At 39.0% G+C, this 72,089-nt stretch overlaps 4 protein-coding genes across 4 annotated transcripts in view; 3 read left to right on the top strand and 1 right to left on the bottom strand.

Moving 5' to 3' along the window:
- Window positions 1-543, top strand: part of LOC137260046 (perlucin-like) — a 5,961-nt gene extending 5,418 nt beyond the window's left edge. Inside the window, exon 4 of the mRNA XM_067797737.1 lies at window positions 256-543. Coding sequence (XP_067653838.1) covers window positions 256-476 — 221 coding nt within the window. The 3' untranslated portion in view covers window positions 477-543. The remainder of the gene's footprint in view (window positions 1-255) is intronic.
- A 21,004-nt stretch (window positions 544-21,547) lies between these two features.
- Window positions 21,548-26,976, bottom strand: LOC137260164 (perlucin-like). Its single transcript, XM_067797859.1, has 4 exons — window positions 26,801-26,976; window positions 26,229-26,311; window positions 25,199-25,292; window positions 21,548-22,449 (listed from the first exon to the last, which is right to left on the bottom strand). The coding sequence occupies exons 1-4, from the start codon at window positions 26,853-26,855 to the stop codon at window positions 22,220-22,222; spliced, it is 462 nt and encodes a 153-aa protein (XP_067653960.1). The 5' UTR covers window positions 26,856-26,976; the 3' UTR covers window positions 21,548-22,219.
- Window positions 26,977-31,600: 4,624 nt separating this feature from the next.
- On the top strand, window positions 31,601-41,448 carry LOC137260045 (uncharacterized). Its single transcript, XM_067797736.1, has 7 exons — window positions 31,601-31,655; window positions 34,652-34,727; window positions 35,780-35,929; window positions 38,810-38,911; window positions 39,600-39,765; window positions 40,025-40,054; window positions 40,959-41,448. Exons 2-7 carry the CDS (start codon window positions 34,668-34,670, stop codon window positions 41,207-41,209), a joined length of 759 nt encoding a protein of 252 aa, XP_067653837.1. The 5' UTR covers window positions 31,601-31,655; window positions 34,652-34,667; the 3' UTR covers window positions 41,210-41,448.
- Window positions 41,449-46,175: 4,727 nt separating this feature from the next.
- LOC137260244 (antistasin-like) lies at window positions 46,176-48,455 on the top strand. Its single transcript, XM_067797939.1, has 4 exons — window positions 46,176-46,239; window positions 47,241-47,387; window positions 47,827-47,928; window positions 48,386-48,455. Exons 1-4 carry the CDS (start codon window positions 46,194-46,196, stop codon window positions 48,397-48,399), a joined length of 309 nt encoding a protein of 102 aa, XP_067654040.1. The 5' UTR covers window positions 46,176-46,193; the 3' UTR covers window positions 48,400-48,455.
- Window positions 48,456-72,089: the final 23,634 nt, after the last annotated feature.

Genomic DNA, 72,089 nt, shown 5'->3' with positions numbered 1-72,089 from the left:
ACCCTCCAAGAGCTTGCGATGCAACATTTTAGTAATGCGTCACATGATTGGACTCACTTTGTAATTATGTCTGAATAAGTAGTCAAAGAAGGACTCATAAACACATATTTGTTGGTAATTCTACTGGTTCTAGTACCAGGGTAATTCTGATATATCTTCAGTATTTGACAGTTGATATAAAATGCGTTATAACTGATTTAAACGTCCCATATTTGGTATCCATAAATTGATTTTCTTCAACCGTCCTGTTTGCAGCTCCCAACTACTGGATTGGCGCATCTGATCTGAACATAGAGGGGAGATGGTTGTGGGAAGGACAACGTCGAATGAAGTTCACAGCCTGGTCTCCTGGACAACCTGATAATGGGGGAAGTAATGAACACTGTCTGGAGATGAGAAAGAATTATGGAAATTATCTCTTGAATGACTATATCTGTCAAAATACAGGAAATTTTATTTGTGAAAAGGAAATGTAAGATGTTTGTTTTCCACAAATCAACCCCAAGAGATTGCATGTAATCACGCAACAGAAGGTGAAGTAAAGTGTGCATGAAGTTAGTCTTGTGTTGTTTTTTCTTTGTCTTGTTCCCTTTACATTGAGGCGATAGCGTATCTAAATGATATCTGATGAGTGAGTGGGTATGATTTACACAACATATGGAATTATCCCCGTAAGTAGTATTATAAATGCATGTTCTGGACCACTGTCCAAAGTCCAGCACAAGGCAAATGGCAATGGATCTATAAATAGCCTCCCAGCATAGGCACTAAGTTCTAAACACTTTGTCTTCAGGTCCTCTGTGGCTCAATTGGTAGTGTGCTGGACTAGAAATTCTGTGTTTGGAATTTGAGATGGGGTAACGACCAAAGCTTTTGCGAGTGTCAGGAGGATGTAAGAGTAGTAGATTATAGGTGACACCAGCGCTCAGACATAGTTGTAGACCAGATGAGACAAACACTGTAAAATTTTATTCGAAATACTAGTTTTGTCTCACTTGACCCTCTATTACATGTAGCTGTGATACTGAGTGACAATATCATGGATGGAGTCTGCTATAAACTCATCAAAGTTGGCTAAAGTGACTGAGTGATTTAATATTTAGCAATATTGTAATATTGCAGCCATATCGTGATGGAAACAATTTACTTTTATAATAAATATATTGAGAACGTGAAATCCTGCCATCGAAAGGCAGTAAAAGTACTAGATTGTCACAGATATGAACTTAAAACTAGCATGTGAAACTAAAACGGTGCAATAAAAGAAGACAATACAATATAAAACAGGGACTATTGATCACCAATGACTGAAGGTAGATCACCATACTAGTGACCATGTGACCATGGGAACAGTACATTAGCTTCTTGCATGGGACCCTAGCTGGATTTACGCCATACCTTCAACTGTTAGCAATTTAGGAAATCTAACCAGAAATTAGAAATACACGTATGCTACGATTAAAAACAATGAAAACTTTATATTTACTGTGAATGTGTTGGGACTTACATGCTTATGTACCCTCTCAGGAGGACGATAATTTTATGAGCACGTCAACCCCCTTCAAGGATACAACCACTAACCATCTTAGTTATCAACTTAAAACTTCCAATCATGAGATATGTACCTATTTCATCAAAGTCTGTCATCAAATCTAATTCTTTTATAAATAGTAACTTATCTTACTAAAAAGGTCCTTCATAATTCATGATTTGAAATATTTATCCCTTGTGATGAAATATTCAACACAGTCAAGCAAGACATCACAAGGGATGCAGAACGGAGGATCCTCACCTTTGAATAGGTATACATGGGTATATCTCGTGTGGCCAATATGACATCGCTGTACGGTGACCTCTTCAAATCTGGACTGACAACCTAAGTAGGTATAACCAAGATAAGTTGTTATTGCATGTAATTTATTAATGTCCACTTCTTCTTCGTCAGATCACAGATAAAAGATCTAACAGTAGCTTTATAATCGGTGTAAGGTAAAAGAAGTGGTGTCACCGATTTGTTGAGTGCTGCCTTGGCAACAAGATCGGCCGTTGTGTACCAGAAATGCCTACGTGTAACCAACAGAAGACGATGTCGTATTGGCCAGTAGCAAGATCTTTATACAGTTCAGTAATTTTTATTAAAAGTGGATGTTTGCAAGAAATATTTTTAATTGCCTGAAGGAAAGAAAAAGAGTCTGAATAGATTCTATTCTGTTTATGTTTAGGGTGTCTTTGAATATAAACTACTCAAAAAAGAAACACATAGGCAGTATTTTTCCATGTAACTTTTCGAATTTGAATCATTGGTGTCTGTAATCTATGGTGAACGCTGTCTGGAAACATTTTCGAGTTTGAATACATTGTCATTGAGGACAACTCGCCAAAACGCACCAAAATCTGTTTTCCTCAATACATGCAATACATTGCGAACGGGAAGAAATTCATGCGTTTCCTCTGCACCCACATTCCATGCATCATTTGCAATAAAAGTCGGGGATTTCAATTCTCTTGTGGTCATGCCTAGACTTACTGAGGCTCAGCTGAACAATGCGATTGGTCATTTGGAGGCTGGGAAGTGTCAGTCTGCAATTGCAAGGCAACTGAATGTGTCACAGAGTAATATAGCAAGACTTGATCAACACGTGATCGCCCCAGGTCAGGTCGACCCCGTGTGGCCAGGCCACAGGTTTATTCGGCTTCCACATTTTTATCACAGCACCCTCCAGTAGCGCCAGGACAATTTCTGATCAGAATGGAACTGCTTACGTGAGGCAATCAGGGTGTATTCGTTCCAGAAGACCTTTGAGAGGACCTGTCCTTACATATCAACATCGGCAACAACGCAGACAGTGGTGTCGCCAATATCTCCCATGGCGATTGCAAGGGTGGAGAACTGTTATCTTCAGTGATGAGTCTCGTTACATGCTCTAAGGTCCCGACAGAAGAGCTCGTGTATATCCACGTTGTAACGAACGCTACGCTGCAATTTGTGTCCAAGAAGTGGACACGTTTGGTGCTGACAGTGTCATGGTTTGGACCGTAATCTACAGTGGCAGCATGAAAGATATCATTCAGGTCCAGGGCAATTTGACAGCTCGACAACTGCGACTTTGACCTTGGAACGCTTGTAATTTGTGACGTACAGTTTCTTGCAGCATTGGACCATTAATGTTCATTCCGGTTTCCTTTATGACTGCCCATTATTGCTGAACCTTAAGTGTGTAAACTGATAACAATTTTCAGCTATGGCGTTTGCTTCAGCGGTGTTAATAGAACTGTTATCCGGTAATCTAGAAGATACTGTTCTGAATCTACCTTCTTTGGATCCATCTGTAATTAAGGATTTGTAATGCCTGTATTTATGTTTTAATTGGTGATATTCTTGTTTATATTGTAACTCTAAGCTTTTTTCTGAAGTTTTAAAAGTGGTCAATGTTATGTCCTAACTAATTCCCAAGGAGGGGAAGAAACAAAACGGGAATGGATGGCAGCAGAAATAAGTGGTTTTATTTTTAAACCAAGAGGCGGAACAAGACAAGATTTCTTGTTGAGTAAATCCTCATACCGACGATTGAAGACACAGTTATATGCAGTTTTTGACTCATTGGAATATAGTTTTGTAATAACTGCAATGCTAATTTAATACGACTATGATCAAGAGATTTTTCATCAGCCTCAGCCAGGCGTGCAGACTGTAAACAGGTGAAGTTCGAAAGGAGCCAAGACAAAGTCTTAAACCTTGATGATGGACAGAATCTAATAGTTTTAAGTTGCTTTTGCAGGCTCCACACCTACGGTCGAGCCATAATCAAGCTTTGAATGGACAAGTGATCTATATAGGTGTAGAAGGGTACCTTGATCACCTCCCCACTTTGAATTAGACACGACTTTTAATAAATCATGTGCCTTCTGGCTTTTAGTTTTTCGGGATTTGATATGCAGAAGAAAGGTCAAATGTGAGTTGAAAGTAAGACCTGCACAACTTTGATGGGAGTGCCATTCAGCAGTTCTGGGTCCATATGTGGTTTATATTTACGGCAAAAATGTATGCAATTAGATTTTGATATAGAAAATTTAAAGAGACCATTCATCAGTTGTGTTTAAACATAACTGCAATTGGCGTTCACTAGTTTCCCTATTTTTCCCACGACAAGAAATATTAAAATCATCCACAAAAAGTGACCCATCAATTGAATCAGTTACAACTTTTGACAAACTGTTAATCTTGATACTATGTAAAGTCACAGATAAAATACTGCTTTGTGCAGTGATCAGACAGGGTAGAACCCACTCGGACTTGTCTGTCAGTTAGAAAGTTGACTATAAATTTAGGCAAATGGCCTCGCAATCCGAAGTCATGTAAATTTCTTACAGTGTCATATGCATTTTCAAGTTCAAGAAAGATAGACACAGTGTGTGATGATCACCCGATGTCCAAATATCAGCAAAAATATTTAAAAGAGCTTCTAGACAGGATTCTGGCAAGTGCTTTAGGAGTTGATAATGTATGTTATCAGCTCCTGTAGTAGTATTGTGGGCTTGTTCAAGGGCAGTATTTAGCTCATAATTAGAAAATAGTTCATTTTAGTCTTCCCCATTATCAGAATTGAAATTAATAGTTTCCTTTTCTTGTTGTATTTGATATTGTTGGAATTTAGGCACATGATTAGAAGAGGAAGAATGTTTAGCAAGAGTTGCAGCCAGTTTATTTGCAATATCTGATTTATCGGTAAGTAATTGATCTCCATGTTCCATAAATTAGTCACGGGTGTTCAAGAATTTATTTTGAATACATAATTTTACCAAGATTGACGTTAATTCTGTTTAAAGGTATGCCACGCTTTAGCATTTAGAATTTTAAATATATTTAAATTATGCACCATCCTTGCCTTCCTAGCCTGTTTGAACCCATCGGTGAACCATGGCTTTCGTAAGTGTGGAATTGCAGAGGATTTCGGGATACACTCACCAGCTACATTACTGTGTTCATCAGAGAAATACTTTATGGCATCAGCAACCTCTATAAAATATTCAGGTTTAAGTCTGTTATTACACAGAGTACAATATAATTCCATAACACGTACCCATTTTATCAGTATGAGTTTATCCTGATGTATGAGTACACATACAGCCATGAACAATGTACCTTACAAATCACAAAAGAGATGCTCACATCCATATAACCATATCAATAGTGATAGTGAGTGAGTGAGTTAATATTTAACGTCACATCGGCAATGTCTCAGCCATATCGTGACGAGAACATTTAATACTGAAATGAAACACACGTATCGTATAAAAACCTGTCAGCGAAGGATAGTAAAACAACTAGAATATCACAAATGAGATTAAAACTAGTGTGGAAAGTTTAAAAATAATATCACTATTCGGACAATACAGTATAAAATCAGGCTATAGGTTGCCAGCAAGTGAAGGTAGATCACCATACTAGGGACCATGGGGACTTACAGTGCCTTTGCTACCTGCATGGACCCTAGTTGGATTTACATCATCCCCTCAGCTGTTAGCAATTTTGACATATCTAGCCAAAAATTAAAAATACAGATATACTACGACTAAGAACAGTGGAAGGTTTAAATTTACTGTGAATGTTTTTGGACTTACGTACCCTCTCAGGAGGACAATAATTTCACAATACTTCAACCCCCTTTGAGGGTACAGCCACCAACAATTCACGTTACCAATCCAAACTTCCAATAATTAAAACACATCTATTTACACAACATAATTTCAAAATTCAACCAAAAAATCAATTTCTTTTAAAAAATCAATAATTAAATGAGACCTAACGCTGGTAAAAAGATCCTCCATTGTTTTAACTGTAAAATACTTATCCCTTGTGATGGAGAATTCAACACAGTCAAGCAGAATATGCTTGACTGTAACTCTCTCATCACAAGGGATACAAAATGGAGGATCCTCACCTTTTAAAAGGTATGAATGAGTATATCTAGTATGTCCAATACGACATCGTCTTAAAATAACCTCTTCAAATCTGCACTGACAACCCAAGTAGGTGTAACCAATATATGGTTTTATTTCATGTAATTTATTTGTACCTACTTGGGTGTCCCACTTCTTCTGCATCAGATCACGGATATAAGATCTAATGGTGCCTTTGTAATCACTGTAAGGAATAAGAAGTTGTGTCACAGATTTGTTGAGTGCTGCTTTGGCAGCAAGATCAGCCATTGTGTTACCAGAAATGCTTACGTGGCTTGGTAACCAACAGAAGACGATGTCGTACTGGCCAGTAGCAAGACTATTAAACAATTCAATAATATCAATTAAAAGTGGATGTTTACATGATAAATTTTTAATAGCTTGAAGGCAAGAAAGAGAATCAGAATAGATTATATATTGTTTACGTTTAGGGTGTCTTTGAATATATTTAAGAGCTGTTAATATGGCGTTAGCTTCAGCTGTAAAAATATAACTATTATCTGGTAATCTAGAAGATATTGTTCTGGATCCAATGACAGTGGCACAAGCTACTGCGGCACCGTCCTTGGACCCATCTGTAAACAAGGATTTATAATTGCTATATTTATGTTTTAATAGATTATATTCTTGTTTATACTGTAATTCATTCGTTTCTGATTTTTTAAGTGATGTTAATGTTAGGTCAACTTGTGGCCTAACCAACTGCCAAGGAGGAGAAGAAAGAAGACCGGAAGGAGCTATATGGTCCAGCTCAATGCTAGAAGCAGCAAGAAATGGCTTAATTCTGAGCCCAAGAGGCGGAACAAGGGAAGACTTTTTGTTATACAAATCCTCATAGAGAGGATTAAAAACACAATTAAATGCGGGGTTAGACTCATTTGAAGCTAATTTTGTAATGTATTGTAAAGATAGTTTGATACGACGTAAGTTGAGAGAAGGCTCATCAGCTTCGACGTATAGACTGTCGATAGGAGAGGTTCTAAAAGAACCAAGACAAAGTCTTAGGCCTTGGTGGTGCACAGGATCAAGTAGTTTTAGGATGCTTTGACAAGCGCCACCATATACGATGGAGCCGTAATCAAGTTTAGATCGGATCAGTGATCTGTATAAGTGAAGATGGGTAGATTCATCCCCTCCCCATTTTGAATTTGAAACAACCTTTAATAAATCGAGTGCCTTCAGGCATTTGGCTTTAAGAGATTTAATATGCGGCAAAAAGGTCAAATGTGAGTCCCAAGAACTTGGCCTCCTTGACGACTTTGATTGGGGTATCAATGAGAAATAGTTCTGGTTCTTTATGGGGTTTGTATTTACGACAGAAGTGTATACAATTGGTTTTTGATTTAGAAAATTTAAAGCCGTTTTCAAGACACCATTTATCAATTTTGTTTAAACACAGCTGCAGTTGCCGTTCAATAGTATGCATATTCTTACCGCGGCAAGAAATATTAAAATCATCCACAAATAAATATCCATCGATTAAATCGTTTAAAACTTTAGATATACTGTTGATCTTGATGCTAAAAAGAGTGACAGACAAAATACTGCCTTGTGGAACACCCTGATCCTGATTATAATGATCAGACAGGGTAGAACCCACGCGGACTTGAAATTGCCTGTTATTTAAAAAATTAGCAATGAATTCTGGCAAACGACCTCGCAAACCGAAATCATGTAAATCTCTCAGTATGCCATATTTCCAGGTAGTGTCATATGCCTTCTCAAGATAAAAAAAGATAGACACAGCATGTTGTTTATTAATTAGTGCGTTTTTCACAAATGATTCTAAACGCACTAAGTGATCGACAGTACTTCTGTTTTTCCGGAAACCACATTGTATATCTGTGATAAGATTATTAGTTTCCAAGTACCAAACAAGTCGATTATTTATCATACGTTCCATGGTCTTGCAAACACAGCTAGTTAATGAAATCGGACGATAATTGGATGGATCCGTATGATCACGTCCAGGTTTAGGTATTGGTACTACTATGGCGTCACGCCATGATGGAGGAAAGTTACCCGATGTCCAAATATCATCAAAAATATTTAGAAGAGTTTCTAGGCAGGATTCTGGTAAGTGCTTCAGGAGTTGATAATGTATGTTATCAGCTCCTGTAGCAGTATCATGAGCTTGCTCAAGAGCAGTATGGAGCTTATGAATAGAAAAAGTTTCATTATAATCTTCCCCATTATCTGAGTTGAAATTAATAGTTTTCTTTTCTTGTTCTTTTTGATACTGCTGGAATTTAGGTAAATAATTAGAAGAGGAAGAATGTTTAGCGAGAATTTCGCCCAGTTTATTTGCAATATCTGATTTATCAGTAAGTAACTGATCTCCATGTTTAAGATGATGGACAGTAGATTTAGTACCTTTGCCTTTAATTTTTTGGACCATGTTCCATACCTTGGACATGGGTGTCCGAGAATTTATTTTGGACACATAATTTTGCCAAGATTGGCGTTTGTTCTGTTTAAAAGTACGCCGTGCTTTAGCATTTAAAATTTTAAATTTATTTAAATTATGCACCATAGGATGGCGACGGAAATAATGTTCTGCTTTTTTCCTTGCCTTCCTAGCTTGTTTGCAGTCATCGTTGAACCATGGTTTTCGAATATGTGGAACTGCAGAGGACTTTGGTATACACTCATCAGCTATGGAGTTCAATTCATCAGAAAAACATATAATAGCATCGGGAACGTCAATAAAACGTTCGGGTTTAAGTTTTTCAGAACACAGTGTTTCATATAAAGCCCAGTTAGCCTTTTTAAAATTCCGCCTTGATGATGGAGGAACATCAGATGGAGAAACAGCTTTTCATATAGTAGGAAAATGGTCACTTCCACAGAGGTCATCGTGGACTGACCATTCGAATTCATTAAGTAGTTCTGAATTTGTGAGTGACAAGTCGAGAGCAGAATAAGTCCCTGTACCAGGGTGTAAATATGTGTTGGAACCATCATTATAAATACATAAATCATTTTCCTACTATATGAAATTTACCTTTAGTGTTTGTATTTACACTACCCCAGAGTGGGTTGTGCCCATTTAAATCTCCCATTATAATACAAGGCTTCGGGAGTTGATCATATAGAGCTTGATGATCGGTTTTGGCAAACGCCGAAGACGGCGAAATATAAAGAGAGCAAAGTGTAAACGCTACATGTAAAGTAATTCTTACTGCAACAGCCTGCATATTAGTAACAAGCGAAACAGGGCTTTGAATAACATTTTGTCTGACAAGAATGGATGATCCGCCAGTGGCTCTATCACCCGGAGGCGAAAAACAATGATATGCATTAAAATGACGAAGGTCAAATATATCTGTTTGTTTTAAATATGTCTCTTGGAGACATATCACTGAAGGTGTAAAATCTTGGACTAATAGCTGTAATTCATGTAAATTTGTCCTCAATCCTCTGCAGTTCCACTGTACAATATTATTGGAATAAACTATCTTTTGGGGGGATTTATGGGGGATCTACCCCGCACTCTTTTGGAGGGCGACAAGCTATGTGGCCTAGAATGGACGTTTTCAGAAACGTCCATGTCTTCAAGAGACCCGTATTTATTAAACAATTGACCCCTTGGGAGCTCTGCCACTTTGTTGTTTTGAAGCATCAGGCTTTGGCTTCGGTTTACTTTTTTCACCGTTTGTCGACTATCAGCTGTTGATTGAGACTTTGAATGTGACTGAGATGCTGATGATTTGTGATCAGAAGACGACTTTGAGGTACTAGGAAGTGATTCCTCAGTCTGTGATGATATAGCAGTGCACAAAGGCTGTGGAGAATCACAATTGACCCAAGTCAAGGTAGTTTGGCAGCCTGTGGTTGATGTTGTTTTAGAGCTAGAACCCGATGATGTTTTTGCTATTGTAGCATAACTTTCTGGAAGATCAGATCTTTTTACCAGTTTTTTGGCCTCAGAGAAAGATATATTTTGTGTGAATTTGATTTTATTTATCTCCATTTGTTCTTTCCAAATTGGACACTGTTTAGAAAATGAAGAATGGTCACCTGAGCAGTTGGTGCATTTTTTAAAGTCACTGTCACAATCTTCTGTTGTGTGTGTCTTCTCACCACAGTGAGCACACACAACAGACAATGTGCAAGTACTAACACCATGACCAAACTTCTGGCATTTAAAACACCTTAATGGACTGGGTATATAGGTGTCTACATTGATGTGACAATAGCCTGCCTTTACAGATCTGGGAGCTGTTGGAGAGGAAAATGAAAAGAGGTAGGTATTAGTCTGAATGGTCTCCTGGTTTTTACGTGTTGTAAAACGCTTAACGTACGTGACCCCTTGATCTTTCATTTCTGAAACAATATCAAATTCAGACATGTCGGCAAATAATCCATCTCTATCCCTGATGATTCCTTTGCTTGTGTTAAGTGTCCTATGTGGAGATACTGATACTGGAATGCCGACGAATGTGGTGGTAGACATCAGGTTAGTAGTTTGTTGTCTTCTGTTGCATTCAACGAGCAACGCACCTGAACGCAAACGTCTGATATTTTTGACGTCACCAGCAATTCCTTGTATTCCTTTCTGTATCGCAAAAGGGTTCAACTTCAGTCTGCTGTTATCTTGAGTCTCAATCACGACAAAACGTGGCCAGTAATCAATGGAAGTGGACAGTCTTTGGTCGTTATCATCTGGATCATTGTCAAGTGGACGTTTTTTCTTTGTAATGGGGATTTGAGAAGCCATGGTTATGGTTGAATAGTTCATCATCCGAGCTCCCCACCCACCACGGAGTATCACAAGGACAATGCTAAAAACAAGCGGGTCTCCGGCTTGCAGCACCAAGGATACTCGGATGATATACTCCAGCAGAAAAATTAAAAGATTAATGATTCCACCAGATTGGCCCATGAGCCACCGCCTTCTGGGATACGACTCTAGGCAATAATAAACAGTAACGTTTTCAAATTCTGTTTCGAAATTCGCCAAGGCTAGAAAATATAAACATACAATTCTCAAATTTTTGTGCAACACTACAGAGTTATAGCACAGGGCTTGGCGTGACCAGCCGATTGATAGAAACGGGCCGATTCTACCACCCGTCTAGGTGAAGTAAGGGCCAAAGTGGTGTGTTGGGCAATGGAACGCAGTTAAAAGCCCCAGTGTCCTCAACCACCAGGATCCCGTCCTCCACCGACACGGGACGCAACCCACGGCAAACGGGTTGGTGGACCAAATATCCCCCCGGGTCCACTACGGGGGTGTTGGCGAGCTCTTGGCGTTACCCAGCACCCACCACGAGGAGGTGGCTCGCCTCGCCAGTTATAGATACCACTATATATAGCCATACATACAACCGCATATACACATTCATCATCAAATATACCATTACAAATACCACAGGAATGTCAGTGTGTACAGTACTACTATTCATAATTGATATTTTTTTTTGTTCTCAGGATGCCCACTATGATTTCATCAATACCGAAGGTACTGCCAGTGTTCTCCACCATCAAAAGTTCGTTTGAGGAGGAGGCTATAAGTGTATCTGTGTATTCTTCTCTTCGGACCTTGAAAACTGTATCCCACTGGGCTTAAATCATCAAGCCAGTTAATGAAACTGGTATCACATGTTACGGTTACAAAATACCGTGACAAAAAAGTGTAAGAAGTCCCCTCAGAACCAGCAAAATATAACACTGACAAGATTTTCAATAATTTTGTATTAACAGAAAGCAAGACACAAAGGTACACAATAGAGGTTTCATGTACAATGCAACTGTGTCAAATCTAAAGCAATGGCAATGGGTGACAAATATTATCTCAACTCACCGAAATCTTGGTGTGAGAGTGAGAAACAGTTATGCAGAATGCAACACAGCGAGTGGTCAGGCAGCGGTTATGTAGGTCAAGCGTCGAGGAAGATTGATGATGTTACTTCACTTATTCTCTGTGTGTAAGTGTCGACAACACGGCAACTAGCCTTTATATATACAGTTAACATTTCCTGAAAGTTCAAACACATACGACCATCGCCATCAACGTAGAATTCTCTAGAAGAGCCTCGTGTTTACTTCAAAACATTATCAAGTGAGGTAACTTTAGAGAACTGCCTTAAAGGCCAGACGATAAAATACTAATAGCACTGACCATTTGACACAAAATGTGACCCATAATAATTAATGCTTACTTAATTTACAGAAATTTACCTACATATTCTTCGCCACATACCTTGTAACACATGCTTTCTGATTCATAAACAGAATATAGTGCTGAAGAAAAGTAAGACAAATTCATTATAATACCCCAAAAGTTACATGGATAATTTGTATTGAAGTTGGATTACTTGGTGTACTGCTTAATAAACAGTTTTTAAGCTTTTTGGAATTTCATTCAAAATTGCATGAAAATTTCACATCAATTTCTTACCAAGAAGGATAGTACCCAACATAACTGTATACCCTGACGGCTTTGCTAGTCGTTTCTTTAAAATCTGATAAAATTACAAGTTTCAAATAAAAAAAAATAAGGAACACATGTAAGCAGCGCTTCTAAAGGACGTGATGACGAACTTTACGTGAGAATCCAGATGAGTTAGGATTTTGTTGCTGTCTTGTATGTTACGAATGTGAACTCGACTATTCAGCTGACATGGGTGACTACCGGATCAGCTGACCATCGCAAGAAGGCCAATGCGAAAAAAATATCTTCTATGTGATCATAAGTCATTTCCAAAAGGAGGGTTTGAATCCCGATGAACCACACACACACACACACACACACACACACACACACACACACACACACACACACACACACACACACACACACACACACACACACACACACACACACACACACACGTAGTCTTCTTCCATTTACGTATTTAATCTGAAATGTGTCAGTTTGTAAACAACAAGGATGGCTTTGCAATGTATTTGAAAGCTGTTGAAATAAGAAAGTAGCAAATAAATAAAAAGGCATATGAATAGTTCTCCTAAAGGTAGGCTTGGTGAAGTACTTAAACAGACACATTGCACATTTCACTAAAAAGTAAATAGAGCATTTCGCTGAGTAATATCAATGTTATGGTTAATAAATTGCAGTAACAAAAGGTATAAGCGTTTAAAGGTATCTGCCTTGAACCAGCAAAATATAACACAGAGAAGTCTACAATTCAATAATATATAGACAAACAATGAGCAAGTTACAATGAGTCACCATACAGATTTCTATCACAATGCCATTGAGTCATATGCCTAAGGTAAAGGATCACAAATATAAAAATCAACTCACCAGAATCTTGGCATTTTACAGCGGATAGACTACCTGAAGGTAGTTTCCACTGTCACGCACGGAGTGTCAATCTTGAATGTTGAATGTAGATGATGTTGTTGACAGACAGACGTTGATATGCATAGGCTCACGACTCCAGTAACTCTGAACCACCCGCATTCATATTGACACAGTGGCGGTAACATTCAAGCAAAGTATGGCTGTAACTACGTTTAGTCAGAACATTCGTGAACAGGAAGTAAGCAACAGATTGCCAAGGGCAGGTAATTGGAGCGCCACTAGAAAGGCCTGCCTCCCAAAATTACAATTGCCATTGAACATATATGATTATAAAAGTGACCCTCAATACACATAAACTCTAAATATTGTGACCCAATGATAACTATCACTTCATCAATGATAATATAAATTACCGAGCTACAATAAACTTTCTTCAATAATGTATAATGTAGTTAGATTACAATATAAATAAATGAGTAATGACTGCAACGTTTCCCCCTTTCAGCCGAATATTATTTCAAGCAAATCCCTTTGGGCTATTGCTCCTTACGAATATCCTATAATTCCTTGGGACTTAAAACTCGGTCACAGACAAAAGCCATGCATGCAACTTGTGATTAAAATCAGTTCGGCAAACACCGACAACGGAAGAAATGTATGGAGCAAATGTTTACATTGTATATATGTCACATCCCTATACCAAAGCCCGGCCGGGATCATACAGATTCCTCAAATTACTGTCCCATATTGCTAACTGGCTGGATTTGTAAAACCACGGAGAACAATAACCTCCTTAGTGACCTCCAATGTGGTTTCTGAAAGAACCGAATCATTACCCATCTGGTGCATCTGAAATCACTCATCAAAAATTCCATTGTCAACAAACATTGGACAAGTCATTGCTACAAAAATGGATTTTTGCAAATCTCTTTTCTGTGTCTGATAAAAGCATGCGTAAATGTCACCTTTATAAACTTTAGTTTCTAAATCTTTAGTTTCTAAATAATAAAGTGATGGACTGATGGTAGCTGTCACCCGGGAAGTTACTGTTTTCTCTTTGCATAATGGAGTATACCTTTCCGTCCTACTGTCGTTACTTAGAGAGCCACCTTGCCACAATATCAGGCAGAGATGAGGAGTTTATCACGGGATATGCTATCCGTCGTGGTAAAGGTGAGACTTTAATATGATCTGTTGCTCTAACTACACCTGGAACATGTCTGCATCTTAGCCTCATACTCCTTGCGGCAGGTGCAGCCTGGGTTGGGCTGAACCGCTCCTAATGGATGTTTCATGACACTCTCAAGACTTGTGTTTTGCAATGTTACAGCAATGCATGGCATGATGTCACCGACTTCCTGTTACTCGACTGTGTGGTAATAAATAACTAGTAGCCAGTGAAGACATTAGTGGTGAAGCATGTTTATTATGATCGATTTTGCTATTTTTCTCATATAACACAAATACATTCGATACGTCTTTGCAGTTCTTATCTTTACCAAACACTGTGGGTAATTCTATTAGTTTCAGTACCTGGGTAAATCTGATACATCTTCCCCTAGTATAGCGATCTACTTTCAATTGCTGGTGATTTATAGTCCATATTATATATTGCATTGGCCAAATAGTGATATTAGTTTCCACACTAGTTGTAATTGTGATTGTGCTATTCTTGTTGTCTGTACTGTCCTTTGACGACAGGTTTTGTTATTTATACATATTTCATTTCAATAACAGACATGTTCACGTCACGACATGGCTGAAATATTGCTGATGTGACGTGAATTCACTCACTCAAGTTGCGTTATAATTAATTTAAACTTATTTCCCTATTTTATACCCATTTTTGGTATCCATAAACTGAATTTCTTCAACTGATTTTCTTCAACCGTCCTGTTTGCAGGTCCCAGGTACTTGGCTTGGCGCATCTGATCTGAACATAGAGGGGAGATGGTTGTAGGAAGGACAACGTCGCATGACCTTCACACAATGGGTTTGAGGACAACGTGATATCTATGTATAAAGGTTATGAACATTGCGTGGATTTACTACGGTTTTACGAAACCTATCTCTGAAATGATAATAATTGTATTGATGCAAAATATTTCATCTGTCTTCTACAGAACACACACCAGCGGACTGCATGTAATGCTGCAACAGTTGGTGAAGTAAAGTGATTATCATTTTAGTCTTGCTGTGTTGGTTTCTTTGTCATGTCCCGTTTACGTTCAAACACTTCTAATCTAAATGATATTTGATGATAGTGAATTAAGATGTTAACCTTGTTCTGAGCAATGACCCAGTAATATGTCGTAGAGGAGATCACGATTTGTTTTAGACATTTTAACCATGTCGGGAATCGAACCCGAGTCTTCAGAGAGACGAACGAACGCTTTAAGAACTTGATTACCTCACAGGCCCTAAAACCACGAGGCAGCTGAAATAGGCCTCCTACTGTATATCTGATCTCTGGACCTCTGCATCCATTTTTCACAATAACAAAGTAGGGGCTACACCTTCTGTGGTTGAACATTACATCAGCGTAAAAGATGATACCGTTCCACCACACTATAAAGGATTGGACCGACCTACTTATTGTAGTTGATTAAAATTAGTGGTTGACAATATACATAGCAATTGAGTTTTTATAATACAGGCTATCACATGGGGGTATGTACATTCAGTGTAACACCAAAAACAACTCGGATAGGTCTAAATTAACGCTCATAACGTACCGCTCGTACATTTGTTTCACTGTTCTAATTACTGCACTTACCCCCTTGTAATACAAACTGAAAATAACGATTCGAGGCTATGATCGAAACTACTTTTATCCACTTTTATAATTATGCGACTTAAATTTTTAATTTGCAAGGTAAATCTAAGAAGATTCACAATCTTAATTTCCCTTTATATGGTTTACCTTTTTATTTAAATTGAAATTCACTGCACACAGACTATAATAACCTCGAGTGTGGTTTCCTGACCATTTGGTACGCCTGGAATCAATTATCAAAATTCCATTGTCAACAAATACCATATTGTATATATCTTTTTCGACTTTGAAAAGGCGTATGATGCAACGTAGAAACGTGGTATCTTAACACGTTTACATAAATTTGGATTGAGGGGCAGATTACCTCATTTCATATCTTAATTTTTAAGCAAGAGACAAGTACGGATGAGTACGGATGAGTACGGATGAGTACGGGTGAGTACGGATGAGTACGGGTGTTTGATTAATTCCAGAAAGATCGGGAGGTATCTCAAGAGCAGCACCGTGTCTGTCACACTGTTTAGCATCAAAATCAACAACCCCACTAACGTCCTATATAGTTGTGTTGATGGGTCAATTTTCGTGAATCATTTCAGTATTTCATGTCTTGGTAAGAGAATGCACGCAATAGAAAGGCAGCTTCAACACTGCCTTAACAAAATCCAATAATATGCAAATGAGAATGGTTTCAAATTTTCAAAATCAAAAACAAATTGTATGCACATTTGTTCTAAATACAAATTGCACACGCATGCAGAACTATCTTTAGATGGTACTCCATCAAAGTAGTGGAATTCCACCATCACTTGACATTGTAGCTACACATAAACTATTTTGAAACAAAGTGGTTGAAGAATCTGGACTTGCTAAAAGTCGTTTCAAATACAACTTGGGAGGGGATCAGACTACTGTCATTAGCTAGTACAGATCACTGGTGTACTTTTAACTAGACTACGGCTCCACTGTCTATGCTGGAGCCTGTGAAAGCAATTTAGATAAAAAATAGATTCTGTCCACTACCCAAGGCCTGAGGCTGTACCTTGCAGCTTTCAGGGCCTTTCAGGTAGACAGTCTAACGAGCCTTGCCTTAAACAACGCTCCATTAAACTCTTACTGTGGTGTATCACTAAATCACTTTCAAATCCAGGATACAACGTTACCAATCTGGAAAATCTGGTTCCACCATTTGGAATCAGAATTCATCCACTTATATCTGCTATAATTGAGTTGGATATCACATCACCTTACCGACTTTTGTCTTCTCCACCGGGGCAGTAGCGGCAGTTTGGCTGAATCTGGAAGTTCTTGACGTCGCACAGCAGTGCACTATCTGTAATCAGATCAGACAATCACTTGATCGATGGATCAGAAAAGACAGATAGATAGATAACAAATGGTGTATAGAAATGCAGAGATTCTGGGGTTGAAAAAGGAGATCGTTCCTACATTTTAGACTTCACTACAGGTAGATGTGAATTGATATTGTCTTCAGAAAAGGGTGTATGTGCCTTTCCTATTTTCTTTTATACTCTTATTCATTGTAACATAATGTATATGCTTTTTGAAACAAAAACAAACAAACAGACAAAAAAAAATCCCCCAAAGAACCAACCAACCAAACAAACAAAGCAGACAACATACAACTCTTTCTCAAGTGCAATCATTTTACTTGTACCAGCTGTAGTTTCGTAAACGTGGCCAGTGAAGCGGTCATAAAATCAGGAGCAGTTGAAATCAAAATTGAGAAGGATTCATATCCCCAGAATAACTCAGAATAACTGAAAGCGGTTCAATGTTTGAATTGTATTTGCTTCTGAGGATCATACGTGAAAACATATGTTATTCATTCAAAAACGCTGATGCAGAACCAGTATGAGTTGAAATCTAAAGTTATGTCATGACTGTAGAGCCAGTCTATTAATAAGAACATCTTGTACAATTGTGAGCCTGTAAACAAAGAACGCTCCAATAAATGGAATACCACAGCGTTTGCTATAGAACTACATGTACATGAAACCAAACAGAGATATTGTTTAAACGACACAATACAATAACAGCACATATCGACATGAACAGAAAACATCGAGATTGTGATAGTGTCTCTCCGAACATCCAGACCAGGGAGTTTGGACAAGTCTGTTTATATCCCGAATGCACGAATGTTAAGTATATACAATTACGGACATTCAGCAATAAACCATTTCAACTGGTGTCACCTGGTGAAGATCTGGATTAGAATTCAGAAATCCATGCATGTGCTTAGAAGCGACTAACATGATCAGGTGATCATCCTTGCTGACCTGCTTGATACATGCCATCGTATTTCTGATTGATGTTCATGATGTTGACCACTGGATTCTGTTTCCTCGATGCGATTACATGCAGACCACCGTCATGTACATGTCGCAGAATCATTGCCATGTGCGGTCTTAAACAACAAACAAACCAAACCAAATTCAGTTGATTACAGTGATCCGGCACGTTGTCTAAACCAGAATTATTTTATTATCCATTAAGGTGGCGGTTTAGGCAGGTTTCACTGGAAATTGTATGTTGACAGCAGTACCCTGAGAAATGTGTTGTCTAATTATGAGCAATGCAAAAACTATAAGAAGACGATGTAAAATATTGATATATTCTAGGACTATATATACATCGTGTATGCTACTAGTGATGTGATGTGTTTCATAACCTACTGCTGAAGTGAACACGTTTCCTACATGCTTTGATTTTACAACGGGAATTGAAAATGTCCTTCAGTCATTGTGTCGATCTCATAAATAGGCCATCAGAGAACTTATGCCACTACGGGGTGCACACTTTCAGAATGAGTGTATAGATGCTGTTGATAACTATTCATAGGTACACTATTCAGGATTCTTCAATGGAAATGTCCACTCTTAAAGAAATGTCAGCACCGACTGTAATCTCCTCACCGCTTAAAGCCTTTTAACATTTTTAAAACATTTTTTTGTTTCTTTCGCAAATCCCAAACGTTTACAGACATCTTCATCTTTAATTTCCTGAGCTAGGCCCATGGTGATTTATGACCTGTTTATATAGTGTAGTGCCCTCCATGGTATACAGCGAATGTATGAAAGCAGGAATTTCACGTAATCCTTGAAAGAAGTTTCGGGTGATTCCCGGAGATTTCATGTTTTCTCTAAAATTTCGAGGGATTTCATGAAATTTCTAAATGTTCATGGTGTTCCATTACACAATCCCTGTTAGGGTATCACTGAATGCATGGGCGGATCCAGATGGGTTCAGGTTTGTTCGATACATTTATCGACGAGTAAAACAAAGGAGTGTTAATCGTTTAATCATATTATTTTAGAAACCCAGGTGATGATTCCACTTGCTGCACTTCCATGATATTAAATAACATTACACAACATGCAATGCATGTGTCACATCAAACCTTAATATAATGTTGCGTACTTACTCCAGAAACATAACAGGCGACTATGCTTGTCGTAAGAGGCGACTAACGGGATCGCTGACTTGTCATCGGTTCCCAGTTGTGCACATCGATGCTCATGTTGTTGTTCACTAGATTGTCTGATCCAGACTCGATTATTTACAGATTGCCGCCATATAGTTGGAATACTGCAGAGTGCGGCGTAAAACCCAACTCACTCAATACTCCAGACACGAGAAATTCCAAACTACGACAGACGAAGAGGTACCCTAAGTACATTCTTGGTGTAGTTGTGCACCACAATCAAGCTGATGACAATTATAGGAAGTCGTGAAATTCATTTTCCACAATGGTCTGTTCGCTCTCTACGTATGATGTGACAATAGACATAGTATCGTTCCGGACTTACGTGATTATCAGTCAAAGTTGACTTGAGATGGGTTTTACCTCACATAGGCATTATTCCAGCCATCTAGTGACGAGATCAAGTTTGCATTCATTACCAGCTTAGGTGCATGGTCCAAAAGGGTTTAGCTTTCATTTCACCGCCATTTAAATTCATAATAAGATGGCATAGCATCGAATAAAAAAGCAAGCAATTTGTTATTCTCCATATGAAACTACAATTTGCGATTTTAGTCAACTTCCTTCAGGACATTTATGATCACTCGGGAAAACGGATCTTTCTCGCAACATAATTGGAGTTCCTTACAGTTGTAAAGTCCACGCGGTCAAACAAAAAAGGTTTGATGGTGAACACCTCATTGCAGGAGATACACATGGGAGGTCCACCATCCTCCGTTTTCAGCAGATAGTCATGAGTAAAACGGTTGTGGTCAAACCGACACCGTCGTAAAACTACTTCATCACTTCTTGACTGACAGCCCAAGTAGGTATAACTTCAGTTCATTAAGTTTAAATCTTTCTACATGTATGTCCCACCCTTTTAGCATGAGGTCACGAGGATAACCTTTGATGGTGGGTTCTGAAGTCACTGTTCGGGATCAGTAGTGGAATTAAGGGCTTGTCAAGAGCTACCACTTTCATTGGATCCAGAACAATATCTTCTCAGTTGCCTGATAACAGCTCCATATTTTACAGCTGTAGCAAACGCCATATTAATAACCCAAAAATATATTAAGAAACAAACAGATGTAAACGATATATCTTCTATTCAGACTCTCTTTCTTGCCTCCAGGCTATCGAAATCTTTCATGCAAACATCCACTTTTAATAGAAATTCTTGAATTGTATGATCTTGCTACATGATCGTGACATCGTCCTATGTTGGTTGCCCAGCCATGATGATATTTCTGGGAACGCAATGACAATTTGCTGCTAAGGCCAGACTCAACAAGTCATTCGATCTTATATCCGTGATCTGATGCAGAAGAAGTGGGACACCCAGGTGCGTAAAAATGAATTGTATAAAATAAAACCGCATATTGATCATACCTACCTGTTTTATCTATCTAATTGACGATGTCATATTGGGCACACAAGATATACGTATGCATGCCTATTGAAAGGTGAGGATCCTTCGTTTTGCATACCTTGTTAAAAAATCACGGTCAGGCATGTCCTGCTTGACTGTGTTGAATATTCCATTACAGGGGATAAATATTTTAAATCACGAACCACGAAGGTTCTTTTCAATAAGATCCGTGAAGGTCCCAGGGTAGAATAGGCCTTCAGCAACCCATGCTTGCCTGAAAAGGTGACTGTGCTTGTCGTAAGAGGCGGCTAACGGGATCGGGTGGTCAGACTCGTTGACTTGGTTGACACATGTCATCGGTTCCCAATTGCACAGATCGATGCTCATGTTGTTGATCACTGGGTTGTCTGGTCCAGACTCGATTATTTGCAGACCGCTACCATATAGCTGTAATATTGCTGAGTGCGGTGTAAAACTAAACTCACTCACTCACTCTTTTCAATAATAACAGTAGTCATTTAATTATTGCACTTACATTAGATTTGTTGACTGATTAGTAAATAGCTAAATATGTTATGATTGGAAGTTTGAATAGGTTACTAAGATTGTTACTAGGGGTGTTAAAGTACTGTAAAATTATTGTCCTCTTGAGAGGGCACGTAAGTCCCATAAGTACAAAGTAAATTAAAACGTTCCACAGTTTTTAATCGTAGCATATGTGTATTTGTAATGTATGGCTGGGTGTGTCTCAACTGCTGATATCTGAAAGGATATTGTTAGACCAGCTTGGGTCTGTGCAGGATGCAAATGTAATGTAAGTCAGCATGGTGAACTACCTTCAGTTGTTGGCGTTCTATGGCCGGTTTAACTTTTTATACTGTCTTGTGCGAATTCCCAATCCAAGGTTAGAGACAGATACCAGTTTTCCTTCTTACGAACTGTGATTTTTTAGTGGTTTTCTGTCCTTAGTTCACAGGTGTTTGTACTTTACATGCATTTATGGTGAACTTACAGCTTGACTTGATATGACTGAAACACTGCCGATTTGACTTTAGACTTTAACTCCCTCATTCACTGACCGGGTACATTTTAACATGGATGTTGATGGGTTTTTCAGTGCATATCAGATTCATAACTGCATCTACGGCTAATATTTCTGCCCATAATTATAATACCACTTTCTTTGTATTAATGTGTGTCAGTACACCATGTCCCTTTCATGTGTGGTCAATTCATAGTTCTCTCGGGTTAGTTGAAGTTGCTTGAGACAGTATGTGGTATTGTTATATATTGCCACAAGAAATAACACTGGACAACAGGCGATGTGTTCAGGTGTGATTTGTGGGCAGGAAACATTTATAGCTCCTTTTCACAAATAAAATGTAATGGAGCATGACATTTGAAATCATTCCAGAGATATTGAGGATAGTGATGGAAATGCTTTCTAATTTCCAGGCAGTGCTCGCGGTGTTTCCAGTTATCACGTTGTCCTGGAATCCAGTCTCTGAATCCGAAGGGACGTTGTCCTTCCCATTTCCATTTTCCTTCTAGGTTGAGATCAATTCCACCGAGCCAGTAATTCTCAGCTGCAAACAGAAACAGGAAATAGGTATATAAACTAAGGGACAAAAGAAACTTATCAGGTGATGTTGTGCCTCATAACGAAGACATATGAGAGAATTATTGTTTATTATACAAAATTTAACCATTTTCCGAACATGAAACATCACAAAATCAAATGCTACCCCATCACAGATCATTCACAAGATGTGTTTCGAGTCACATTATGGAACATCCCAAACCTTCAGTAGCGTTGTGACGACCCCCTGAATCGATACATGCCAAAAAACGTCTCCCCATAGATGACGAAAATCGCCGGATGACGTCTGCAGGAATTCTGTGCCACAGATCCTTGAGAACTTGTCAGAGCTGCTGTCAGTTTGCTGGTGGAAGTTGCCGTTGTCTCAACTGTCAATCAAGATGCTCCCAGAGATGCTCTATCGCATTCATATCCGGTGATTGTGTTAGCCAGGGCAATACGTTGATGTTCACGTTGATGAAGTAGTCTTGTACGAGTCCGGCAGTATCCGGACGTGCATTGTCTTGTTGCAAACCTCTCATCTGTTGACGCACTAATGGTAACAAAACTGGTCTGAAGGCTTTGGCTTTTCTTTTGAGCAACTCTATCAAATTTCCATGAAGGATGACAAGTCTGCTGACCACAAATCCCACCCCATACCATGACACCGTCACTACCAAATGGGTGCACCTTCTGAACGCTGTTTGGAGCCCGTCGTTCACCCCGGCATCTGTAAACACGCACTTGCGTATTATTTCGGAACATGGCGAATCGACTCTCGTCTGTAAACAGAACTCTCTCCCAAAACCGTCGCTGTCAGCGATGTACACTTCGAGCTTACTGTAACCTGCGTTTACAGTGTTGATGGGTCAAGGTCATTCAACAAAAGGGACGCTGAGCTCTGATGCCAGCCATACGGGGTCGTCGTAGTACATTTCGTATGCTGATGGGGTGTCGCTGTGACGAATCTGTTTCGCAGGTCTATTGCCCGATTTAGCGATCTTCAACTGGCGGGGTAACCCTTGGTCTACTCGTTCTTGGACGGTCTTACGTCTGGCCTGTCTGTTGGTAATGGCTCAATGAGTGCATGCAATTGAAGACTCTTGCAACGTGACGTTGTGAGGCCACCATTTCTGCCATTAATGGCTCTGTCACGTTCGGCTTGTGAACGTCATTTCTGTGATGTTCTTTTTGATACTGCATGGTTGCACTGTTACAAATCTGTATATCTGCAACAATTGTGCCCGGGTAAGTCAGCAAAGTCCGTTTATGCTGTGTTTGGAATTGTTCCTGCAAGCACGAACGTCATCTAATGACGAACATATGCGTTTTGGCGAATATTTTCATTTCACTTTATGGCAGTCTCTGTAATTGCGAAAACTTTAATTTACAAGTGATACGTTTCTTTTGCCCGGTAGTTTAGATATCAATACATAAACCTGTGTCAGGTTACGTTAGGGCAGCGGTATCAATCACATGTAAAGTCACCACTAGAAACTGTCAAATATGTATGAAGATGTATCAGAATTACAAGTGCCCATGCTGTTGATCACCTGATTGTCTGGCCAGACTTGATTATTTACATAGCGCCGCCATGTAGCTGGAATATTGCTGAGTACGGTGGTTATGATTCTTTAAATCAAAACATATTGAAACTGAGTTCATTTCTCTCATAACCACAAACCCGCTTCGGTCCGTCATTGCAGTTCTTGTTTACGTATGGCCGTGGATGAACTTCCCATACGATAAAGTGTTCGCTACTAAGCTACTACGACTACTACTAGAACTACTACTACTACTACTACTACTACTACTACTACTACTACTACTACTATTACTATTAATTCTACTACTACGGCTGTACAGTATTCACATTATGATGCGGGGAATCTTAGAGATCTATTTCCCCACGTGAGTGGACATCTCATTATTAACATCCTGAGGCAAGACGTGTAAATAACGAATTGCTTTTGTGCCATGGGAGATATATGGGATTGAATCAATGTTGATGCAAGAATAATGGGTGTTTAGAAAATGCATTGCCACATGGACTTCATTCAAAGCAAAGCTGATCGGTCAGTTATCCCCCTTGTTAGGTGACTGGAGTATGACTTGAAACTTACAGCTGTACAATTTTCAGTCAGTAGTGTGTGATTTGACCCTGAAAACCTTCCTGAAAAACGTCAAGGCATATGTAGGAGGCTCCCACATTGTGCACGTGCTTCCCATGTATTGTGTTTGTGTGTGGTGATAACGTGAAATGATGCTGCATACACAAGATGAATGTCATTGCAACGTTCCTCGATGGGTTTTCTTTTCTTTCAAAGTTCAGGTTCCCCTAGTGTTTTTGAAGAGTATATGTGAATTTAGTACTTTGAATATATATTTCAGTATAATCTCCAACAGTTCAAGGAATGGTGTAAATCCAGCTAGTAACCATGGAAACAAAGGTACTGTAAGTCCCCATGGACCCTAGTATGGTGATCTACCTTCAGTTGTTGGCGGTCTATAGTCCGTGTTTTATATCGTATTGCCCTCTTTATTTACAATCTTCTAGCTTTCAATGCTAGTTTTATGTTCATATCTATGGTAACCTTGTGTTGTTACTCTCCTTCAATGACAGGATTTTACGTTTTCAATTTATTGATTTAAATATTGATGGAAATGAAATTGTTCTCGTCAAGATATGGCTGCAATATTGCCGATTTTTACGATAAATTCTAACTCACTCACACACTCACTCATTAAAGTCTCACCTTTACCGTGACGGAGAACATGTCCTCTGATAAACGAATCCTCATCTCTGCTTTCAATTGTCGCCAGGTGGCTTCCCAAGTGTTGACAATAGCCCTGAAAAATACACTCCATTACTTGCACAGAAAGCAGAGGAGGTTCCTTTCATCAGTACATCTCTTTATTACAAAAACCCTCCTGGGTACTTTGTCAGTTAAGTCTACCAACATTTTCATTGTAGTATTCTTGTTGTTGTCAATAAACAGGATATATCATGTGCCGGGTGAGATGGCATGTATCGCGTGCTACTTTTTGACAGTTTACACTTTCTTTCCTTCTTGTTTAACGCGGCACTAAAAAGAGTATTTGAGCTATGTGGCGGCCCTATGAATAGTCGAGTTTGGACAAGACAATCCTGTGATCTACAGCTTGAGAATTGATCAGCCCAGTTGGGACAGGACGCCAAGTGTCTGACAAGTTAAGGTTTCAGACCACCCATTTTCAGTCTATGTATAGACTACACAGAACACAGTTCCACGGTGTTTCTACAACATCAATTAGCAAAGCCTATGGCCCCAAGAAAAGATTCTATTTGTTAAAAACTGGTATTGAAATTCCGCTGATATACCAAGACGTGAAACTGCTAGTTATTGCATGGATGATCGTATAGTCTTATAGTATCTCTAGTTATTGTAATATAATGGATCATTCGGTCGTTCCCAAGCAGCAATGAAAGAAATATTGAAACATTCCGGCTGCAAAAAGACAGATAATTGACTGAAGGCCACAAGGACCTGCTGATACTTGGAACCAGATAGATACAATGACAACCACCGTTGGACTTCCGGGTCGCCGATTATTTCGAACGCTGGTTTCTATAGATCCAATTCTAAACTGTATCTTCAAAAGTGGCCAGAACATATCAACCTGCATTGTATCAAACCAATTACTTGTGGCGACTTGATCATTTGAAGACCAAAGGGATAATTGTTTAAGGTTTAATTCCTTCAAGCTTGAATGTGTGAAGAATATACAGGTGCCAAGAAAACTTACTTGCGCCTCCACAAACGAGCCTTTCACCACTGAGAACCAATAGCAGGACCACCGGTGATGAACAAATCCTAACGGACATCCTGCTAAAACAAAACTTTACAATTTAGTAAATGGTTTTACTTCATGATTCTGGAACTGAAAGTTTCAAGAAACTCAAGAGAAAACATGCATGCGTGTGTGAGTGTGTGTGTGTGTGTGTGTGTGTATTCAGTAAGGGGGGCACTGACCCTTTATACACATACTTAGTATTTCTTAGCTTTGAATAAACGTAGGAAATGTTTGCATCCAGCTGGTCTTGTGTCCACGTCTCTGAACAGCTATACCTCTGCGTCCATTCCGTCACGTTTATGGCGCTTCGTGTCATTTTGTGAATACATCTGTCATGTATGACAATACCATATCAAAACTGGCTATAGGTCACCAACAACCGATGGTAGATCACCATGCCTAGGACAGTTGTAATGTATAACGGGACATGTTGCAACCACTTTAAGCGGGTCTTCAACTTGAATAAAATATCGTAAACATGGATGACTCACAGTGGAATGGTATGTAATAAAGAAAATAGTTACCTCCATAAACGGTGACCACAAAGCACAGTAGGACTGAAAGGGACCCAAGTTGCATGGTTGTTGATACAACAGCATAGAACGCCGCGTCTGCTAAGGTTCGAACACCCGACTGTTATATGTGTTGCTGCAGAAAAATGCTAGATCCGACGTAGATACAGCTGTTTCCAAATTGTCATGAAGTTTACAAGAACGAGGTGTCAGCAATCCAATCGTAATCAATCATTTTGCGGGACAAACCAGTTAACATCTGGCGTTCTCAGGTATGTGGGTATGAGTAAAAAATTCTAACTGGACCGTGATAATGTGGGTGTTTAGAAAAATTGGTATGCACGTCGAAAGTGAGATTGTTTAATCAAGCAATCTGTCAACTCTCAGCTGAGATTTCGTATTCACCTAGCATGTTATTATCTGTATATATGATACAACTTTGGTTGGTATGTTATTTTAGCATGATGCAACTAACGGGATCGGGTGGTCAGGCTTGTTGTCATCGTATTCCTGCTCAATGCACCGACACTAATGCTGTCCGTCACTGCTATTTACAGCTTGTCGCCCTATACCTGGGATATTGCTCAGTACGGCGTTAAACAACAACCAACCACTCACTCGGTCTTGGCCGTTTGTATTGGAGGGATTGCTTACCGTATACCATTGCCAACTAACCCCTGAAAATTGAATATATTAAAAACGGGACATATTATGTACATTAGGTGGATAATTAATTTGAAAATATCTGTAGTTTTGTGCTGAATTCGCACTCACATCTACAGTCTACCTTAGACGATATGCTTGTTCTTTTAGCAGAGAGATATGTAAAGTACATTTAAACCACCAAGTAACTATACAACAATATTTGAAAATTCATAACAAGGGCCTTCGTGAAAACGTCGTATACTAGGCTACAACACACAGTACAGGTTCAACTCAACGCATCGGGTTTTGTGCCATGAGTGGCGCTTAAAATGTTGAATTAAATATACTGTACAAGAGTAACTTCTGAAATAAGGTTGGAGATCTGAGAGCACAAGGAAACAGGTGTCCGGCTTGGATAGTGGCGATACTGTGTTTTGACACTAAAATATTTTCGAACTGAAACAAGAGGAATACATTACGCACATGGTAAAAGACTGGCCGTCTTCTCTTCCTTGCGCAACGCTTTTTGCGCTACAGTTTGCAAACTGCACCCAATGTCGGAAGGTAACACTCTCAAAATGCCCCTCAATGACTGTCAGCCATACTGCCTTTGCAACCGTGACCACCGGGCTGTATGGAATAAAAACCCCACCAATGATACATCTTTCGAGATTTATGCTTTCAGCTTCCTACGCTCATGTGGTATGACAACTAAAACACCTCCACCACTCAAGAGCAAGAGCGTCACAAGAGTAGTAAATTAATGAAGGCCTTCAACCATCACGTCTATAACTCGGCTTTCATATTCCCTGAGTACATCATCTGTCAAGAGTAGGTGTGTTTCATTAATCGCTCCAGATTTGACATATGTTACTGGATGGTTGTAAACGGACAACGATTGGACCGGATGTAATTTTGTGTGAAATCGAAGACACACCTTTGATCGTGTGATGCTGTCGCACCTATCTCACCGAATCTGATACTTTGTAATTGGATATAACATTACACAAACCTGCCGATCAATAACCACTCACGCGATGTTATCCACATACGAGATAACGAAATTAGTGATTATAGTACATTTAATATATCCACGCAACTAGTACATGCTAAAGACCCATGAAGATCCGGGCCGGGGTAGAATAGGCCTTCAGCAACCCATGCTTGCCATAAAATGCGACCATGCTTGTCGTAAGAGGCCACTGACGGGGTCGGGTGGTCAGGCTCGCTGACTTGTTTTACACATGTCATCAGTTCCCAATTGCACAGATCGAGGCTCATGATGTTGATCACTAGATTGGTTGATCCAACCTCGATTATTTACAGACGGCCGCCATATAGCTGGAATATTGCTGAGAGCGCCGTAAAACTAAACTCACTCACAAGTACACGCTGAAGGCGCTGGTATTTTCCCTTGATGATTGGATGTCAATGTTAACGTTACATAGCACTGTGAATCTTAACTCCCCAGGGAACATACAACTCTTGCAACCACTAGACCCACCGAGGTAGTGTGGCTTCCCCATCCTTATAAGGTACCCATTCACAGCTGGGTACTGGGACACATAGTCACAGTTTACTGCACGTTGCTGTACCCGCAACAAGGACTTTGCACATATTCATGTGGCCACCATCTGGTCTTATACCAACGGATTCGTGGGCTCCCTGAGGTGCACTGTACATTAGAAGTCATGAGAACACTGAAAGAGTCTGCACACAAAGTAGACTCCAAGGCTTTTCACCCAGTCACAAGTGGGCTCCATCCCGACACCTCAATCTTGCTGTATCACTATCCTGTCGCCTAAGCCAGCTAGCTCACCTGTTGAAAATGATGTTTATATATCTAGCAGAAAACGCGATAAAACCGTTAGAACTGAACTTTAATGTTTAAATGCAAAGTGCTGAGTGTACTCTAAAAAGGAAACATGTTTAGCACTTAAAATCACAGATAAGAAGCGAGTATTGGTTACGAAGTTATACAATCTGCTCACTGATTGAGGAAAACCTTAATCGCGTTTTAACAGATGTTCGGAAATGTTGTTGCAACATATTTCATTTGTTTCCGTTTCTATAACATGGTCGAACTTGCTCCTTTAACGTGTCACCAGCAAACAGAACAAAGACAAGTCTCTGAAACATTCAAATTCTGTATTATTATGCAAAGAGAGCAAGGTATTCAAAGTCACAAGTCATTTTCACAATGCTGATTTCAAATACAATACATATGAGACAAAATCTAAGGCAATGGATCACAAAATATAATGTAGCAAACTCACCAAAGTCTTAGTGCGAGAGAGAATCAACTATGCAGAATGTAAACACAGCGGGTAATGTAGATTCAAGAGTTGACGGATTGTTGGCGATGATGTATATCCTCCAGTAAATATGAATGTGTGTTCATCACACAACGGGGCAACGTGCCTTTGTATACACTTTCAGTCATTTCCCGAAAGTACGAGCACTTGCTGCCATTGCCAACACTGTACAATGCCCTCAGAATAACCTCCCGGAAGTAAACAAACAGAAAGTCAAGGGCAGATAATTTCCGGGCGACCTGCTGCCAGAATCCTAAAAATGCGGATTATCGATTACACGAAATGTGACCCATAATAATTATTATTCAAAACACTAAACGTTGTGAACCAATAATAATTACCACTTAATTAATAACAAAATATACAGAAAATACACACTCGTAACAGCATTACCACGATTTGTCAATTTGAAACACATAATTATGATAACCTGACATCATTGGGTAATTCTTAAGAGGAATCTTGGAATCGTGGTTCTTCCTCACTAGATGTATGAGATCAGGAGTTAAAACTAATGGTAAGATTTTATAGTATGAGAGATGGTTTTCGGTATATGATAAAGCGAGTTGGTTGGATATTTAAAGTCACACTGGGCAATCTTCCAACTATATGGCGACTTTCTGTAGAAAAAACAATCGAGTCTGGACCTGACAATCTAGTGGTCAATTGCATGGGCAAATGGGATATGATATGTGTCAGCCAGGTCTGTGAGCCTGACCACCCGATCCCGTTAATCTTCCCTGGATCAGTAAAATCACTTCTTACCCGGATTTTCATGGGTTTCGCCCCCTTGTCGAAACGGTCCTTCAAAGGTACATTGAGAACTGGTGAGTCAGTGAGTGAGTGAATTTAGTTTTAGCTTTTAGCGGGGAATACCTGAAATGGGCTTTGCAAATTGTACCCATATCGAAAATAGAATCCGTGACTTCGGTGTGACGAGCGGACGCTCTAACCACCAGGTAACCCGCCATTGGGAAGGGTCATAATATATACTCTTCAAAAAAAGTAGGGGATAATGAACTACCAATTTGGATAGGAAGTGTAAACGTTAACAACGTTTCAAGGACAGACATCGTATGAAACTACCACCACTTCCCTCTATTACCACCCCGAAACACAACGACTGATATGCACGTGCACAAGGCAGTAGCACCATACACGTGCATGGCGTCCCATTCTTGACTCTGACGTTTTTTTAAGAAGGTCGAGATATCACTTAGAACATTAATTTTGACACTCATCTTGCATCACACATTTGTTAGTGCTTCTTTGAAGTCGTTTGTTTTAAACTGAAAAAAATCGTATACAGGCAACCAATTACATGCCACACACACTTTCAAAAGAGACTACATTCCAAATATCTATGGTTGTAAGGAAGTGCAAATGGTGATTTACTTTCAAAACATGCAATAATATCATATCAACATTGACTGACTCCGAGAAATCTCCTAAATATTTTAATCGTAAATAAAAAAAATGAGTATTGTACCCATGGATTCTCCACTATGACAAGAACTTGCTGAACCTGTCTACCACCATTCCCTGTAAATACTGACCACTTCTCTGACTAATCCGCTCAGATCCTGGTTAAACTGCAATCAAACTATCACATCACAAAGCCGTAAATTTGGAACTGAAATTCTTCATGTGTACTTGACAGAAGCACTCAAACAACTACTTGTGTTTTAATTATCCACATATCCTGGCATGATTAATGTGCATCGTAAAATAGTTTTTAATCCGTGACTGTAAGAAAAATTCAGACAAATGTCAGAAGGTATGATGCGAGTGAAACTTGATACTTTAACACTGAGGTGCGAACACATGCTAGTTTATGTTTATAAGCTGGCAGAAACGCGGCTGGACGTCAGTTCCTGCTGTGCGGATCGCTGAAGTGACAAGTTTTGGTTCGTATACTTTCAAACATATATTTGGTTTTGATTTTTTTCTGGTGCTTCGGTTGTTTCGTCAGTGTAGCCCCGGATCACTCAGTCGTGTACGGTGTCTGTCAACCTCTTGGAAATAGGGTTATTTTCATTTCATTTCTAGTTACGTATGTATGTATGTATGTATGTATGTATGTATGTATGTATGTATGTATGTATGTATGTATGTATGTATGTATGTATGTATGTATGTATGTATGTATGTATGTATGTATGTATGTATGTTATGTACAGATATTTCAACCTTGAATTTACAACATGGATGAATGTGACTTTTGCACTCACTCACTCTCTCACTCACTGTGAAGTCCATTTCTGGTGTCCTCAGTCGTGATATTGCTGGAATATTGCTAAAGCGGCTTGAAAATAAACTCATTGTCACTCAGTAACATGTGTGGTTAAAAACAGCTAAAGCAACTTAAAGAGAGTGAGTGGGTTAATATTTAGTGTCACATCGGCAAAAATGCAACCATATCGTGACGAGAACATTTAATTTACATCCATTAAAATTAATTAACTGAGAACGTAAAATCATGCCATCGAAGGAAAGCACAAATACTTAAGACTAGCATGTGAAACTAAAACAGGGTAGGTGAAGAAGATATTCTAATATGAAACACGGGCTATAGATCACCAACACCTGAAGGTAGATCACCAACAGCTGAAGGTAGATCACCAACAACTGAAGGTAGATCACCAACAACTGAAGGTAGATCACCAACAGCTGAAGGTAGATCACCAACAACTGAAGGTAGATCACCAACAGCTGAAGATAGATCACCAACAACTGAAGGTAGATCACAAACAACTGAAGGTAGATCACCAACAGCTGAAGGTAGATCACCAACAACTGAAGGTAGATGATCAACAACTGAAGGTAGATCACCAACAGCTGAAGGTAGATCACCAACAACTGAAGGTAGATCACCAACAACTGAAGGTAGATCATCATGCTAGGGACAGCAAATTCAAGGTGACATTGGGTCAGAAGAATCTGTCTCCAGACTATCGTCATTCCGCTGTGTACTCTTTACCAAGGTAGGGATTAGCGAATGGGGATATGGAATATAAGTTAAAACTATTAGCGCTATTGGAACGATACAATGTAAAAGATGGCTCTAGACCGCCAACAACTGAAGGTAGATCCCCATACTAGAGTGAGTGAGTTAAGTTTTCGCCGCACTCAGCAATATTCCAGCTAGATGGCGGCAGTCTGTAAATAATCGAGTGTGGACCAGACAATCCAGTGATCAAGAGCATGAGCATCGATCTGCGCAACTGGGAACCGATGATGTGTGTCAACCAAGTAAGCGAGTCGATCCCATTAGCGGCCTCTTACGAGAAGTATAGTCGCCTTTTATGGCAAGCCTCAGTTGCTGAAGGCCTATTCTATCCCGGGACCTTTACGGGTCCCCAATAATAGAGACCATGGGGACTATATTAGAGACCTGGTCAGACATACCAGTTGTCAAGCAGGGTAAAACCACAAAGTGTCTGGTTGACTGCACAGCTGCCTGTTGGTAGTCCCGTAAGTTCGACCTTTGGGTCGAGTGAGTGAGTTAATATTTATCGTCACATCGGCAATATTGCAGTCATACCGTGACGAGAACAAGTAATAATGAGAAGTAAGTATAGAATGAATGAATATATGAAACTAAAACCATGTTGACGAAGAACAGTAAAATCACTAGTATATATGACAGATATCCATTTAAGACTAGTAATTAAATCTAAAACAGTTTAACTATAGAGGACAATACAATATAAAAATGGGCGATAGATTGCCAACAACTGAAGGTAGATCACTATACTAGGGACCATGGGGACTTACAGTACCTTTGCTTCCTGCATGGATCCTAGCTGGATTTACACCATCCCTTCAGATGTAAGCAATTTAGTCACATCTAGCCACAAATTAAAAATACACATATACTACGATGAAAAACAATGGAAAGTCTAAATGTACTTGGAATGTTTTGGGACTTACCTACCCTCTCAGGAGGACAATCATTTTACAAGACTTTAACCCCCGTTGTGGATATAGCCACTAACAATCGTAGTTACTAATTTAATGTTCCAATAATATAGTATTTATCTATCTAAAAAACATTTAGCAAATCCAGTTCTTTTAAAAATGCAAGAATTAAACGAGAAAATTTTCTTTATTATAAAGTGAGAGAGATTAGCTTTATGCCGCCTTTTAACAATATTCCAGCAACATCACAGCGGGGGACACCTGAAAATGGTACATTGTACCCATGTGGGGAATCGAACCCCGGTCTTCGGCGTGACGAGCGAACGCTTTAATCACTACGCTACCCCACAGCCCTGTTATTATTATTGAGATTATTCATAGTTCGTAGGTATCCCTGGTGATGGAATATTCACCACAGTCAAGCAAGACATGCTTCATTGTGATTCTTTCCTCAGAAGGGGTGCAAAAGTGGATAGAGATATTGGTACGGGGTAACACTGTATCACCGTGATAGAGAAAGGGCACTTACACTGAACAGGGTGTGACAAAACTCAAAGGAACGAGTGAGTGAGTTAATATTTAACGTCACATCGGCAATATTTCAGCCATATTGACAACTAAAACTAATATGAAAAGTTAAAACTATTGAAAATACAATATTAAAACAGGCTATAGATCGCCAACAACAGAAGTGTCACCATAGTAGGGACCATGGGGAATTACAGTACAATTGCGACCTACATGGACCCCAGTTGGATTTATACCAACGCCGTTAGCTGCTGGCGATTGCAGGAAATGTTAGCCAAATTTAAAACAGGAAGAATATTATATTTTAAAAAAGTCTGGTAAGTTTTGGTACTTACGTACACTCTCAGGGGGACAATAATTTTACAATACTTCAACCCCCTTTAAGGGTACAATCACTCATAATTAAAGGAAATACATCCGTGCCTCTTGTATTGGAAAACCACTCTTCCCCCAGATACTTGCAAGCCAACATGTTTGCCGTGGTCACTCTCGTCGTACTGTTTCTGCAAGGAGCAAGTGGAACAACAGAGGTGAGAACTCATCTAACCTTATTTCTTCATTTACTGTGCATCTTACTTCATTGTCTAGTGCGCTCAGCATACCATACGTTGTTGCCTAGTGCTCTCAGGATACTGTACGTTATTGTCCAGTGTGCTCAGGATACTGAACATTATTGTTCAGTGTGCTCAGGATACTGAACATTATTGTTCAGTAAGCTAAAGATATTGTACGTTATTGTCCAGTGTGCTCAGGGTACTGTATGTTATTGTCCAGTGTGCTCAGGATGCTGTATGTTATTGCCCAGTGTGCTCAGGCATCTGTACGTTATTGTCCAGTGTGCTCAGGATACTGTACGTTATTGTCCAGTGTGCTCAGGATACTGTACGTTATTGTCCAGTGAGCTCAGAATACTGTACGTTATTGTCCTGTGTGCTCAGGATATTGTACGTTATTGTCCAGTGTGCTCAGGATACTGTAGTTATTGTCCAGTGAGCTCAGAATACTGTACGTTATTGTCCTGTGTGCTCAGGATGCTGTACGTTGTTGCCCAGTGTGCTCAGGATGCTGTACGGTATTGTCCAGTGTGCTCAAGATGCTGTACGTTATTGTCCAGTGTGCTCAGGATACTGTACGTTATTGTTCAGTATGCTAAAGATATTGTAGGTTATTGCCCAGTGTGCTGAGTATATTGTATCTTATTGTCTCCGTATGCTGAGGACAGTGTACGTTATTGTCCAGTGTTCTCAGGACACTACACATTTTGTCTAGTGTGCTGATTCATTATTGATTGTTCTCGTCACGATATGGCTGCAATATTGCCGATGTGACGATAACAAAATAAGTCACTCACTCTAGTGTGCTGAGAATACTGCTCGTTACTGTCCGTTGTGCTTAGGATACTGTACGTTATTGTCCATTGTGCTCACGATACTGTGCGTTACTGTACACGTGATCCTCACAGTTTATCAGTGAATTGAAGACTTGTTTGGCATGGGAGGAAAATTTCGTTTATTATGTCATGGGACTGTCAAGAGTTAATGTTATATCCTCGATCACTGACAACAATGTCTTTATATGTTAGTTTGCTCACGGTGCCGTGACACCAGGTGATGGAGAGGTTATTCCTATTGATATCGAGCTTCACGACAAGAGCATGATAACCTACCCAGGAACACCTGACCCGCCTCAGAAATGCTTCAAGAAGACAATCAACTACCATGACTTTAAAAAGGTACACAGGCATTTGAAACAAAGTTCTACACAAATTTCAGACTACCCCGGTGTGTTAAGCTACATGGCTTTAGAAATTGTTAAGGTGACCTAAAAAATTAAATGTTTCTCGGGCACATATTTTTCAAAAGTGATGAGGGCGGTAGGACATTTATTTAATTTTTCATAGAAAAAAATGTGACGAGGGAAGAACACATTTTTATTTTTTCTCTCAGAAATACAAGGTTTTTGGAATTTTAGCATGTATTAATGACCTGTAGGTTCAGTCACACCCGTTGTTACAGACACTCATTCTTATAGTGGACAAACGGATGATCGCGACGCGGCAAAATCAAAATTATTTTTTTTAAATGGAAATAAAAACTTAAAAAAAGTGAGTGAGTGAGTTAATATTTATCGTCACATCGGCAATATTGCAGTCACATCGTGACGAGAACAAGTAATAATGACATTGTAGAATGCATGGATATATGAAACTAAAACTCTGTTAACGAAGAACAGTAAAACAGAAAACAGAAACAGATGAAACAGATGAAACAGATGAAACAGATGAAACAGATGAAACAGATGAAACACATGAAACAGATGAAACAGATGAAACACATGAAACACATGAAACAGATGAAACACATGAAACACATGAAACACATGAAACAGATGAAACAGATGAAACACATGAAAAACATGAAACAGATGAAACAGATGAAACAGATGAAACACATGAAACACATGAAACAGATGAAACACATGAAACAGATGAAACAGATGAAACACATGAAAAACATGAAACAGATGAAACACATGAAACAGATGAAACAGATGAAACACATGAAACAGATGAAACAGATGAAACAGATGAAACAGATGAAACACATGAAACACATGAAACAGATGAAACACATGAAACAGATGAAACAGATGAAACAGATAAAACAGATGAAACACATGAAACAGATGAAACAGATGAAACACATGAAACAGATGAAACAGATGAAACACATGAAAAACATGAAACAGATGAAACAGATGAAACACATGAAACAGATGAAACACATGAAACAGATGAAACAGATGAAACAGATGAAACACATGAAACACATGAAACAGATGAAACAGATGAAACACATGAAACACATGAAACAGATGAAACAGATGAAACAGATGAAACACATGAAACACATGAAACAGATGAAACAGATGAAACAGATGAAACACATGAAACAGATGAAACAGATGAAACACATGAAACAGATGAAACACATGAAACAGATGAAACACATGAAACAGATGAAACACATGAAACACATGAAACAGATGAAACACATGAAACACATGAAACAGATGAAACACATGAAACACATGAAACAGATGAAACAGATGAAACACATGAAACAGATGAAACACATGAAACACATGAAACAGATGAAACAGATGAAACAGATGAAACAGATGAAACAGATGAAACACATGAAACAGATGAAACAGATGAAACACATGAAACACATGAAACAGATGAAACACATGAAACACATGAAACACATGAAACAGATGAAACAGATGAAACACATGAAACAGATGAAACACATGAAACACATGAAACAGATGAAACAGATGAAACAGATGAAACAGATGAAACACATGAAACACATGAAACAGATGAAACAGATGAAACACATGAAACAGATGAAACACATGAAACAGATGAAACACATGAAACAGATGAAACAGATGAAACAGATGATACAGATGAAACAGATGAAACACATGAAACAGATGAAACAGATGAAACACATGAAACAGATGAAACAGATGAAACACATGAAACAGATGAAACACATGAAACACATGAAACAGATGAAACACATGAAACACATGAAACAGATGAAACACATGAAACACATGAAACACATGAAACAGATGAAACACATGAAACACATGAAACAGATGAAACACATGAAACACATGAAACAGATGAAACAGATGAAACACATGAAACAGATGAAACACATGAAACACATGAAACAGATGAAACAGATGAAACAGATGAAACACATGAAACAGATGAAACACATGAAACACATGAAACAGATGAAACACATGAAACACATGAAACAGATGAAACAGATGAAACACATGAAACACATGAAACAGATGAAACAGATGAAACACATGAAACACATGAAACACATGAAACACATGAAACAGATGAAACACATGAAACAGATGAAACACATGAAACACATGAAACACATGAAACAGATGAAACAGATGAAACAGATGAAACACATGAAACACATGAAACAGATGAAACACATGAAACAGATGAAACACATGAAACAGATGAAACAGATGAAACAGATGAAACACATGAAACAGATGAAACACATGAAACACATGAAACACATGAAACAGATGAAACAGATGAAACAGATGAAACACATGAAACACATGAAACAGATGAAACACATGAAACACATGAAACAGATGAAACACATGAAACACATGAAACAGATGAAACACATGAAACAGATGAAACACATGAAACAGATGAAACACATGAAACACATGAAACAGATGAAACAGATGAAACAGATGAAACACATGAAACACATGAAACAGATGAAACACATGAAACAGATGAAACAGATGAAACACATGAAACAGATGAAACAGATGAAACACATGAAACACATGAAACACATGAAACAGATGAAACACATGAAACAGATCATCAATGTGGGGAGCAAGGAATTGAATAACATCTTGCTTCGTAGGATAACGAGTCTGAGAAGATTATGGAAACCAATTTGAAATTCAGGGAGGTAATTCATACATGGATCAGATATGATACAAATAAACGCCTCTTTCATATATTTTGCAGCGCTTAGTGGCTATGAAGATCTCCAATAAAAACACTTGTTTTGTGAAGCATTCTGACGAGACATATGACGAAGTAAAAAAGCTGGTAGACGACATCAAAAAGGTATGTCTCAAAAACAGCTAATGTATATTGCAACTCAGGTTTCTCATTATTTCATTCCATTGACTCTGACACTATGTCTTACCAGTGAAGATCCGATTTGGAATTCAGTAACCCAAGTTTGTCGTAAGAGGCGACTAACGGGATCGGGTGGTCTGGCTCGATGACTTGGTTGACGCATGTCATCAGGTCCCAATACCATGCTGATGCTGCTGATCACGGGGTTGTCTGATCCAGAATTAAGCCGCCATATTCATGGAATGTTTCTGCGTGCAGTCCAGAACTTGTCTTCAGCAACCAATGCTTTTTGTAAAAGTGACTAAGTAAGGCTCGCTGAATTCATTGACACCTGTCACAGACGCCAATCACTGGATCGTCTTCTCTTGACAAATTCAATGCAATGTGTCAAAGTAGGAGTTGGGAAGAAACTGCCTTGTTAGAATCATTGTTCTTCCAGTAATCCATGCATGTCGTAAAAGGCAACGATCCAGTGGTCAGGTTTGATGTCTTGGTTGGCACATCCAATTCGCTGTTCATGCTGTTGATCACTGGACTGTCTGGTCCAAAGTGAATTTAGTACAGACCGCAACCAAAATCGGGAATATTGCTGAGTGATGAGGTAAACAATTAGCCAACAAACCAACAAACCAACTCAACCAATCATTCTGTTTACCCTGTGTTCATCATACAGGGGCAGAAAGCACCAAGGGTTCAAGCTACTGAAGAATGGGTTGTTCCCAAAACGCCCCTACCCGCAGATCAAGTTGAAAAGAAAGTGGGAAAGCGGATAGCCAAGTTCTGTAGCGGCTGCAAGGTGCATCTTCTCGAAGACGGCAAAGTGATCAGGGCAGCTGCAGGTGCTTAACATCGACATACTCCACACACAACTATGAGCTAATAGGTTTTTTTTTTCTCCACCATTGGAAACGACACAGATATTTCGAGATAATGATATAAAACATGTATAGGATCCACAACAAATGCTTGATCACATGCAATAATCAGTTGGACGTGAGTACTCCTTATGTTCCCGGATATAAAGTTTAGTTAATCTTCTATTGTTTACAAGATGCAAATGCTGAACTCGAATAAACAATAACAATAATGTTGTTTCAGATGTCCCGAGAGTAACTGCGAAGAGACGTGGTAAGTTTTCAACTGCATCTGGAAGTTATATTGAAGAGAAACAAAGGTTGATATATATTTCTTTCGCTGTGTAATCAACATTTTGAGATTTCAAAATAATATGTTGATATTTTAATTTACGATCTTGTAATTTCAAGATGCTAAGTTGACATGTTGATAAGAAAACGAACCCTAAAAAACCCAATGACTCTCAAAGACTCCTGTAAAGTACACCTGTGTAACGTATATTTCATTACAACTGTGTTCAGACCCGTGAAGGTCCGAGGTAGAATAGGCCTTCAGCAACCCATGCTTGCCATAAAAGGCCACTATGCTTGTCTTAAGAGGCGAGTAACGGGATCGGGTGGTCAGGCTCGCTGATTTGGTTGGCACATCAGTTCCCAATTGAGCAGACTGAAACTCTGCTGTTGATCACTGGAATGCTTTGTCCAGGCTCGAATATTTACAGACCGCCGAAATATAGCTGTAATATTGCTGAGTGCGATGGAAAACTAAACTCACTCAATCACTACAACTGTGTTGATGTAAAGATATAGTGACATTTTTATCAGGTGTCATCACTAATGCAACAGACTCGGGTATATTTCATTACAACTGTGTTCAGACCCGTTAAGGTCCCGGGGTAAAATAGGCCTTCAGCAACCCATGCTTGCCACAAACGGCGACTATGCTTGTCATAAGAGGAGACTAACGGGATCGAGTGGTCAGTCTCGCTGACTTGCTTGACAAATGTCATCGGTTCCCAATTGCGCAGATCGATGCTCATGTTGTTGATCACTGGATTGTCTGGTCCAGACTCGATTATTTACTGATCGCCGCCATATAGCTGGAATATTGTTGAGTGCGCCGGAAAACTAAACTCACTCACTCACTCACTAATGCAACAAATTGTTCACTTTCCCAGTTGTCAGGAGCCGTGCTAAGAGATGGGGCGGATGGTGCATATTCTGTTTGAGATGTGCAGTGTTAATAGAGAATTGCCGTGACAATGCAATAAATGTTCTGTCACCTGACTCGGAATCTGTGTTTTATTTTACCTTTAAAATTTACGCTTTCATGATGAATTCATGTCCAATATGTTGTTTAATGCCGCATTCATGTCTGTTCAGCCTGTTCAATCTTACCACAGTGCTAAAGTTGTCGTGGAATATGTGATCCACAAGCAAACAGCAAAGACTCATGCAGACTGACAACGTGGGGATGTATTCCGTAGGGTCGAATCCTGTTGTCCAAGACATCGCTGACTTGACTGACACATGTCATCAGTTCCCAAATCGAAGGTCATGCTGTTGATCACTTGATTGCCTGGTTAAGACTCGATTGTTTTCGGACTGCTGCCATATAGATGGAATACTGCTGAGTGCGGCATGAAACTAAACTCATTCGCTCACTCACTGGTATTTAAATGATTCATTACTTCTAGTGGAGACTAGGATTCAATGACTGTAGCACTGGCAACATTGCCATCATCTTTAGATCCGTCAGTGAGAGGTGTCGTATCGAGAACGGAACTGATTTGTTTCGGATTTTTTTAGTTTCGTCAAGATAATATATACAGACTTCACCATCTGCTAAGGTGTGGAACATACAAGTCGATAGGCTGCTATGATATCGAGATCAATGTTAGCATTATCAAGGCAGATATGTGTGGTTGAATTTTGGTTTCCAGTGGTGGAACAGGACTTGGTGAGTGAGTGAGTTCATATTTAATATTGCATCCACATCGTGACAAGAACATTTTAATTTATGACAATATCAAAAATAAAGAAACGGAACATCCTGCCATCGAAGGACAGTAAAAGTACTAGATTATCACAGATAATGAACATGAACTTTCACACATGAACTTTCACACGCTAGCATGTGAAAGTAAAACATTGTAATTAAAGAAGACAATGCAATAGGAAAATGGGCTACAGATCGCCAACAACAGAAGGTAGATCACCACATTAGGGACCTTAGAAACTTAGCTACCTGCATGGACTTGATAGATAAAGACGCAAGGTTTCATAGATAGGGTTGAAAACACACTTGTATACTGGACTCGACACATTCGCTAGACTCTTCATGTAGACTGTTTCAAAGGCCTAGGACCTTTTGGATAGAATGTATTTATTTTCCAAATTGCTATAGCATACTTTACCATAGACAATGGAGACACAGTCTAGTGATTTTGAACTGTATGAATATATTTAAAATCTTAATATATTTAAAATCTGAAAGTTATCTCCTTACAGTAAGCACATGAGTGAGTGAGTTAATATTTAACGTCACATCGTCAATATCTCAGCCATATCGTGACGGAAACAATTTATATCAGAAAAATGAAAACATTTGGAAGAATGAGACATGTGATGATGGAGTGAGCACATGCGATTAAACAACCATCTTCACTGTACCTAATCATGGTAGAGTGGACAACCATCTTTACGGTACCTAATCATGATAGAGTGGAGAGGCCATTGAAATCGTCATATCTGTCACCACTTATCATCACGTCAAAGTAAGGTTTGTCCCTGCCGTGGCATATGCAGCAACACCCCAACACGTGGTGACAGCTACTGGTATATCGTAAAACAATCAAGCCGTCTCACTGCAGAGTGATGTATGTGTTTCTATAGTGAGAAGCCTGCGAGCCATGTCAATTGAGTGAGTGAGTGAGTTAAAATTTATCGTCACATCGGCAATATTTCAGCCATATCGTGACTTCAACAACTTCAAAATCCACAAATACATGTAAATTATAAAACATCTGTCAACGAAGGGCATTAAAACCAACAACTAGCATATCACAGTAAATAATAAGTAAAACTAGCTTTATCTTTAAAACTTTAGCTCAAAAGAGGACAAGACTATAAAAATGGGAAATACATCGCCAACAGCAAAAGGTAGATCACCATACTATGGACCATGGGGACAGTACCTTTCCTTCCTGCATGGACATTAGGTAGATTTACACAATTCTTTCAGCTGTCAGCAATTTTGACACATTTAAGCAAAAGTCATGTCAATTGTCGTGGATGATGACAACAGCAGATGTTTCTAGCTCCGGATTGGCGGCGTAATTGTATGGTTAGAGTGAGTCAGTTAATATTTAACGTCACATTTTAACATGTTTAACGGCAATATTTCAGCCATATCTTGACGAAACCCATTAATATCATACATTAATGGTAAAACATCTGTTAACGAAGGACAGTAAAACAACTAGATAATAACAGATAGATACTTAAAACAGTAATTAAAGCTAAAATAGTTTAACTATAGAGGAAGATACAGTATAAAAAAGGGGCTATAGATAACCAACAACTGAAGGTAGATCACCACACCAGGGCCCATGTGGACTTACGGAACCTTTGCTACCTGCATGGACCCTGGTTTGATTTACACCATCCCCTCAGTCCCTGGCGATTGTAGGACGTGGCCTTGATTAAAAGGCCTGGTTAGAATGAAACCCGGTGGGAGATTTATGAAAAAAATAACATCGCCTGTAAGCTTAATCAATACCTCCTTTGTCTTTATACAAGGCGAGAAATGGCTTATAGCACAGGCTTGGCACATACCGTTTCCTTTAGACATTATGGACAGGGAAAATAGGTAAAAACAAAAGGAAATAAACTGCGAGCAGTAGATCTAGATGATAATGAAGGGGGCATGTATTTGAACGAAAATCGCAAACTCGCAAATAGATAAAAAGAAAAGAAAAGAAAGAGTAATGAGGTATGACAGTAGTGATAGTCTCTATAGTAATGATTCTTTGTGTATCTTTCCAGTGTATGATTCTGATTTACGTCTCACTATTGTGAGACATTCCGGTGACTATTCAAAACTGGTATTTCTGATACCACAAAATCCTTGATTTTGGGGGTTGTCCAACTTCGGTGTTGGGTTTGTATAGAGCAATACCATACCTTCGGTATAAATTATTGTTGAAATAGTTATTGAACAAAACTCCCCTCATATGTGTCTGCTGAAATAAGATCTGTGGCTTGAAGTATTTCGTTGACGTCACTTCCAATGCCACGTGCCACATGTTTAAAACTGATAAAACCACAGGTAGTGTTACAGAAAAGTCATACACACTTCCGGTTGTGATGCACTGGCTCTCATCTGTCGCTAGTCATGAAAGCACAGGATGTATTTTACAGTTACAATGAGGCACAGCTACTTTAGGAAATATAACGTGTTTTTTACTTTTATAAGTTTCTGTGCCAAATTCCCATCCGCTACCACAATCACGTCTTAAAGAAGTATACAGTGAATTGTCTGTGATTATGAGATATCATTGTCCTAGGAAAACATATTCAAACACCATGGACATAATGTACACAGTGTTGAGAGAATAACGTGTTTGATTAGACACACATGGATTGTTATCTGCTAACGATAACATATCAACATAATGCAGATTCTATTGCAACTGGTAGTTTCAGAAGTGTATAGCAGAGATGTGTGGCCTAAAGTGATATAGCGAGCTGAAGTGGAGATGAGGTGGTCTTTACGTTAAACCGACATTATTCCTACCACATAGTGTCGAGATCAAGTCTGAATTCATACACATTCTAAGTACAACGTTCAAACGAATCCACAATCACACTTATTATATTATTAAAAGTGTGTGTGTGTGTGTGTACCCTGTCAAGTGCCGTGTGTGGTTCTGTAGGAGTGGATGTGTGGATAGTTAGATAGATAGATAGACACAAGCATTACATTAAATTCGTTAATATGTAAAAACAGAAAGTGCCATAGCATCAAATTCAAAAGAAGACAATTTGTTATTCACATTACACAGCTACAGGTCAACCTCCCGAGTGAATTAAACGTATGAGTTATTTCGGGAGAATTAAAGGCATACAGTTTCTAAAAAGTTGTTCTTACACCACACCATAAACTCATGTTATAAAAAATCTAGTTTCCACAAGACCTCTGAATTGACCACACATGACAAGGTATTGGGACACATTAACACAAAGAAAGCGGTATTATAACTATGCGCAGAAATGTTAGCCGGAGATGCACTCATGAATCTGATATGCACTGAAAAATAACCAACAACATCCATTATAAAATGTACCCGGTCAGTGAGGGAGTTAAAATGCAAAGCCATACCTGCAATATTTCAGCCATATCGTGAAAAAAAAAAGTTGTAAATTCACTATCAATACATGAAAATAATAAAAAACTGTGAACGAAGGATAGTAAACCCAACTAGAATGTCACAGTATTTCAAAAGTAAAACTAGCACCTATCTCTAAAATTGAATTTTAAATTCGGACAAGACAGTGTAATCGTGGGGACCATGGGGACTTACAGTACATTTGATACATGCATGGACAGTACACAAATCGAAAATTGAAAGCATACATTCGTTGAAAACACCCGACATTTAACGATAATAGTGAATTTTATTACTTGAGTAAGTGTGACTCTTCCAACATAGAGTGAAAACATTTTGAGCATACATGGAAGGTCATATTCCGTTTTCTCGGTGTCTAGCCAATGTTATGTTCAGAAGTTTCTGTAGCTTAGAACATGTCCTTGTCGGTTGTTGAAACTATCACCAAAACACACAGCCATTATCGCTATACAACACTGCCAGGTCAACAACTATGATGCTGATAAACTATGTATGAAATTGTCAATCTCTCAGGACAAACCAAAACCAGCTTCATAAGATAAACACTAATGATATTTACGCACAAGGAACTGCTTCTTTGCATACACTGTTGCCAAGATAGTAAATTTCATTAAAGCCATTAAATAATGAGACGTGCAAATAGGAGAAAAAATGAGACATCATAGAATCTACACGGTTTTTAAGTTGGACATGAAGATTTCTGAAAGTGTGCCATTTCCTTGTTATAACTTACATCATGTGGGACCAACATGGCCATATATGGAATTTTCCTGCTATTGCCATTTTAGACTTTGACACTGTGTGACAGGATAAGTTGCAGATATACCACATTCATGACCATATTTAAATTTTATCGTTCCATTTTACATTGCTGTTTCTTGTAGTGACGTGTTGAAAACATTGGTAATTCCTTGGTGATTTTTGTCACGTGCCTTTTGTCCGGTAGTGTACATGTCGCAAGAGATAAGCCGCTTCTGCAGGTCACAATTTGTTCAGTTCAAGATGGCGGTTTCTCACGTGCTTGTGGCCTCTGTATTGCTGGGAACATGTAAGTACTTGCAAACGCACATTCACAGTGAATAAATACGAGAGCGCAAAGAAAACTCAGGCTTGAATATCCTCAGAAATTAACCCGTTGGGACTGTAACAATTAAATGAATTTATGTGTTCGTTGAAAAGAACATGTCCAACAAGCCCTTCCTACAATGTGTCTCAAAAGTAAGTATATATTTACGGCCTTTCCGTGCTCAGTGACTTAGTGGTCATAGCGTTCAGTCGTCACACAGAACATTCTGGGTTCAATTCCTCAAATAGCTTCATTGTGTGAAGCCAATTTCTTGTGTGCCCACCGTGATATATCTGTGATATTCCTGAACGCAAAGCGGCGTGCTCACAGACATCACTTAAACAGGGGGCTATTGTCGGGTCGTTGGAATGAGAAAAAGAAATTATACGTTTCTAGTATTTACATGTCGTTTGTGAATGAGTGAGGTAAAATTTAACGTCACATCCGCAATTTTGCAGCCACATAGTGACGGGAAATGTTGTAGATACACAGTAAATATAAGTAATTAAAGAACGAGTCATCGATGGACTGTAAAATAACTAGAGTATCACAAAAAGAGCTAAAACTAGGTAGCATGTATTTCTAAAAGCAGAAAACCATTTCAGACAACACCATGTAAAAATGGCGTATTTATCGCCAACAACTGGAGGTAGATCACCATACTAGGGTCCATGCATGGGGACTTACATTTCTTTTGTTACTTGCATAGATCCTAGCTGATTTACACCATCACTTCAGTCATATGCTGAGATTTAACCATACAATAAACTGACACAAATACGATTAAAAACCTAGTAGACTTTAGATATTTACTTTTAATGTTTTGGGACTTACGTACCTTCTCAGGAGGACAATACTTTTGCAAAACTTCAACCCCCTTTGAGGGCTGGGTTTGTAACGACACACGTCATATTTTAATAAGAAAGTTAGTAAATACATGCAAACCTGATGAGTATTGTCTCTGACCGTATTTTCGAATCTAGTGGTCTACAGCATTCCACATTCTCGAAGAGGCAGTTGTCTTCTCCTTTGCGGGGATTCTGTTAACAGAGGGTGCCCCTCTGGTTATGCGTGCAAGTCGAATGGCTGTGGCTCTGAGTGCTTCAGAACAACTTACACACAACCTGCAGGTAAGCACTGGTGACATACGCTCATACTATTGGCACCCGTGAACAAGCGAATTAGAATTGGACTACAAAACCTATGCGTGCCCCTTTCGGGTGGCTCTGCCCACTTGTGCATGTCATCCTATGCCATTTGCGGTAATCAGTGTTCATGATGTTGGTCACTGGTTTGTCTGTCTTGGATACGATTATTTACAGACTGCCACCTTACAGCTAGAGTATAGCTGAATCCGATATTGCTTCATCGTTTACAGCGTGTCTTGTATTGGTTGACTGTTTACAGGGTGTTCGGTATTCCTTCACTGCTTACAGGGTGTTCGGGAATCATTCACTTTTTACAGGGTGTCTGGGATTCGTTTTCTGTTCACAGGGTGTCCGGAAATCGTTCACTGTTTACAGGGTGTCTGGGATTCGTTCACTACCACTTTCCCTTTACTCTTTACAGGGTGTCCAGCATTTGACTGCAAATTTAACTGTCCACTGGGATACGTCAGAGATTCGAAGGGCTGTGAATCCTGCCAGTGTGACTACTCCGCTTTAGCAATAGGTATGTCACAAAATATCTAATTCATGTAACAAGACAGGTCCAATTCCATGCAACTGCCTGCATAACGTACACCAATATACAATCACATGTGTTATAGAGTGAAGAGGACCTTAACACAGTGAGTGAGTGAGTTAAAATGTAACGTCACATCAGTAATATTTCAGCCATATCGTGACGAGAACTTGTTTGATTTTGAAATGACAGAAAGGACAGTAAAACAACTAGAACATCACAGGTGCAGTTTAAAACTAGTGTGGAAAGTTAAAACTAATATCACTGTTTGGCCAATACAATATAAAATACGGGCTATATATCACCAACAACAGAAGGCAGATCACCATATTACTGCCCATGGACCTAAACACAGATTCTCCCGAGAAGTACATAAGGAATGTCATGATACATTAGATATGATTTAATCTATATTACTAACTGAATCTAAAATCTCTTTTTACAGCACCTGGAAAGTGAACTGAATACTGTCCGAGTTCAAAGCGTACAAATGGACCCATAAATAGTTCTGCCTTTTTGGGTTTTGGATGGTATTTTTCAAGATTTTAGAAAATACGTTCTGCTGACAATGCGCACATTTAGTGACACTGTAGATAAATATACCATGCGATATGACAGAGTATAATCGAAAGCAGCAGTTAACAATGTCGAACATGTACTGCAAGTTTTATCACAGGCGCCAACCGTGGGTTCGAAAATTGATAAACTAAGTCCCGGTTTACTATCCAACCCCCTTACTATGTAACCTGTAAAGGTGCATTACCAAATCAAGGCGACGTGATCGAAATCCGGACAATTGAATCCTCTACACAATGCATGTGAGTTAACATTTAACGTCACATCGGCAATATTTCATCCATATCGTGACGGGAACATTCAACAATGAAAAGGACTATGTGTACATTATAAAACCTGTCAACGAAGGACAGTAAAACACCTAGAATATCACAATTAGCATTAAAACTAGTGTGGAAAATTAAAACTGATATCATTATATGGACAATACAGTACAAAAACAGGCTATAGGTCGCCAACAACTGAAGGTAGATCACCACACTAGGACCATGGGGACTTACAGTACCTTTGCTACCTGCATGGACCCTAGCTGGATTTACACCATCCCCTCAGACGCTGGCGATTGTAAGAAACTCAGATTGAACAAACTGAGTGTGTTTAGAACCTGTGTATATGCCTCCGACACACATGGGAAATGTGGACAGTAGCTTTTGATACTCGTGAATTAGGTTGGATTGAAGCTTGACCTTTGGGTTCACCATCCGCTATTGAAATACGCAGATCAATTTAAGAAGCAGTGATGTGTGGTCACAGTGTGTATTGTATCTGGTTCTATGTGCGGAATGACGCTAGACAGATTTTGAAAAAATAACGAACTTGGAATCAATTGTACACTTTTTATTGTAACGAATATTACATTATTACTCGCCCGTTGAAGATACTGCAGTTAATATTTTCACTTCAGTATTACACTAGTGTAATACCGCCCGACGTATGACGTCAAAATGGTTCAAAGTTGTGACGTCACAATGCTAATGTTGATGTCGCGATTTTACTAGACCTTGCTTGATGTGAAAGCTGAGAGTCCTCACACTGTAGGCAATTTCGCCGCAGTTTCTGTCAATTTATGTTGGCGAGTAAACAGAATACTAAACTCGCTTTCGTGAATATTACAACTCAAGATGGATTTGTGTCTGTGTTACAAAATAACCAAGAGCAAGACGGAATCACACAAACCAATTTGCTGGATTTGAACAGTTTATGTGAATGTCTCCACTCAAATCCGCTATGGTCACGTGATAACAATAACAGTTTCTGCTGACTGCGTGAGTGACTTCTCGATGACAGCAGGCTATTTATGACCTCACGTCTGACATGAAAGAGTGAGTAAGTGAGTAAAAATTTTATTGTCACGTCGGCAATATTTCAGCCATATCGTGACTAAAACAAGCCGTGAAGTCACCATAAATACATGTAAATTATAAAAAAGCCTGTCGACGAAGGACAGTAAAACGAACTAGACTATCACAGTATTTGAGAAGTAAAACTAGCACCTATCTCTAAAATTGGATTGCAAATTCAGACAAGACAATATAACAGTGGGCTAAAGATTACCAACAACTGACGCCAGATCACCATATTAGGGATCTTACATGAAAGAAGAAGAACACAGTAAGTTAAGTGTCACAGTTCTGATACAATTAACCACTTCAGTTCCTAAAAACATCTACTCAGTCCATACATCAATAAAACATTTATATATGCCAAAACGTGAGCAAACTTGGGATCATGTTACTATGATCAGCAACTAACGCAACTCGCCTTCTTGAAATCATGGACACTTTCACTATTTTAGCTTCATACAAGAAACCCCTGCAGGACATATGTCATCCTAGTCCAAGTAGATTGGTTGTCTTCACAAGTGCGTGAGGATTTAACGTCACATCGGCAATACTTCAGCCATACCGTGACGAGAATATACTCTTCAAAAAAGGTAGGGGATTGTATTTGCGTGTGGTGATAACATGCAATGATGCTAGACACACAAGATGAATGTCATTGTAGCGTTCCTCAATGGGTTTTCTTTCTACCACACTTCAAAGTTCAGGTTCCCCTACTTTTTTTGAAGAGTATACATTTGACATTGAAATGACATGTATAATATAAACCGTGTCGTTAAGAGACAGAAGGAAAACCACAACATCACAGTTAGAATTAAAACTAGCGTGTAAAGTTAAAACATATAGTATTATTTAGACAAGACAGTATACAATTAAGCTATAGATCGCCAGCAACAGATGGTTGATCACCAGACGAGGGACATGTCTGCACAAAGTTCTTTGCAGGGTAGATATGGATGTCGCTTGCTGAAGTTAGCATAGCACGTAACCAATACGGAAACTGCGTAGCGATGTAAAGCCTTTGACAAAGACGGTTCGGACATCCGTGAAAGGGGTACGCATCTGCTTGGTCATGCAGAGAGTCCCGTCGGCGAAGGTCTGAGCAGAAGAGAGTGGTAATTTCAATAGCACCCGTGTCATATATCTTGACAGGCTTCAGGTAGTGGTTGACTGGTTTTAACTCTGCGCTCAACAATATTCCAATTACATGGTGGCGTCGCACATAATCTAGTGATCAAAATCATGAGCATCGACCAACACAATTAGGATGCAATGACATGTCCCAACCAAGTCATCATGTCTCACTACCAGATCCTTGTTTGTCGGCTCTTACTACAAGAATTAACCGCTGAAGACTAACTTTTTTATTGTGAAGATCACTGTTATTCGGCCAGTGAAAAGTCAGACGTAAAAATCAACTCACTCACTCACTCATACTGAACAGACATTATCAACATAATGTTAACAAGAACACAGTCATCAATATTACCTCCAATTTCAGTCTAAGTCAAAGTTGTTGCAATTAAAAAGCCAAAAGTATTTTATTCAGAATTCCATAGTTATCAAAAGGCACCAGTACGCCACTAGACCAATCTATGTGTCAAGTTTGGTGAAGAAATATTGAACGGTTTTAGTGTTCTGCTCCGAAAAAGATAAATGTGCAAGGATAAAAGAGATTGTTTTGCGTACACCACGTTGACAATGTCGGCTCAGGTAACTGGGAAATGTTGGCGTCTATGTTTGTGTATTCACTTCTCAACGTTACGCAAATAACGTAATCAACTCACCATGAAAGCTGACTCGTTGATGTGGATTTCAAAGACGTAGTCGTTGATGTCACCAGCTGAAATACAACTTCCTCTGAACCATTGGCTCCTCCTTGTTGTGCATTGAAGAGGTGGGTAATAGTTCCATCTGGCAGAGACCTCGTACATGATGTTGTGGTTAACGTTTTCAAAACAGACCTTGCTGCGTGGACGAATACAACATATATTCAGATATTCGGACAAATATTTATGACCGTAAAACAATTTTGAGTGAGTGAGTTGGGAGATAAACGTACTATGTTGGGAAATTAGATGAGTGGTATATAGAACTGATAGTCTGAAGTTTGGTTCCATATGAAATTTTCGGTCCAAACAAAACAATGCAATTGTGTAATACCAAAGAGTTTGATTGTTATAATCCCAGCTATACACGTCTGAAAACAGCCTATTGTTTTGAGTGCCGTGTTACATGGAACGTTGTCCTCATCACTTGGGACTGGGTGGGGCGCTTGCAGAGAACAGATTTCCGGCGGTTCATCTTTTGACATCTATTTTTGAACGATGCAGCAGGACATCTAGAGCTAGAAGTGGCATAAATTCGGTGTTTCGGTCTGATCGTTATCTTTCCATTCTAAATGGAGGCAATATGCCATTTACCAATGTTTACTCACGGGTTTCTGCATATTTGTACAGATAGGGATGTATATAGATAGGGATGTATTTTTCAAGGCTTTTTGATTCATAAGTTAGATATGGTTTATTTATATTTGAGACTGCGTATTGTAATTGAGTTTGATTATTCAGTTTGTAACTGAGTTTCCCTTATTTTCGCGGAAGAAAAATCACATACTTACATTTTTTTCAAATTTTAATAAATGTTTTGCATGCATTTATATCGCGTAAGTTGTGTTGATATTAGCCATGTCGGTGGTCAAGCTGAAATAGCGCGGCAGTGTTGTATACATGCGCAATGAAGCGCCGTGAAATCATACGTGTTTTCAATCCAAACTGATACCGTTTGATTTTATTGATTGACGAATCAAATTCAAGCATTTCACGTAACAAAGGTAGAAGAAACATTTAACGTAACAGCGACAACATTTCAGCTATTTCGTGACGAGAACATATCAAAACTAACAGCACTATTTGGACAAAACAATATATAGTCTGGTTCATAATTATTGAGAATTTTTCTTCTTACTTTGAGCTATCCTAACACCTCAACTGATTCACTGATACTTAAAACTAAGTAATGGTATAAGGGAGGTAACTCATCTTGGCCTACTGAGTATAGTACAATTAGAGTTACCTCCCCTGAATTTGTAGCAGACGTCATTTTCCTCAGCACTGTCAACAATGTCTGCTGAAGATAAAAGAAGGTTGATTCTTGAGTTGTGTAATCAAGGAATTGATGATGTAAATACATTGGCAGAGAGAACAGGAACTCTACTGTGTATAGGATTAGGAAGAATTTTAAAGAGCTACACTAACATATTAGATAATTTTCTCCTTCCAAGTGCACATGTGTTTTATGGAAATGACTGGATTTTGCAGCAAGATAATGATCCTAAACACACCGCAAAACATGCCAAGCAGTGGTTTCAGGAGAAAAATGTGACTGCATTACCATTTCCTGCATATAGTCCTGACTTAAATCCCATTGAGAACATTTGGGGGATGATGAAGGAATGTGTGAATCAAAAGGGGTTGACAAAAATTGAAGACATGACGAGAGAAGTGGTCCGGTACTGGGACAGCATAACTCACGAGACACTAACCTCTCTGATAGGAAGTATGCCTACCCGTCTTAGACTGTGCCGTGAAGCTCAAGGACACTTGATAAAATATTAAATTGTTACCTACACAATATGAAAAGGTCAGTTCACTTTCACAATACATTCAATTTTATCTGATTTGTTCTCGTTTAATAATATGAAATGCTTTAGCTATTCTCAATAATTTTGAACCATACTGTATAAACATGCTACTGAAGGCAGATGACCATACTAGGGTACATGGGGAATGAAGTATGGACGGTACCCAACCATAACCGAGGAAGAGTACTTTGTTAAAAATGTAGACCGTCAATGGTGGGTAATTAGATGATCATGCAATGAAAATGCATAACAATAACTGAACCGCTAAGTAGAACAAATTAAATGACAGTAGGTAAAACTATAAACATACAGTTCAAGCTTGGCACCTTCGTCGGCCTGTGCAATGATGTAGAGCATCTGTTTAATAACCTGATAGGTGCGGTTCCATTCCTGCTTGGGAAAACATGTGACGATAATTTTTAATTGACTTCAAACAGTCACATACCATCTCAATTTGAATGTTGATGTTAGTGTACAGTTTGGGAAAAAGGTAAAACCTTGAGGTCTTCTTTGTCAAAAAAGTAAAACCGGGAAATAGGTTTTAATTACAAAAAGTAAACCTGGGAGCAAACAAAAAACTAAAATCTGGCCATTCCGGGAAAAGAAGCCATGCCTCATAGACAGGTTTACATGCAGGAATATGAAACAATTCCGCCATTTCCCTTACTGCCAATCACCTCCCCATGACACTTCCACTCTGAGCTTGCAGTGAGGTCAAAGTCCACTTCTTCTGAATGGTACGAATTCACGGACTGAATCTGTCATTTTAAAGAAAATTTTAGGACATAAAGAGTTACTGATGTCTGATGTAACCAGATCAAACTAACACTGAAATGTTAACACTGAAAGATATGTTTGCACGAATCCAACTTTTCAACATGACACACTATGTACACTTGAGTAATACTTGGATTACTTGCAAAAAGCCATGGGCGATGAGGTACCCTAGTGATTAAGGCATTAACTTATCACGCCGAAGATCTGGACTCAATTTCCCAAACGAGTATGACGAAAGCATTTCTGGTATTGAAATTGAAGACGTGTACACTAGAAAAGAAACAGTCGTCAAAGGATAGTAAAACAACAAGAATATCACAGTTTGAATTAAAACTAGCTTGGAAAGTTCAAACTAATATGACTATTCGGACAATACAATATAAAAATGAGAATACATTGAGAAAGAACAGAAGGTAGATCACCATACTAGAGACCATGGGACTTTCAGCACCTTTGCTACCTGCATGGTCCCTAGTTGGATTTACATCATCCCTCAACCCACTGGCGAGTATACAAAATGCTAGCCAAAATTACAACAACAAGAATACTCCGATTAAAAACCTGGTAGACTTAAATTAAAACTAGTAGCACTATTAGGTCAAAACAATATAAAGCACGAGCTGCACCAACAACCGACAACAACCGAAGGCAGATAACCATACTAGGGACCATGGAGACTTATATTACGTTTGCTGCCTGCATGGACTCAAGCGCAATGGCATATAACAAAAAGCTTTATATTACGCTGAACGTTGCTACATTGCAGTAATGAACTGTCATACAACACTCTCCAGTAAAACAATTGGAGCACCACAGATACTGGGCAAGATATGTTATGGACTAACTTCATTAATAGAACATTTTGGTGTCGTTCAAGATCCCTTAATCGGGTGAACTATCTATAACATCTTCTTATTGCCTCAAAAAGACACTACAAATGTTGACTTAAAACTAGTATGGTATGGAGAGGGAGATATCATAATAGACACCTTTCAAACAACAAACAGTTTCAAGTACCGATGGGTTCAACGTTGTCTTCCCACACATAAAATATCTGAAAACAAAGTGTTTGAAGTCCAATGACTTCCTAAATGTCCTTTCAAATACAGAACGGGGATGGGATCCTCCTTCAACTGTACAGATCATTGGTTTGCTCTAAACTAGACTGCAGCTCCATTGTCTATCGTATAGCATATAAAAGCAATTTATGACAATCAGATTCTATCCACCACCAAGTCCTAAGACTCTGTCTTAGAGATTTTAAAATCCCTTTGATAGTGTATATGTAGAGGTTAATGAACCTCCCCCTTGAACAACGCAGCTCTAAGCCCTTAACTACACTGCTGTTCCGGAAACAGTGACTTCAAAGCCACTATCAAAAGTTATACCCGGGACCGTATGCTAAAAAAGTGGGACATCCAGGTAGGAAGAAATAACCTTCATGATCTGAAGCCAACAATTGGTTATGCCTGTTTGGGTTCTCAGTCAAGATACGATGAAGTAGTTTTATCTGCACATCCGTTTTACTCGTGATTACCTGCTGAAAACGGATGGGGATAGACCTCCAATGTGTGTCTCTTGGAATGAAGTGTTCACCATCAAGCATATGTTGCTTGAGGTGTCGTATTGGCTACAGTCGGTTTACTCATGACTATGCTGAAAATGGAGGGGATCTCACAAATATGTCCCTTGCAATGAGGTGTTCTAAATCAATCATATCCTGCTTGGACCTTCCGCGAAAAATGTAATGGATTTATTCCCCAGTGTGATTCCAAACACTACCTAAAGCAGATTGCCTGTATCACAAATAGTAACTCTGGTGCTGTGACACTCTACTTTTGTAGAGATATATTCACATCAATAGTCTTTCTAAGGTTTTAAGTGATTCAGTAGATGGATCACTATTTGTGGATGGTTTTAATGTTTCTTGTAGAGGTAGAACTATGCATACAATTGAGAGGCAATTACAAGTTTGTCGCAATAAAACTGAAAAATGGTCACTTGAAAACGGGTTTAAATTTTCAAGGTCTAAGACTTTGTCTTGGATCACTCAGAACTTCTCCTATTGACAGTATTTACGTAGAGGCCGTTGAGCCATTTCTTATTCAACGACGTATAAAACTCTCTTTACAGTATATAATAAAACTATATTCTTATGAGGCAAATCCTGCATTTAAATGTATTTTCAATCCTCTTTATGAGGATCGATACAATAAAAAGTCTTCTCTTGTTCCGCCTCTGGGACAAAGAGTGAAACCTTTTCTTTCTGCTGCCGGCATTGAGCTAGCCAATATATCTACTTCCCGTGTGATTTCGTCTCCTCCTTGGCAGTTTGTTGGGCCCGAAGTTGAGCGACACCGACGAGGTTTAATAAATCGAAAACAAATGAATTACAATATAAACAAGAATATAATCATTTAAAAAGTAACTATAGTACCAAGCCACGTAGGCATTTCTGGTAATACAATGGCCTATCTTGATGCCAAGCCAGCAATCAACAAATCTGACACCACTTCTAGTTCTATACTCTGATTATAAAGCTACAATTAGATCTTATATCCGTGATCTGATTCAAAAGAAGTGGCACCCCAAGTGGGTGTAAATAAATTACGTGCAATAAAACTTTACATTGGTTATGCCCACTTGGGTTGTCTTTCAAGATTTGAAGAGGTCATCCTACGACAATGTCGTATTGGCCACACACGATATACTCCTGCTTATCTTTTGAGATGTGAGGATCCTCCGTTCATATCTTTTTTGACTGTGTTGAATATTCCATCACAAGGGATATTTTTTATTAAAATCAGGAAGTGAGGAACTGTGAAGGAATTAATTATTGCCTTTTAAAAATAATTAGATCTCTTGAATTATTATAAATAAATTAATATTTTATGATTGGGTGTTTGAATAACCACTTTGATTGTCAGTGGCTGTATCCTCAAGGGAGATTGAAGTACCGTAAAATTATTGTCCTCATAAGAGGATACATACGTCCCATAACATTTGAAGTCAACTTTAATCTTCCATTTTTAGCTGTAATATGTTTGTCTTTTTAATATGTGCCTAACCTTGCATACAGTCGCCAGCAGCTGAAGGGATGGTGTAAATCAAGCTAGGGACCATGCAGGTAGCATAAGCACTGTAAGTCCCCATGTCCCTAATTTCATGATCTGCCCTCACTTGTTGGTGATCAATAGCCGATTTTTGCATGGTATTGTCTAAAATTTTCTGTTTTTGAAAAATATATACCAGCTAGTTTTAACTCTTTTTGTGATTCTCTAGTTATTTTAGAGTCCCTCGACGACGATGGTTCATTAACTACTTGCATTTATTGTTCAACATTCCCTGTCACTATATGACTGCAATACTGCCTACGTGACGTTAAATTGTAACTCACTCACTCACTCTGATGTGAACCCACGTAATAAGAAAGTTGTTTAGAACTTCTTTTTTGTTTGGAACTCTAACACAGACACACAGCGAATTACGCATGAAACTAATAAGTTTTAAAATCTCGCCCCACCCTACAGACAGCGTGTAAAAGGGTTCATCACGTTCTAACACAGACACACTGCAAATTATGCATGAAACTAATGTTTTAAAATCTTACCCTTACAGAGAGCGTGTGAAAGGGTTCATCACGTTTATGTGTCTCGAAAGCTTTAAAAAATCAATAAAATCGTAAATTAACATTTGTGGATGATAGCCTTAAGTGGAGAAATGTGGTATATTTTAGAACTGACTACCCTGAAACCAGCCTGAAATTCACAAATGATATTATATAATCTCACCAAATTTTAATCTTTTGTTTAGAATTAACGTAAATAATTCACAAAGGGAGTCAATCGCGGATATACCACGGCCTATTGTTAAACATTTTTTTCCTGAAACCAGCCTGATGTTCACAAATGATATTTAAATCACACCAAATTTTAATCTTTCATTTTAAATTAGTGTAAATAATTTACAAAGGGAATCAATAAGAGATATACCAAAAGTAATTATCAGGGGTCATTCTTTTCGGCAGACTTTAACAAGGGTCATCAAAGGCTCATGGAGTCTTCATAACTGTTGGAAGATATTAAAGTCTGTATCAAAGGCTGCATGTTTGTCATGCTTTTTCTTTTATATTCCTGATCCCGCTAAGGTGGTTGTGTTCTCATTTGTTGAAGCAAATCATACATTTGTTTGATTGTCATCGGCTTTGTCATAACGTGCTACCAAGTATGAAAGTGTGACCTAAATTTGTAAAGAATGCACTGATTTCATCCTTGCACCACAGGTGTTTCTCTATTTGTTCTGTTTACTCTCCTCTGTTTACTCTCGTCTGTTAGAGGTAGATGTGTTAAAATCGGAAGCTTCAACGTGTTTGTTAGAGGAAAGCGGCATGAGTTATTTAGTTATTTATTCCAACAGGAAACTGTATGATGAAAGGAAATAATGAAGACGAACCTTGCATGTAGTCAACAATACCGTAACCATTTTATAAGTAAAGCATATAAAGTGGGCACATAAATAATTATCTAATCTACCATTTAAGGTATGGATGTAACATAATTCCGCAGTTTATTTGAGGACGAGAATATATCATCAGGCGCAACCTTCAAACGAAGCTACGCCAGCTGCAACAGAAGTGACCCAGCAACAAAGCAACAGAAACTCAGCAGTTTGCAGATATGCACAAGTCACGTTTCTGTGAGCCCCTGGAAGCAATCTATGGTCCTCACGTCTCAGGCACATCACCCCTCCTGTGCTCAGACGGCTTGAAACTAATCGCCGACCGTGAACAAATTCTTGAAAGATGGGCAGAACACAACTTAACTGCGTCCTTAACCGACCATCATAACAGGGCTACAGATTCCCTTCCACAAGCACAGATAGAGTGAGTGATTGAACGTCCCATCGGCAATATTCCAGCCATATTGTGACGAAAATCATTAATATTATACAAAACGAAGGACAGTAACACAATTAGATTATCACATATAGATATTTAAAAACTAGTAATTACATCCAAAACAAAATAACTACAGAGGATGATACCATTATAAAAATGGGCCACAGACCAACAACAACTGAAGGTAGATCACCAAACCAGGGACCACGGTGACTTATAGTACCTTTATACCATCTCCTCAGCTGCTGGCGATTGTAGGGAAGTTTAGCCAAACTTTAAAAGAATAAATTTAAATATAAAATTGAAATATACTACGTTTAACATAGGGTAAGCAAAAATGAAACTGTGAATGTTTTGGGACTTACATACCCTCTCGATACTTTTGAGGATACAGCCACTAACAATACAAGTTGCTAGTTCATACTATCAATCATTAAAATAGTTCTATCTACAGAACATATTTATCACAATTCAATCATGAAATCGATTTCGTTTATAAAACCAATAATTAAATGAGGACGAACAGTGGTAAAAGATACTTAACAGCAGGGTATGCTTGAACGTGACTCTCATCACAAGGGATACAAAACGGCGTAAAAGATACTTACCAGCAGGGCATGCTTGACCGTGACTCTCATCACAAGGGATACAAAACGGCGCATGTGTATATCTTGTGTGGCCAATACAGCATCGTCGCTTCGTGATCTCTTCAAATCTGGACTGACAGCCCAAGTAGGTGTAACCAATATACGGTTTTATTTCATGAAATTTACTTGTACCTACTGGGGTGTCCCACTTTTTCTGCATCAGGTCACAGATGTAAGCTCCAATGCTAGCTTTGTTATCAGAATAAGGAAATAAGAAGTGGTGTCACAGATTTGTTGAGTGCTGCCTTGGCAGCAAGATCGGCCATTGTATTCCCAGAAATGCCAACGTGGACGGGTAACCAACAGAGGACGATGTCATATTAACCAGTAGCAAGTTCAGTTAGTTCAATAATTTCTGTTAAAAGTGGATGTTTGCAAGAAAGATGTTTAATCGCGTGAAGATCAGAAAGAAAATATTGTTCATAGGTCATGTATTGTTTATGTTTAGGGTGTCTTTGAATATTTTAAGAGCCGTTAATATAGCGTGTGCTTCCGTTGTGAAAATAGGTGCTATCCGGTAGTCTAGAAGATATTGTTCTGGATCCAGTGACAGTGGCACAAGCCACTGCACCACCGTCCTTGGGCCCATCTGTAAATAAGGATTTATATAATTGCTATATTTATGCTTTAGTTGATTATATTTTTGTTTGTATTGTAATTCATTAGTTTCTGATTTTTAAAATGTAGTTAATGTTAGGTCCACTTGGGGCCTCACCATCTGCCAAGGAGGAGAAGACAGAAGTTGGGAAGGAGCTATATTTTCCTGCTCAATATTAGTAGCAGCAAGAAATGGCTTCATTCTGAGTCCAAGATGTGGAACAAAGGAAGACCTTTTCTTAAAAATATCCTCATAGAGAGGATTGAAAACACAATTAAATGCGGGATTAGACTCATTAGAAGCTAATTTTGTAATGACATTTAATAGCATCAGGAACGTCAATAAAACGTTCAGGTTTAAGTATTTCAGCACACAGTGTTTCATATAAAGTCCAGTTAGCCTTTTTAAAATTCCTCCTTGATGACGGAGGAACATCAGATGGAGTTACAGATTTTAATATAGTAGGAAAATGGTCACTTCCACAGAGGTCATCGTGGACTGACCATTCGAATTCATGAAGTAGTTCTGAATTTGTGGGTGACAAGTCGAGAGCAGAATAGGTCCCTGTACCAGGGTGTAAATATGTGCTGGAACCATCATTATAAATGCATAAATCATTGTCAGAACAAAACTCCTCCAACAATTTACCTTTAGCGTTTGTATTTAGACTACCCCAGAGTGGGTTGTGCCCGCCCATTTAAATCTCCCATTGTAATACAGGGCTTCTTGAGTTGGTCATATAGAGCTTGAAGATCAGTTTTTGCAAATGCTACATGTAAAGTAATTCTCACTGCAACAGCCTGCATATTAGTAATAAGTGGAACAGGGCTTTGAATAACGTTTTGTCTGACTAGAATGGATGATCCGCCAGTGGCCCTATCACACGGAGGTGAAAAACAATGATATGCATTAAAATGACGAAGGTGAAATGTATCTGTTTGTTTTAAATATGTCTCTTGGAGACATATCACTGAAGGTGTAAAATCTTGGACTAATAGCTGTAATTCATGTAAATTAGTCCTCAATCCACTGCAGTTCCACTATACAACATTACTGGAATAAACTATCTTTTGGGAGGATTTATTGGGATCTACCCTGCACTCTTTTGGAGGGCGACAAGCTATGTGGCCTAGAATGGACGTTTTCAGAAACGTCCATGTCTCCAATATTTATTGAGCAATTGAATTTTATTTTGTGACCCTTTAGGAGCTCTGCCACTTTGTTGTTTTGAAGCATCAGGCTTAGGCTTAGGTTTACCTTGAGCAGTTTGTTGTCTATCAGTTGTCGATTGATAATCAGTGCGTGACTGCGAAGATGATTTATGATCAGAAGAAGACTTTGGTGTTCCAGGAAGTGATTCCTCAGTCTGTGATGACATAGCTGGGTATAGAAGTTGTGGAGAGTCACAACTGACCCAAGTCAAGGTAGTTTGGCAGCTTGTAGATGATTTAGTTATTTTATAGCTGCGCAAAGATGATGTGTTTGCGACTGTAGCATAACCTTCTGTAAAGTCAGATCTTTTCACCATATATTTTGCCTCAGAAAAAGAAATGTTTTGGGTAAAACTTTACTCTGTTTATTGCCATTTGCTCTTTCCAAATTGGACATTGTTTCGAAGAAGAAGAATGGTCGCCTGAGCAGTTGGTGCATTTTTTAAAATCACTGTCACAATCTTCTGTTGTGTGTGTCTTCTCACCACAGTGAGCACACACAACAATGTGCAGGTATTTACACCGTGTCCATATTTTTGGCATTTAAAACACCTGCATGGGTTGGGGATGTAGGTTTCAACTTGGATGCTGCAGTAACCTGCCTTCACTGATTTAGGAACATTTGGCGATGAAAAAGGAAACAGATAGGTATTTGTTTGGATGGTTTCATTGTTTTTGTCGGGTTGAAAAGCGCTTTACATATAGCACACCTTGATCTTTCATCTCTGATGCTATGTCAAGTTCGGACATATCAGCAAACAGTCGGTCACGACCTCTGATGATATCTTTACTCGTGTTCAAGGTCGTATGTCCGGAATGCCTTCAAAAGATTCAACATTCATCAGATTGGTTGCTTGTTGTTTCTTGCTGCACTCAACTAGTAGCGCACCAGAACGTAAGCGTCGAATGTTCTTAACGTCCCCAGCAATACCTTGAATACCCTTAGATACTGCGAAAGGGTTCAGCTTTAATGGTGTCTTGTCCGGAGTCTCAATAACAAGGAAACGTGGCCAATACTCAATTGACAGATACGGTCTGTGGTCAGTATCAACAGGATCAATTACAAGTGGACGTTTTGTTTTTTTGTTTGTTTTTTTTGGGGGGTGGGGGTGGTTGTGTGTGTGTTTTTTGTTTGTTTGGTTTTTTTTGTTTTTTTTTTTGTTTTTGTTTTTTTTTTGGGGGGGAGTATTTCATAAGCCATGGTTGGTGTCATATGGTTCATCATCCAAGGTCCCCACCCACCACGGAGTATCACAAGGACAATGCTAAAGGAAGCGGGCCTCCAGCTTGCACCAAGGATACACGGATGATATACTGCAGCAGAAGAATTAAAAGATTAATAATTCCACCAGATTGGCCCGTGAGCCTTCTTTTTGGCATAGTACTCAGTAGATATAAATTTCAATAGAAACTATGTCAAAACAATGGTAAAACAATGCGGTAATTAGCTAAAACAATAGCCCATGACCCACATCCCTCATTTCGTGCTCCAATTAGCAAAGACAATGAAACCAGTGACCATAAATCCCTCATCCCTCATTTATCCCTCATCCCTCATCCCTCATTTGGCCCACATTTCATCCCAAACATAGCTACACGTGACAGTCATTATCTAATCATATCAATTTCATTAAGCCTAGTGATACATAATATCACCATGATGAAAAGAAGTTAATGATGTTTAAGGAGAAATTATCAATGGATGTTTCACGCTATAGTTGATGGTTATTTGTTACAAAACGATTGGAATGCTGTCTATTCAAATAAGTTGTTTATACAGAACAGTCACGACAGGGTGGCATGACCGGTTGATACCCAGTGCACGGTGAACTCTATATATACAATCAACAAACCAGGGGTAGCATGACTGGATGATGAAACTTAAACCTTTGAATAGTGCCATGTCATGATTAGTCATCCCTTTCACATTCTTTTTTTAAAAAACACACGTTCCACTACGTCTATAAATCTACCAATGAGCGATGGTGATTATTGTGTGTTGTCCAATGACATAGTTTGAATTCACCAACAGATGTGCGCATGCTCGCATCTATCACTGCTTACAGCAATGTTATTCCAACTGAGTACAAGCAACAGACACGGTGTGCCTTTGCTGAACAGACATCATGGGAACAAGAGTTACAGATCGGTTCGTATTCTTTTATACAAAATCTTCACCATTTAGCCAGCACTATCCTGTTAGGATTGAAGTTGATGGTAAAATCTTCAACTGTGCTGAGCAGTATTATATGTACATGAAGGCAATGACGTTTGGCGATGTGGTTACAGCTCAACACATTTTAAGAGCCTCTTCTGCTGTTATGCAGAAGAGATTAGGAAGATGTGTGAAAAACTTTATTCAACACAAATGGGATATTGTGAGTTACCATGTTGTGAAGAAAGTTGCACTGGCTAAGTTTACTCAGTCTTCCACTCTTCGACATGCATTAATGAACACCTCCACAAAAATATTAGCTGAAGCCAGTCCATATGATAGACGGTGGGGTGTTGGACTCTCTCTTCACGATCCCAAGCTATTAAATCCATCTAACTGGAAGGGACAAAACTGGTTGGGGAAAGCTTTGATGGAGGTCAGACAAGAGCTTATGGACAAAGTTGTTGAGAGTGAAAAGTGTTAAATTCTTGTTTACAGTCAACTGAATGGTAAAGCAGCTTTCTATTCCTGGAAGCAAGTTCTACAATCATCACACACCCTGCACGAAACAGTTGTCATGCAATCTAACGAATGGTTTCAAGATCGCAGTGAATGTGTCAAGGATGCTAAGAGAAAGTTTCAAGATGATTCTAGGTCAACGAAAAGAATCATCATCAAAAAGACAAGAAAACTGTTCTTGTGTGTCGACGAAGTTGATAGTGGAAATCACATAAAGCATGTGGAAAATCTTCCCACTTTGTGTTACACTTTGGAACTGGCTAAGATTCTTAGACGGTTATCCTGTGATTTGTGTTTTGGATGTATGTTTGAACCTGAGGGAGAACTGGTGCACACGTGTAAGCACATGCTAGAACAGGATCACGTTGATGGTCTTTTCATGACGGCCATGAGTGAAATCAATGATGAACACGTGATTGATACATGGTTGGAAGTATTTAGTGATGACACATCTCTGAATTACGTGAACATAGTTTCATACCGCTGCAAAGACTTTCGGGACACTCATTTTAAAACATCAGAGTGGCTTCATGCTCTGAAGCAACGTGTGGTTAAGATGCTGTTGTTAGAAAATCGCTTTCAATAATTGTGAATGTATACATGAATGAATTCTATTAATAAAAGCATATGTTCCTTCCTATTCGTACCTTCATGTTATATATTGCCTGTTACAACTGGTTTCATTCAGTACGTGTGTGATTTCGCAAAAGATGAACAGGGTATTGTTAGAGAGGCACGAAAAAGCATTAGAAAAGCATTATTATGACCCTCACAATCCAGGAGCCTACTATGGTCCGTCCAAACTCCGACGGGTATTGAAGACAACACCTCAACCTGATGTTAAGCTCAGGAAGGTGAAATGGTTTGTCAACAACCAAGATCCTTACAGTTTACACAAACCAGTCAAGCACAGATTTAAAAGGATGAAAGTCAGAGTGAATTCCATGGACGAAATGTGGGATGTGGACCTTGCTGATCTTTCACGCTACAGCAAAGAAAATGAGGGTATCCGGTATTTGCTTGTCGTGACTGACATACTGAGTAGGTTTACTTTTTCCCTTCCTTTGGAAAATAAAAGGCCAGAGTCCGTGTTGAAAGCCTTTAAAAAAATACTTCAAGAAAGAAAACCAAGAAAAGTACGCGTAGATGGTGGTAGTGAGTTTAAGGGAGTGTTCAAATCTTTTTTGGAAAAACAAAATATTACCATTACTATTGCACGCAACGAAAACATTAAAAGTAATTATGTGGAACGCTTCAACAGAACACTGAAGTCGTTGATCACACGTTACATGACACATAAGAACACCAAGCATTATCTCAGTGTTCTACCTGATTTGGTGTACAACTACAATAACACCCCACATTCGTCTTTACCCCTTCTATCACCTGCTCAAGTCAATAAAAGCAATGAATTAAAAGTTTGGCAACACTTGTATGTCAAACCCTTGTTGAAGTCAAAGGAAAAAAAAGGTCAAGTGATAAAGAAATACAGATATAAAGTTGGTGATCTTGTTCGCATCCCATACCTGAGGAAACCGTTCAGCAAAGAACTTGATCTGAAGTGGACGGAAGAACTTTTCAAAGTAACAGAACGTTTCAAAAAACAAGACATACCTCTGTACAGAATTAAAGATTTTCACGGTGAACTTATTAAAGGGAGTTTTTACACTGCCGAACTGCAAAAGGTTAACAAAGGAGACGATATTGAGTGGCAAGTGGAAAAGATCTTAAAGAAGAAACGCATGAGAGGAAAAACGTATGTTTTGGTTCGTTGGTTAGGTTGGCCTAGTTCTTTTGATTCATATGTGGAAGAAAGTCAACTGAAAAACCTATGATGGAGAAATATGTGTTTCTCAAGAGTTCTGACACAAAAAATTCTTATTTCAAGGATAACAGCCCATATCATTTTCGCATTAAGCTCAATCAAAGACTGGTGTTTGATGGATTTTGGGTCGTGTCTTTATCCGAGTTAAACTTTGGAAAGTTAGACCTCACTCATGTGAACGATCCTTATGTAGATATACTGTGTAACCTGTGCGATAGTTCACTGGTGGGTAATACCCAGTTACCACTGTTAAGACGCATTGATCTGAGGAATGGACCCAACTTTTCCTTTGCTAATGAATACGATATCCATGTGATGGTCAAAGAGTCACCTGACATTGAAATCTGTATAAAAGCGAGCAGTGGAACACCACTGTCATTCTTGAAAGAGCAGACTTATGCAACACTTCACTTGAGACGTTATCCCTTTGCTGACTGAACATGGATTCCCTCCCTCTGTATATCCCAGATTATAGCAAATGGCAGAATTACTTCAAGAAACACATGACAAGTACTTCTCGTGTTGTGAATGGAAAAGCTCTCCCTAAAGTTATTCCATCTCACCGATCTGTTTCTCAACCGGAAGAACCTAAAATCGAACTGCAGATGACTTCAGAACAACAAAGTGTTGTGGAGAGAGCGGATGCTAACGAAAATCGTCATAGGTCTTTAAAAAGAGCTGCAGGTGAACAGATTGCCACAAGCAAGAAGATACGTCAGACAAGTAACATCGCCTCCAAGACAGCTAAAGTGCTCAAATGTACTCCTGTGAAAGAAAACGACATCTTCAGTTGAACATCATGTCTTTATTGAATAGCAAAACTTTTGAAGAGTTGGTACCGGATTCGCTCAACCTATTTACCTTACCTCCATATCAGACCAGTATCCAGCAACACTATTTTGTAGATGTACGCCCGCTCAGTCAAATTAATGACTCTTCTCCACTGGAATTTCACATATCCAATTCGGGTAGTGATTACATTGATTTGAAGCGAACAAAACTGCACGTAAAACTCAAAGTCACCCATGAGGATGGATCGGTATTGGATGCAGACGAACACGTGGCACCTGTCAATTTGCTTTTGCAGGCACTGTTTTCACAAATTTCAGTGTATATGCAGAACCAGTTGGTGTCTTCGACCAACAATCATTATGCTTACAAGAGCATGATGAAGACCTTGCTAAACTATGGAGCTGATGCGAAAAGCTCTCAAATGACATCGCAGCTGTTTTACAAAGATGAGGGTGGAGATAATGATGCCATTGAAACAACTGATTGTGTCACTGGAGCCAATTACGGTTTGACTGCACGTGATACCTTCATCAAGAAGAGCAATGAACTGACCATGTCTGGACCTTTGTATGAAAAGACATTTAATCAATGGAGTAGATTTGACTTTGAAATTGTACAGATCATCACCTACTTTCTGTTTGATGAGAGGTAAAGCCAACCAAGAGTATACCATTGAGCTACTCGATGCTTATCTTCAAGTATGCAAACTCAAAGTCAACCCGGCGCTGATTCTAGCTCACAACACCCTGTTCCAAAATAACTCCAATGCACTCTACCCTTTCACCAAGTCTTAGGTCAAGGTCAACAGCATCCCTGTTTCTCAACTGACGCATACCATTGATAATGTGTCCAACCCCATTGCTAATCGTTACATCATCGCCTTTGTGGAAAGCAAGAGTTTGAATGGGTCATATGACAAGAATTCTTTCAACTTTCAATCCAGCATGCTCAAAACTGTCAGTCTCTATGTGAATGGTGTCAGTGTACCTGGACGTCCAACTCGAGCTGATGATGTGAACGGCTACGTAAACATGTTTGATGGCATGGGGTTTTGGAGAGAAAATCGAGGAAATTTCATATCCAGAGGAGAATTTTTGTTAGGAAATGCACTGTTTGTCTTTGAACTGGAAGAGGTGTGTGGAGAATCCGAGTACCTCAATCTGGTGAAGACTGGAAATGTCCGGTTGGAAATCGAGTTCAAAGCTGCACTAACCAAAACGCTGAGCTGCATCATTCTCAGTGAAAGAAACTCCATCATCGAAATCGATCAAGCGCGAAACGTCTTCATCAAGAAACACAGAGATGAAAGCTTCACAGTTGATGTGCGCCCTTCAGTGTGATTCAACCTAACAGACTCACGTCTTGGGGGTGTATGCCAAAGATACGCTTCCTATAATCGCACCTTTCATGCAAAGACAAGGTGTAGGATTTATTGTGAATACTGAGTCCAGTCAGAACAGTGGTCGCCACTGGGTTGCTATGTACTTTAAAAACAATACAGCAGAATTCTTCGATAGTTTAGCAGATCCTGTTGATGTTACATTTGATCGCTATTTAAAGACTTATGCTGGTTCTTACTTACGCAGTAATCACCGGTTACAATCTGTGAATTCAAATGTGTGTGGGTTCTATTGTTTGTACTATGTATTATGTAAATTTAAAGCATGCCAGAGTCTAAACCATATACTTCATCAGTTTGATGTACACAACTTCATGTGGAATGACGCCTTTGTATCTGAATATGTTTGTAATTATTTCAAATACTGCTCTGCTTCTTGTCTAGATTGTAATTGATGTTATATCTATGTATGAAAAAAATATCAATAAAATTAGTGTAGATGAGATTAGGTTTGTGTTGTGTATAAATACCATGGTATCAAGCCTAGTACTGCAGTTCTGTGCTAAAGAGCGATCTGAATACATCATGGGAGAATGTGTGTTACCATTTCAAACTCCTACTACAATATCGGTTGTGGGAGGATCTTCAAGTGGGAAAACCTTTTGGGTTGCACAGCTCTTAAAACAAGCTAGCTGCATGTTCAATCCACCACCCAACCTGATTGTGTATTGCTATGCTGTGTGGCAGGATGTCTACAGCGAACTTGCGAGGACGATTCCCAACATTCTATTTAAAGATGCACTACCTACAGAAGAGGAGTTAAAATCATATTCTTCGGAATCCGATAAACAGTGTGTACTGGTAGTAGATGACTTCATGCATGACATTTGTAAGAACCCACTGTTTTTACATCTTTATACCACACTATCTCATCATCTGGGAATTACTGTCATTAACATTCAACAGTCAGCCTTTCCTAAAGGCGAATGTAACAGAACCATATCTCTAAACACCCATTACTTTGTTCTGTTGTCTAACCCGCGTTCAGCACACGAATACAGAATTTTGGCGTCGCAAATATTTCCAGGTCAAATTAAATATTTTATGGAATCCTTCCAAGATGCAGTTGGGAGGAAACAATATGGGTATCTTGTTTTGGATGCTTCACCCCATGCTGATGAACGCTATGGACGTTTACGCACAAACATATTTCCTGATGATGAAGTATGTACAGTCTACTTACAACAGTCACAGAAGTAGGACTGAAATGATATATTCGTCTCTCTATAAGTGTTTTCATCATTTCACACTCACCGCTGAAGTTGAACAGAACCATGGATGTGTGCGGACGGTTCAATGATGTGCTCGCAGACTGTGTTGAAACAGAGCGTTACACAGAGGAGTATGGCTATAAGTTTAGTGACAGACTGAAGTCGTTCAACAACTGGCCTGTTCAAATGAAACAGTCGCCAAAAGCCATGGCTGAAGCAGGATTTATTTACACAGGACAATCTGATAAAGTCTACTGCTTCAAATGTAGGCTTCGTGTACATCAATGGATACCCAATGATGATCCCATGACTGAACACTTCAGAATGTCTCCACACTGTAACTATATATAGTATTCCCAGAAATTATTGAGAATCATGTTGCGTCATGTAACTCATTACGTTTATTAATTTCTGGCGTTTTACTTACATAAACATGTTAAAACATCATCCTTTTACAGTCTCAGTCTTGTTTTAGAACTTTGTTAGACCTCCTCGCTCAGCAATGCATGCCTGAATACGCCTAGGCACACTACCCATCAAAGTTTGTAGGTAATCGTCTGACAGGGTATCCCAATATTGGACCACCTCGGCCTTCATATCTTCAATATTTCTCAGTCCCTTTTGGTTTATTCTGTCCTTCATGACTCCCCACACATTCTCAATTGGGTTTAGGTCTGGGCTGTAACTGGGCCAGTCTAAAACTTGAACATTTTCGCCCGACAGCCACTGTTTTGTGTAGCGCACAGTGTGTTTTGGGTCATTATCATGCTGGAAAATCCAATCATCTTCATACAATGTTTGTGCTGTCGGAAGAAGGTGACCATTTAGGATGTCAACGTATCTTTCTTTTGTCAAGTTTCCCGTGAAAACACACAATGGCGTCACTCCGCGAGCCGATATGCCACCCCACATGTGAAACTTCGGGCTATGTTTTGGTCGCTGGTAGATAGGTTTGACAGTATCTTTGGTCCAAATTTTCATACAATTAGGGAAAAGCCAAACAGAACTTTCATCCGAAAAGAAAACATTATCCCAATCTTGATTTTCATGAGCCCGACACCAGTTTAAACGTTTTTCCTTTTGTGCATCTTTCATCAACGGCGAGGGAATTCCACGTTTTTTCACCCAATTAAGTCTCTGTAATTCCTGCCTAACTGTTTCATTGCATACCTGAGGACTTCCTCTGCTAATCATTTCATTTCTGATGTTCTCAACACTTTTCAAGTTGCCCCTACTCACAATCTGCCCACGTCTTCGGCGATCCACAACACTGAATTTCCTAGGCCGACCTGCCCCTGCTTTGTGCTCTATCCCGGTTCTTGTTTGAATATTCTTCAAAGTTCTGTATACTGTAGACAGAGGAATACCATGTCTACAAGCTAACACTTTAGCATCAGCCTCACCCCTTTCAAAATCATCTAGAATGAGCTTTCTTTTCTCTCTTGCTGTAAATTCTGCCATGTCAACACAGGAAGTCGTCTGCTCAGACAAGGGAGATAACTCTTGACGTAATGAGCTGCCTTCTAAGCCTTCAAGAGTTGTCTCCCTTATTTAGTATGCTTAGTGCATAGTGAAAGCCCTTTCTCCAATCTTAGCATCATTAGAAAAAAAACAAAGATTTTCTCAATAATTTCTGGGAACACTGTACACATGGTGTCTGAACCCATGGATACCAAGAAAGGTTAGACGTGAGCAACTTTGAGTAAATATTAATCACCATAGTTTTTAAACTGACAACCTTCTATAAAACAACCAATTCACGTCACTTCAGCCATTGTACAGTCAGCTCTCCCTCAGAATGTATGCAGTGAAAGAAAGGAATTGTCTGATCAACATTATCGAAAAACACAGAAAGAATGATGCAACATTGAAAGAAACAGCTTCTCGAATGTTGTTTACAGTGTCAGTGTGGGGAGACGATTACGCTGCTTTACAAACATCACTATGACTCATGGACTGAAGTCATTAAAGACTTCTTGTGGAATAACAGACTGTGCCCCAACATATTAGATGAAGACATATGGATAGATGGAAGGGTAGACTACGAATGTTTCTGTAGTGAAAACGAGCGAGTGGTTGCTAATAATATTTTTCGAAATGCTATGTCTTTACAAGATTACAAAGACTCAAAACACAGTACCACTGTGTCTGTTAAGGGTGAAGATTTGTTGGAAAGTTGGCAAAGAGATCCTCCTCATGATTGTAGTCAGTGCAAAGAAGATGACAACAAAGAAGATGCGATTTTGGGTTTCTAGATAAATAACACTAACCAAAGATGTGTGTCTTCATTTGAAAGTGAAACAGCTACCCTACAGCATCAACATGAGTGGTCTGCTCCAAAAACATTCAGCTTTTCTTATGATGTTGGAGCAAGCTAGTGCCAGGCAAAGAAAGGCTTTGTTAATACATGCCTCACGTGAACAGCTTATGTCAGTGATTACTCTTATATTTAACATTTTGAGAGGAATCATACCCTTACCACACAGTGATAAAATACGTCTCTCACGCTTCAAGAAGTGCATTCGATCTTTAGCCAGCAAGACAGTTAGTAGTCGCGAG

The sequence above is a fragment of the Haliotis asinina genome, chromosome 13, assembly GCF_037392515.1.
Source record: "Haliotis asinina isolate JCU_RB_2024 chromosome 13, JCU_Hal_asi_v2, whole genome shotgun sequence".
Taxonomy (NCBI): Eukaryota; Metazoa; Mollusca; class Gastropoda; order Lepetellida; family Haliotidae; genus Haliotis; species Haliotis asinina.
This window is presented reverse-complemented; position numbering and strand designations above follow the sequence as displayed.

Bases quoted from the DNA above. Each gene is read 5' to 3' on its own strand.
- LOC137260164 (XM_067797859.1), bottom strand. From the start codon at position 26,855: ATGCAACTTGGGTCCCTTTCAGTCCTACTGTGCTTTGTGGTCACCGTT. The intron at 25,293-26,228 runs GTAAGTTTTCTT...TGTATTTTTCAG, and splicing joins GCTCGTTTGTGGAGGCGCAA to GGCTATTGTCAACACTTGGG. The intron at 22,450-25,198 runs GTGAGACTTTAA...TTCTGTTTGCAG, and splicing joins TGTTCTCCGTCACGGTAAAG to CTGAGAATTACTGGCTCGGT.
- LOC137260045 (XM_067797736.1), top strand. From the start codon at position 34,668: ATGTTTGCCGTGGTCACTCTCGTCGTACTGTTTCTGCAAGGAGCAAGT. The intron at 38,912-39,599 runs GTATGTCTCAAA...TTCATCATACAG, and splicing joins TGGTAGACGACATCAAAAAG to GGGCAGAAAGCACCAAGGGT. The intron at 39,766-40,024 runs GTGCTTAACATC...ATGTTGTTTCAG, and splicing joins AGTGATCAGGGCAGCTGCAG to ATGTCCCGAGAGTAACTGCG.
- LOC137260244 (XM_067797939.1), top strand. From the start codon at position 46,194: ATGGCGGTTTCTCACGTGCTTGTGGCCTCTGTATTGCTGGGAACAT. The intron at 46,240-47,240 runs GTAAGTACTTGC...TTTCGAATCTAG, and splicing joins CTCTGTATTGCTGGGAACAT to TGGTCTACAGCATTCCACAT. The intron at 47,388-47,826 runs GTAAGCACTGGT...TACTCTTTACAG, and splicing joins AACTTACACACAACCTGCAG to GGTGTCCAGCATTTGACTGC.